Genomic DNA, 72,089 nt, shown 5'->3' with positions numbered 1-72,089 from the left:
CATAAGGAACACATAGATTGTAGCTGCTTTGAATCCCAGATAGAAAAATAAGAAATCAGATACCTAGACAAAATACCTGTAAGCATGAACCAAAAAAAAAAGGTCATTCAGAATCAATTATATCAGGCTGCTCAGGGTAACTAGCAACTTGTGTAACCCTGGTAGTGTGGGGTGTAAACAAAGATATAGTGTCTATGATAATTCTTACTGGTACAATTATATTACTAGATGTGACTTCCAGTGACAGAATACTCTTTATTCAGGATATTATTCAGGAATGTTTATTGGAGAACTGACAAATAGAGATGTTGCGAACATAAAATTCGCGAACGGGCGAACCGGGCGAACCGCCATAGACTTCAACAGACAGGCAAATTTTAAAACCCACAGGGACTCTTTCTGGCCACAATAGTGATGGAAAAGTTGTTTCAAGGGGACTAACACCTGGACTGTCGCATGCCGGAGGGGGATCCTTGGCAAAACTCCCATGGAAAATTACATAGTTGATGCAGAGTCTGGTTTTAATCCATAAAGGGCATAAATCACCCAACATTCCTAAATTGTTTGGAATAACGTGCTTTCAAACATCAGGTATGATGTTGTATCGATCAGGTAGTGTAAGGGTTACGCCCGCTTCACAGTGACAGACCAAACGCCCCGTTTAACGCACCGCAAACAACCGCAAACAGTCCATTTGCACAACCGCAAACTCCCCATTTGCACAAGGTTGGATACCAAGCTAGGCATGTCCCGTTCCTTGTCCTCACTAATGTCATTGAAGGTCTCTTCCTCCACCCAGCCACGTACAACACCAAGGGTCCCCGAAAGGTGACAACAAGCCCCCTGGGACGCCTGCTGTGTTTGGTCTTCCACCTCCTCAAAGCAACCTTCCTCCTCTGACTCCTTCTTCTTCAGAACCGGGAGATGGAAAAAGATGCTTGGTTGGTCCTCCTACTTCAAATTTGGGGCACCGCGCGTGTAATATAATGTGCCACCAGATAGGAGTGGTGTGTTAAGTAGTACTATTCTTATCAGTTTAATCCCTGTTACGTCCCCTATCAGGGGATGTGTATATGGCATAGATTTTAGGAACCGGGAGATGGAAAAAGATGCTTGGTTGGTCCTCCTACTTCAAATTTGGGGCACTGCGCATGTAATCTAATGTGCCACCAGATAGGAGTGGTGTGTTAAGTAGTACTATTCTTATCAGTTTAATCCCTGTTACATCCCATATCAGGGGACGTGTATATAGCATCGATTTTAGGAACCGGGAGATGGATAAAGATGCTTGGTCGGTCCTCCTACTTCAAATTTGGGGCAATGTGCGTGCAATCTAATGTGCCACCAGATAGGAGTGGTGTGTTAAGTAGTACTATTCTTATCAGTTTAATCCCTGTTACGTCCCCCTCATCAGGCCTTTTTTAGTCGAATGTATCTCCCACTGTCAGTCCTAGACTTTTTTCACCTAGGCGACTTTTTTGACCTAGGCGACTTCTCATCTCAGTGAGAATACCTCCTGCTGCACTGAAGGTCCTTTCTGACAGGACACTTGAAGCGGGGCAGGCCAGACGTTCTATCGCAAATTGGGATAGCTCAGGTCACAGGTCAAGCCTGCACACCCAGTAGTCAAGGGGTTCATCGCTCCTCAGAGTGTCGATATCTGCAGTTAAGACAAGGTAGTCTGCTATCTGTCGGTCAAGTCATTCTCTGAGGGTGGACCCCGAATGGCTGTGGTGATGTGTAGGACTTAAAAAGCTCTGCATGTCCTCCATCAACAACACGTCTGTAAAGCGTCCTGTCCTTGCTGGCGTGGTCGTGGGAGAAGGAGGATTACTTTCACCTCTTCCCCTGTTAGATTCACGTTGTGCTGTGACATCACCCTTATACGCCGTGTAAAGCATACTTTTTAATTTATTTTGGAACTGCTGCATCCTTTCCGACTTGCGGTAATTCGGTAAAATTTCAGGCACTTTCTGCTTATACCGGGGGTCTAGTAGCGTGGACACCCAGTACAGGTCGTTCTCCTTCAGCCTTTTTATACGAGGGTCCCTCAACAGGCACAACAGCATGAAAGACCCCATTTGCACAAGGTTGGATCCCGAGCTACTCATGTACCGTTCCTCATCCTCAGTGATCTCACTGAAGGTATGTTCTTCCCCCCAGCCACGTACAACACCACGGGTACCAGATAGGTGACAACAAGCACCCTGGGATACCTGTTGTGGTTGGTCTTCCTCCTCCTCCTCAAAGCCACATTCCTCCTCTGACTCCTCTTCCTCACAATCCTCTTCCAGCGTTGCCGCAGGTCCAGCAAGCGATGCTGATAAGGCTGTTTCTGGTGGTGATGGTGACCACAACTCTTCCTCTTCCTCTTCACGCTCATCTACGGCCTTATCCAGCACTCTTCGCAGGGCACGCTCCAGGAAGAAAACAAATGGTATGATGTCGCTGATGGTGCCTTCGGTGCGACTGACTAGGTTTGTCACCTCCTCAAACGGGCGCATGAGCCTACAGGCATTGCGCATGAGCTTCCAGTAACGTGGCAAAAAAATTCCCAGCTCCGCAGAGGCTGTCCTAGTACCCCGGTCATACAAAAAGTCATTAACGGCTTTTTCTTGTTGGAGCAGGCGGTCGAACATTAGGAGTGTTGAATTCCAACGTGTCGGGCTGTCGCAAATCAAGCGCATCACTGGCATGTTGTTTCGCCACTGGATATCTGAAAAGTGCGCCATGGCCGTGTAGGAATGCCTGAAATGGCCACACACCTTCCTGGCCTGCTTCAGGACGTCCTGTAAGCCTGGGTACTTATGCCCAAAGCGTTGTACGATCAGATTACACACATGTGCCATGCACGGCACATGTGTCAACTTGCCCAAATTCAATGCCGCCAACAAATTTCTTCCGTTGTCACAAACCACTTTGTCGATCTCCAGTAGGTGCAGAGTCAGCCACTGATCCACCTGTGCGTTCAGGGCGGACAGGAGTGCTGGTCCGGTGTGACTCTCTGCTTTCAGGCAAGTTAACCCCAAGACGGCGTGACACTGCCAGATCCGGGATGTGGAATAGTACCTGGTGAGCTAGGGGTGTGCCGTTGATGTGGAGAAAGATGCAGCAGCAAAAGAGGACTCAGCCGAGGAGGTTATGGAAGAGGATGGAGTAGGAGGAGTAGAGGAGGTGGCAGTTCCACTGTTCCACTGTATCCCAATAGCCACACATTTTTTGAACGCCTCAGACTCCACCAGCTTGTATGGTAAAAGCTGGCGGGCCAATAGTTCAGACAAGCCAGCTGTCAGACGCTGGGCAAGGGGGTGACTTTCTGACATTGGCTTGTTACGCTCAAACATGTCCTTGACAGACACCTGACTGTGGGCAGATGAGCGGGAACTGCTCAAGGCAAGAGACGGAGTGGCGGATGGTTGAGAGGGGGCAAAGAGGACAGCAGTGGTTGACGTGGCTGAAGATGCTGGACCAGGAGGAGGATGGCGGCTTTGAGTTTGTGTGCTGCTTGTACTCATGTGTTGATCCCATAGGTGTTTGTGATGTGCGATCATGTGCCTTCGCAAAGCAGTTGTACCTAGGTGGGTGTTGGACTTCCCACGACTCAGTTTCTTTTGGCACAGGTTGCAAATGGCATCGCTGTTGTCAGAGGCAGACACACAAAAAAAATGCCACACTGCTGAGCTCTGCAATGATGGCATTCTGGTGGTGGACACAGCATGCGTTGATTGGCGTGCTGTCGGGCTGACCCCGGGTGCCGATGCATGCTGTATGACTGTGCCACTAGCTCCTTGCGACGACCTCCCCCTGCTTCCAACTCGTCTCCTCCTCCTCTCTGTCTCCCCATCTGAACTTTCCCCCTGTTCTTCGTGTGAAGGAAACTGACTGCTATTATATTACAGTCAAAAAAGTTTTTTTTTTTTTAAATGCAAGCTATTGTGACACCAGATATGAGTGGTGGCACTGGGCAAGTGGGCACAGTATATGCTGTGAGCCTGACACACACGCTGGCAGGCAGGCAACTGCAATTAGATGTAAAATAATGTAAAATAATGGGGGGGGACCTATTGTCCTCCCCCCGGGCCCCCACCCCTGAGCGGTGGGTGGGGGCCCTAAATCAGAATAAGAGGGGACCTAATGTCCTCCCCCATGGCCCCCACCCCTGAGCGGTGGGTGGGGGCCCTAAATTATAATAAGGGGGGACCTAATGTCTTCTCCCCTGGCCCCCACCTCTGAGCGGTGGGTGGGGGCCCTAAATTATAATAAGGGGGGACCTAATGTCCTCCCTCCTGGCCCCCACCCCTGAGCGGTGGGTGGGGGCCCTACTGTAAAATAAGTGGGGGACCTAATGTCCTCCCCCCTGGCCCCCACCCCTGAGCAGTGGGTGGGGGCCCTACAGTAAAACAAGGAGGGGACCTAATGTCCTTCACCCTGGACCCCACCCCTGAGCGGCAGGTGGGGGCCCTAAATTGGAATAAGGGAGGGGACCTAGTGTCCTCCCCCCTGGCCCCCACCCCTGAGCGGCGGGTGGGGGCCCTAAAAACAATGCCCCCCCAGGTGACTAGGGGTCCCCAAACCCCTAGTCACCTCTCCCCCCCAATAAAAATTATACCCCTACCTACCCCCCTCACCCTAAAAATAATGAGGCGGGTCCTTTAACTAAGTACCTGTAAAAAAAAAAAACTTACCATTCGATGTTTTCTTCTAAAATCTTATTTTTTCAGCCCCCAAAAAAGCCAAATAAAAAAACATAATAACCGACGCAATTATAAAAAATAAAAAAAACGAGCGCAAAAAAAAAATAATCCTTCTTCACCCATGGAGGGCTCCGCACAGACTGAGCTCTGCAGGGCGTGGGAAGGCTTATAAAGCCTTGCCCCGCCCTGCAATTAGGCTCAGAGCACTCTGATTGGTGGGTTTAAGTCATCCAATCAGAGTGCTCTGACAGGTAAATGAAGTGACTGACAGGTAAGTCTCTACATTTACCTGTCACAGCACTCTGATTGGTTGGTTTGAAATCCACCAGAGTGCTTTGTGTCATTTCACACAGCGTGGGAAAGTTCTTTGGAATTTTCCCACGCTGTTTAATTTGACTCATAACTCTCTGATTGGTTACTTAATCCACCAATCAGAGAGTTATGAGTCAAATTACACAGCGTGGGAAAATTCCAAAGAACTTTCCCACGCTGTGTAAAATGACACAGAGCACTCTGATTGGTGGATTTCAATCAGTGCGCGGAGCCCTCCATGGGTGGAAAAGGATTTCTTTTTTTTTTTGCGCTCGTTTTTTTTTTTATAATTGCGTTGGTCATTATGTTTTTTTATTTTAGAAGAAAGAAAACATCGAATGGTAAGATTTATTTATTTTTTACAGGTACTTGGTTAAAGGCCCCCCCTCATTAGTTTTTAGGGTGAGGGGGGTACGTAGGGGGATAATTTTTATTTGGGGGGAGGGGGTGACTAGGGGTTTGGGGACCCCTAGTCACCTGGGGGACACATTTTTTTTAGGGCCCCCACCCGCCGCTCAGGGGTGGAGGCCAGGGGGGTGGACATTAGTTCCCCCCTTATTAGTATTTAGGGCCCCCACCTGCCGCTGAGGGGTGGGGGCCAGGGGGAGGACATTAGGTCCCCCCCTTATTAGTATTTATGGCCCCCACCCGCCGCTCAGGGGTGGGGGCTAGTGGGAGGACAATAGGTCCCCCCCATAATTTTACTTTAGGGCCCCCACCCGCCGCTCAAGGGTGGGGGGCGAGGGGGCACTATTTTTTTTTCCAGTCACAGGCTGCTCACTGTTTAATAGACATGCCCCTACTCACGGTATAGAGAGTAGGGGCAAAATTTACTAATACTAAGTAATTTTTACTTAGTATTAGTAAATTTGGCTAAAAGACCAATTTCGGTCTTTCAGCCTTTTAGTAGATAACTCCCTAATACCGTGGGAATTAGGGAGTTATCAACCAAGCGGCTGCAAGAGAAGTCCCGAGGTGCCGAAGGTCGAAATTCCGAAGTTCTGAAATTCCGAAGTGTCGAAGTGCCGAAGTTCCGAAGTTGCCGAATTTCTGAAGTGCAGAATTTCAAAAGTTGCCGAAGTTCCGAAGTCTTGAAGTGCCAAATTGTCGAAGTCCCGAATTGCGAAAATCCCGAATTTCGGAATGCCGAACCTAAGCGAAAAATGTCCCCATGCACATGCCTATTGGATTTTGCTTTGGGCTTTTATTTATTTTAATTTTTGTCCATTAACTTTCATTTGTATTTTTATTTGTTTCTGTTTTTACTGTGAAATATCATCTCCCTTTATTGGAGGATTTTATCTGATCCACTTGCCAGTGGAGATGTGTGAGCTGATTTCATCTTTGATGTAAATGCAATCAGTGAATAAATTTGTGATATTTTAAAGAGTATTATACTATCTGCACTCTCTTTTTTTGTCCTCGTGAGGATTTATCCAGCTGGAAGGATTTTCTTCATCTAAAGACACTATACTGCTCAAGGGTGGGGGGCGAGGGGGCACTATTTTTTTTCCAGTCACAGGCTGCTCACTGTTTAATAGACATGCCCCTACTCACGGTATAGAGAGTAGGGGCAAAATTTACTAATACTAAGTAATTTTTACTTAGTATTAGTAAATTTGGCTAAAAGACCAATTTCGGTCTTTCAGCCTTTTAGTAGATAACTCCCTAATACCGTGGGAATTAGGGAGTTATCAACCAAGCGGCTGCAAGAGAAGTCCCGAGGTGCCGAAGGTCGAAATTCCGAAGTTCTGAAATTCCGAAGTGTCGAAGTGCCGAAGTTCCGAAGTTGCCGAATTTCTGAAGTGCAGAATTTCAAAAGTTGCCGAAGTTCCGAAGTCTTGAAGTGCCAAATTGCCGAAGTCCCGAATTGCGAAAATCCCGAATTTCGGAATGCCGAACCTAAGCGAAAAATGTCCCCATGCACATGCCTATTGGATTTTGCTTTGGGCTTTTATTTATTTTAATTTTTGTCCATTAACTTTCATTTGTATTTTTATTTGTTTCTGTTTTTACTGTGAAATATCTGTGAAGTATTTATTACTTTTTTTATCTTAACAGTGATTCTCTGATTGTCTGGAGTTCATAGGAGACAGATACAAATGTCACCAAAATGGAGCAGACCAGAAGCGGCCTTGTTCCCTCCCTTTAGCATTAAAGTTTACTAGACAGTGAGGGGGTGAATGGACAGAGATTTCTCTTTGGGCTAGAGCTTGCCTGCATGGACTGACAGAGGCAGATCCTTTGGTCTCACCAGTCCAAGGCCCACAGCCATCATGGAACACCAGGCATTTACCCTGTGTGTCTGATAGCCAGTCTAGGTCTGCATTTTCCCATTACACACATGTTTTCCTGTGATACCCGAAGTCTCAGACGATGGTGATCAGTTCAAAGTGACCGAAAAAAATGTATTAGGGTTGCACCAATCCCCTATCTTTATTTCACATGCACAAAAGATGAAAAGAACAGAGCAACACATACAATATGCATGGAGGAGCAATACATATACCTTTATTTTCAGCCAGACCCTTTAATTCCTGGTAAAATCGAACATCACATAGGTGCACACTGAGCACCAACATGGCAACATTTCTAGTTATTTCTGTTATTGTGTATATTTCTTGAGTATTTTTTTGATTTCACCTCTATCTGGTTATTTACAAGAAGAACGTTTTGAGGGTATAATTTCTAAATGAAAAAAAAAACACAAGAAAAAGTGGCGATACCCTAGAATTAGCAATGCCTGATCATGTAATTTAAGAAGCAAAAGTACAGTACATTGGACAAATATCTAACAGTGTCATAATTTGCTTACTAAATTATTTCTGAATGCACTTTGTTTCATTTTATTTGAAACTCATGCAGCATGCAATGTCTTATTAAGCATAATGTAATAATTCAGTTTGGAAAGCTACAACTTGCAAAGCTGATTTATAAAGTGGAACTATCCCATGCCCTTAGGTTGACCGGACTCACACTACTAAATACTAATTTTGTTGAGGAATGTTATCAATTTTATCTTTCACTATTCTCATGTGATAGTTTTCAGTTACCCACTGGATGCTTAAATCAGTTCAATACAACTAAGCCATTCATATAGAAAGCTAGGCAAAAAAAAAAATGCTTGCTTCCAAGATCACGAAATCTGCTACTGTTCTGCACTACATATATTTTATTTACTTATTTATTTATTTATTTTAATTTTTGTACCGGGCACTCAATGAAAAACAAAATGGTTTATAAATAAGACAGAGGAAAATTATTTCAATATTTTAAGCAAAAATGAATATGGTATAAATAAATATATGTTTAGTTTGTAATAAGCGGGGTCCAAACATCACTCCAAATCAGCTATTTTATTCTGAATGTTGCCATCCACATTTCAGTTCTCTACAAGTTGGAGTTTATTAAAATTGTCCTATTACTCATTTGCATCCACTAACATCCATAAAAAAATGCTTTCAAGATTATTCACAAAATGTACATGAATTCAAAGTGAATTTTACATTTTAGCCATAACCTGGCTGGACTAAGAAAACCATTATAATCCTAATTTCAGTTTTAAAGTAATTTTAAAAATTATATATTTTTTTTGTTTTCCAATTTCCCTTTTACCACTTTTTAGAAGAGAACATTTTTACAAAATCCCCCCCCCCCCTTTACTACTATGTCTACATAGCATTAGGTCACTCTTCACTCTGCCTTCTGTCATTGTTGTTGGCTCCTTAGCCCTGTGCCTTGTTTTTAGCAAGACAACACATATGCAGGGTGTATATATATATATATATATATATATATATATATATATATACACAACATATATGTATGACTATAAGCATGTTACAGTGGCTCTTCCCTAATTAGGGCAATGAGAGTTTTATGTATTTTACACAACTTGGCCATGCATAATTTCCTTAAAGGTTTAAATGAGCTATTACAGTGCATTATGACAGCTGTTAAGCTTACCATTAGCATACGAGTTAAATGCAACAATAAAAATGGAAAATTAATGGGCGATAAGTAAAATAGTTAGATCTCTCTGGTGTTTGTATTACTTATGCTTGGTGGTAAATTCAGGTAGGATAATATTATCAAGATAAAGACTATTTGATTTACTTGTTGTAGTGTTGGAAAACGATGGAAATATCCTGTTGTCCGAAGACAAGAGTTTATGAGAACACTGAGAACAAGCTCTAATAGTTTGCTCTTCAGGGTATCCCTACTTGGGTCTCATGCAAGTTTTAGTTCACAAAGACTCTTGCCAGTTGTAAATCAGACTAATCCTACCTATAAGGCAAGCCCATATCCAAAATGTAAGCAAGTTCCTACAGCCCACACATACAGCAACCAAGATGGTCACTTTTTAATTCATTTGAAATCTTCTATGAGGTGTAACGAATATCCCACAAGTTACATTTAGCAAGGAATCCATGTCTAGATAACCGTTTTGACTTAGGGAGACCTTAGTCATTTGCAAATAAGCCAAAAAAGAGTTTATGGGAATGCTGAGAACGGACAACAGCTGTAGTAGCTTACTCTTCTGTAGGTCTTCATTCAGGTCTCATACAGTATCAGACCAATCTTGCCCAAAAGGACAGTTCAGATTTAAAATATTTACCAAGTTCATATTAACATTTAAAAAATGTACATATGGGGGTGTGGCTTGGCACACATGGAGTGTGGCACCTCAGACCAGAGCTCCGTGCACAGTGGCTACTATATCGCTTCCACAGCAACTTTTGGCACAAATCTATCGGCTTGGGAGATATGTCAAGCTAGAAGCCAGAGTAAAGAAGACACAGGCGAAATTACAAATTTACAGTTGCAAGAAAAAGTATGTGAGCCCTTTGGAATGATATGGATTTCTGCACAAATTGGTCATAAAATGTGATCTGATCATCATCTAAGTCACAACAATAGACAATCACAGTCTGCTTAACCCTTTAAGTCTGGCGGGCGTATATTTACGTCCTTTTAAAAGCGGCTCTAAACGCCGCAGGACGTAAATATACGCCCGCCGTTTTTTTTTAACTTACCCGGTCGCCGGTGGTCCCACGCCGGCGATCGCGGTTGGGGGAACTCCCAGGGAGCCCCCCCGCAGCAGATCTTCCTCCTCCGGTCCCTCACGGTCATGTGAGAGTGAGGTCCTTGCGAGGACCTCACAATCACATGGCCGGTATAGCTGGCTCAGGCATTGCCAGCAGGGGGACCAACTGTAATGACAGTTAGTCCCCCTGCTGGCTAGAAATCAAATTAAATAATGTTAAAAGTGTAAAAAAAAAATATATGTATACTTAGATCATATATATATATTATATATATATGATCTAAGTATATATATATACACATATATACACATACACCGTCTAGGTGTATTTTAATATTAATATATATATAATTATATATATATATATTAATATCAAATTACATGTAGACTGATACTGATTAAATATATATATAATTATTGTTATATATATATTTATAAATAATATAAAAAAATAAATATGTAAATACGTAAAAAAATTCAATAAAAAAAATTATTAAAAATAAAATATTAAAAAATATATAGATGTGTTTTATTTAGTTCTAACTGTATTGTGATATTAATATATATATATTTATATCAAAATACACGTAGAACGAAATAATATATATATCTATATACATAAATATATACGTATATATCACTATATATATACCTATATATAAATAAAAATATAAAAAAAAATATATATATATATACGTATATATACACATATGTATATATAAACAAAAAGAGAAACCTTGCACTCCTACTTACAATTTTAGTGACCCGGTGCTCGATTGCACTATTCAATATTAGTAAACGATAATCAGCACTCCCAGGTATTTGTAGAAAAACTTCCATTTATTCCAAATGTCAACGTTTCAGTTCCTCTAGGGAACTTTCATCAGGACAGCAAGCAACCCAAATACATATATTAATTCTACACATATATTTATGTAATAATTTTACATAATTAGGTATCCTAATTAATTACAATTAGCGGGACCTGCCTGACAACCCATGCCGAAAGTATAAGGAATTTTATTTGCTAGCACTATATTTAACTCTATAACTTTCCAAGACACCATAAAACCTGTACATGGGGGTTACTGTTTTACTCGGGAGACTTCGCTGAACACAAATATTAGTGTTTCAAAACAGTACAATGTATTACAACGATGATATCGCCAGTAAAAGTGACGTTTTTTGTATTTTTCACGCACAAACAGCACTTACACGGACGATATTACTGCTGCAATACTTTTTACTGTTTTGAAACACAAATATTTGTGTTCAGCGAAGTCTCCCGAGTACAACAGTACCCCTCATGTAAAGGTTTTATGGTGTTTTCAAAAATTACAGCGTCAAATATAAGGCTTGTGTTTCATTTTTTTCACATTAAAATTCGCCAGATTGCTTATGTTGCCTTTATGACCCTATGGTAGCCCAAGAATGAAAATTACCCCTATGATGGCATACTATTTGCAATAGTAGACAACCCAAGGTATTGCAAATGGGGTATGTACAGTCTTTTTTAGTAGCCACTTAGTCACAAACACTGGCCAAAATTGGCGTTTTTTGCATTTTTCACACACAAACAAATACTAACGCTAACTTTGGCCAGTGTTTGTGACCAAATGGCTACTAAAAAAGACTGGACATACCCCATTTGCAATACCTTGGGCCGTCTACTATTGCAAATGGTATGCCATTATGGGTGTAAATTTATTTCCTGGGCTACTATACAGTCTCAAAGGCAACGTAACCAATCTGACGAATTTCAATTTCAAATGTAACACGCTATATTTGACCCTGTAACTTCCCAAAACACCATAAAACCTGTACATAGGGGGTACTGTTTTACATGTGAGACTTTGCTGAATACAAATATGTGTATTTTATTGCAGTAAAAGCAAACAGTATTATGACATTGACAGTTAAAATGTCATGTAGAACTAAAAAAATAAAAAAAATCTTATTTTCTCCCATGTTTTTCATATTAAATTATGTTTCATAGCTAAATATTTGATATTAAATGAAAGCCCTGTTTCCCCTGAATAAAATGATATATAATAAGGGGGGGTGCATTTAATATGAAAGAGGTGAATTACGGTTTGACAGACATATAGCGCAAATACCAGGTTTTGTTTACATTTTGTTTCGTTCACAACTTGTACATTTCGCTGCGGTGTTAAGGGGCTAAACTAATAACACACAAATAATGAAATGTTGCCATGTTTTTACACACCATGTACACAGTCACAGTGCAGGTGGAAAAAGTATGTGAACCCCTAGACTAATGACATTTCTAAGAGCTAATTGGAGTGAATCTCGGAGCACGCCGCTGCTTGTTGCAGAACATGCCTCTAACCAGGCACCTACAGCACAAGCATTATTGGCTTCCGAAAGCGCTTACCTCCACTATGCAAAATGATTTGCAAGAGCTCAGGAGGTTTCTCCAAGCATATAGCAGAAGACCCAAGTAGAGTTTATAAGAGAGAGACAAGCAGCAGACACCTCTAGAAAGTTATTCAAAATAATGGAGACAGTGAAAAGGAACTCGGTTGGATGCCTTCTCTTGTCCTTGGAGGCAGAGAAGGTGTTTGAGTATATGGAGCGATCTCTTAAGAATTCTGGATTCCCAGATGCCTTTATAGCAGCAATTCTGGGCCTAAGACAAAACTAGTTGCCTTTGAACAACTAACAAGTGATTACCAAATTCCGCAGAGGGATTTTTATAAATACTTACAGGTCAGACATTACTTATCATCCCTTCCAGACTTTGCAAATTAACTAGTCTTATCAGCTAGAGAGGACAATGCAAAAAAATCCCAGATGTAAAAAGTTTGACCTCAATATGCTATAGAGAGATCTTAGAAACACACTGTGGACAAAATCCAACATTTAGAACGAGTTGGGAAAAGGAACTAGGGAAAACTCTTTTGGATGCGGAATGGCATATGGTACTTTTTTAACAGTTTGCTATCCACTAGGTGGTAAAACCATTTTGAACTTTTGAGAAAAACTCTCTTTAGATGGTATATGACCCAACACAGGATATCTTGTATCTTCCCAGGAACCCCCACAAGAGCTGTTGGAGAAGCTGTGGTCAAACAGGCTCATCGATTCTTAAGGTGGAGATGCCAACAGATAACTATAATCTTGACATAATTTTTTCAAGTTAATAAAAATGTAACAAGCAAAAACCTAGCTTTCACATCAGAAGTGTCAGTGCTTGGTATATACCCTTTAGATCTCCCCTCTAAGTTACATAAATGTATTACAATAATTGTATTATGTTTGAAAATGCTCATAGTCTGGCACTGGAAGCAGGTAAACCCACCTTCTATTTGGCAGGTCAATCTATTAGAATAACTAGGTACTCAAAAAAAAAGTTGTTTTTTTGTTTGTTTGTTTGTTTGTTTTTTGACAATTGATTATTTCACTACTTACAACAAAATATGGGATAATTACTTCAAATCTCAAAATAGGTAAATTACAGAGAGAGGCCACCAACGGAGTAGTACATAGAGGTTTGAGGTTAAACTGGAAGCAGCATCACAACTGTGTTAGACCACAGTTATATATACAATTATATATATATTTTATTTTTTTGTGTGTATTTCCTACTTAATTTTATGACTTTTTCTAAACTAACAGTTCAGTATGATTTTTAAAATGTTTCACAAGGAGTAAAGACACAGACATCAAGTTGATAAATATCTGTATAGCACACGTGAACGGCTGAAAAACTTTGCACAATGACACATTATACGTACACAGTGTTGTATAATTGTCACTACTGCGTTGTATGGAATTTATATATAAAACCACCACCAAATATATTGCTGAGAAAACAAAGTTACATAAAAGCATGATTTCCTAATCACAACCTCTCTGACTTTCTGTTTTCATACATTTTCCTCAACTCTCTGTATATTTACTTCAATGTATTTTCAAAGTTCTATGTAGAGCTGCAGAGAATTGTTTTAAATGTGATATTATATAACAGATTACAGCTGTTCCAAGCAGCGCCACCGGTCCATTTCACTAGTAAAACACAGCATACATTGTTTCTCTTAAGCACATTTAATTTTAACCATTATCACATTTGTATGGGGTACTGAGTGCAGTGAGGTTTTTTTTAATAAATGTATTTTGTTTCAGTTTCCTGTAGGCGTGACACATCATTTACATCATAAATTAGCAGGGATATTTTCTAAAAAGAGAACGTATAGTAAATTCAGTATGAATTTCAGATTTAAGGACAAACTAACCAAACTAGAAAAAAAAAAAAAAAAAAAATCAAACAGGGTTATTCCTAAAGTAAGAATTTCAAGTAAATTTCAGATTTAAGGTCAAAATAGCCAAACTGAAAAAATTCTCTAACTCAGCTATCATGTTCCAGTTTGGCTACTTTATCCTTAATTATGAAATTCGTTTTAAATTAATTTTGGATTATCATTTTAAGAAATAACACTATTAGTGTGTCACAGAGAAAAAAAAATACAAATAAAAAATTCTGCCACGCAAAACACAAATTTTATTTTTATGGAAAATTAATCATCACCTATATAATATTTATCAATTGTAGGATAGAAATCCTCTAACGTTAAAAGGGACACTGTAGGCACTATAGGCAACTCATTAAAGTAAGCTAGGTGCAGTGTACCAGGTCCCTTAACCCTGTCTACCAGATAGCCACTAGAGGGACTTCCAAGTTGTTGGACGTCCTGATACAATGCATGAGGACATCTAGCGTCATGTAAAACCCCATAGGAAAGCATCATTTATGCTCTCCTATGGGGAAGTACTAATGCGAGCACGGCCATCGTCGCGCATGTGCATTAAGTCTCCCCCCCCCCCCCCCCCCGGATGACATTGGCAGGTTAGGAACGGAGCTGAAGTTTGACCCAGCACTGAGGGACATCACCACTGGAATCAGGTAAGTGACAGAAGGGGAAGGTGGCCACTATGGGGAGCTGTAGTGCCAGGAAAGAAAATTTATTTTCCTGGCAGTATAGTTTCCCTTTAAGAAGGTTACATGAATCAAGATCTTTATGACGAAACAACATTCCTACAAAGGCAAAATGGAGCAGCAGAGAATGAATGTCTCAATAAATGTTATTTTATTATGTAACAGAGATTAGCAGCTGGTACAAGCAGTAATGGTCATTAATTTAACTAGTTAAACACTGCATAGCATCAATCACCTTTCTAGATTTATATTGCATTTAGTTATGACTATTATCACATATGCATGGGACATTGAGTGTGTTGAGAATTCCTAATATACTGTATATATTTTATTGCATGCATTCTTTCTCAGTAGTGAGCTGCAGGCTATGTTTAATACTACAAATATAAAAGTCTACAGTTCACATAATGCTAAACCGGGAAAACAACTGGTTGGGCACTATGGGAATTGTAAATAGATCTATTGCAAATAGTTATCTATCAGAAGCTGAAAATTCAGTAAGCATTGTCTAGCTCAGCTTGTGTATGATAAAGCCTTGTACGTGTATTGTTTCTACAAGGAGATTTATTTATTGATGACCCAATGAAAAATTTTAGAAAGAAAGAAAAAAAAATGAAAAAATCTCATCAACACATCTCTGCTAAATAAATTAAACACATTTCCTTCTTTAGATTTTTCTCTTGAAAAGTAAATATGATTGCTGCATTAGTCAAACTATAGATAATACAAACTGCATGTATGTTTGTTTCGTGAATGTTTAAATATTTGTGTATGAATGTTTAAAGCGCTGTAAAGATAATACACAATTTACATACAGATAGCTCTAAAACCTCAAAGGGACACTGTAGGCACCATAATCACCTCACTGTTTAGTGGAGATTCTTGTTTCGCCTTGCGCCATTTCAGATCATGCCAGGGATTACAACAGTGATTCACTAAGAGCTCCTGCTAATACAAGCCCACTGGGTAGCCCTAAGTGCATGGGCCACCCGGTGGGACTCCTTAGAGGACGGGAAAAAATTGTTGAGGGCAGCGGGGCCCACGGGGCAGCTGCCTTGGGCCCCCAGCGAGTAACTGGGCCCAGGGCAGCTGCCACGTCTTCCCCACATTAAAGACGGCCTGTACACATTAAAATTATAGACTGATCATTTCTTTGTCAGTGGGCAAACGTTCAAAATCAGCAGGGGATCAAATACTTTTTTCCCTCACTGTACATGAGAAGGCTATGCATGTTCATGATGTACAAATACATGTACATGGCAATAAGGAAGCTGGAATTCCCATAAAGTGTAAAAAGAGGTGGAGCTTGGTCATAGCCACCAAGAAGAAGGAATTGCAGAGGAATTAAAAGGTATGTTTTCGGGGACATATTCCTTTTAACAAAAGTACTGCAATAACCTGCCATTGTTATGATCCTTAAATGATCTATTTACTATCAAATGGCAAAGCACCACTCTTAAAACACCAAATCTGTTGTTTTCAATTGCAACACACTTGGGTTTAGGTTGACCAAGGCAACATTCCATTTAAAACAAATAAAAAGTAAAACACATATGAACCCTTCTAATATTGAAGAAAGGTTAAATCAACATTGATCTGTTGTCTATCAGGCCTTGGCTGGCAGGAGACTAAATCAATATTAGACTATTATCTGCCAAAAAAAAAAGAGGATCTTCATGCAGCCGCTTATTAGTACATTTATACCCAATGTTCAGAGATCATCTCTTACTAGGTTATTGCTGCAAGTAATATATGGAGGACCGATTGGATAATGGGTATAAAGCTGCTACCTTACAGGATTATTGAAATATTAGAATATAATACAATAATCAATATAGAGGTCAAATTTGTATTTTCTCCTTGCTCTCTGCACCTTTTATGCATGGATTGTTGCAGTAGTAAAATGCATGACTGATAGTTAAAAGAAATAATACAATTTTAATGTAATTTTTTTAAAGCAGGCTACTATACATCCTTAAATTAACTTATCATTCATGTATGTATTAACATTGTTTGTGACTTGCTTTAGCAGATTTCTTAGAAAGTTCTATTCGCTAATATACATAGTTAAATAGTAATATAGGAAAAAAGACCCAAGTCCATCAATTTCAGCCTTACACACAGTTATTTCTATATAAAACACAAAGTTTAAAGCAATTTCCAATAGTGCCACAAACTATTTTATAATGGCAATCAGTTACAAAATTATTCCCTCTTTTTTATGCATCATAAAGAAAATGCATTTAAAAAAATTAATGCAAAACTAATTTAAAAAAATAATTAATAAATAATGCATACCCCAAAGGTTTCCTTTTTTAATGTGTCTACCGGTAGGCAGATCCCTCCCTCATGAGGAAGACAATGCAGACATTTTAGGTCCACTCATCATATAGAATTTAGTGAAACAGTCTATGTGCAGCTCACAGTAGAGGCAGAGCCAGTGCTACTCTAAGGCGGCACTGGCGCCAGTGTTAGGGTACATCGGCCCAGGGGCACAAGACCTGGGAGACCAGCAGGAGAGTAGCTCACAAGCAAGTAGCTCTATGTAGCATGGCCAAGCAGACCGTGATAGAGGTCTTTGGGATCCTCTACCCATTCTGACAGGAAGGTGCTCACTGAGAGCAACGAACAGCTTCCTGTATGACCGGTTAGAGGATACAGAATACTCTCTACCACAGTCCACTCGACCAAGCTACATGAAGACAGGTGAGCAGGAACAGGACAGGGGAGGGGGGAGAGATGACAAAAGGATGCAGAGGAAGAGACTATAAAGGGGCCATGGGGGGGTGAGGAAACACACAAAAGAGGCTGGGAAATGGGAAAAATAGACACAGAGGGAGAGACAAGGTGCTGGGGGAAAAGCCACACAACGCAGCTTGGGGAGAAAGAGACATATAGGCGGGTTGCACGGAAGAAATAGAGGGGCTGCAAAAGGGGAGAAAGTACAAAAGGGTTTGGGAATAAGAGACACACAAAGGGGCTGGGGGAAGAAGGAGAAACACAAGGGGGCTAGGGCCAGAAATAGATTCCCAAAGGGGCTGGAGGGGAGTAAGAGACACAGTGGCTGGTGGAAGTAAGAGACACACAAAGAGGGGGTTGTAAATTACACACAAGAGGAGTGTAAGACACACACAAAAGGAAAAAATAGATGACAGTATACATTAAAGGGGGTTTTAAGACACAAAAGGAGAATAAGATACCCTATAAGGAATACAAATTCAAAAGAATTGTATAAGAAACACAAAAGGACGTAAGACATTCAAAAGGGGGTTTAAGTGGCACAGGAAAAGTTGCATTTTATTTTGGGGGTATAGAAAAAAGGTGTGTGTGTGTGTTCGTTCCTGTAACTGTATGTGTGACTTTGTGTGAGTGTCTGCCTGTAACTGTGGGTGTGAATGTCTCTACCCTGGAACTGTGCACATCTATGTGTATCCCTGTCAACGAGTGTTATAAGCTCCACCATTTTCTTTCATAGACCATACTATGTGGAGGTGGGGATTCTAAAATCATGTTTCTTTCTCACTCCAGTGCATGGTTTGCTCCATCTGCATCCTGAGTGAACTGAATTGTGATGTTATTCGATAAATCTCTAATATCCTCTTTTAACCCCTTAAGGACACATGACATGTGTGACATGTCATGATTCCCTTTTATTTCAGGTTTGGTCCTTAAGGGGTTAAGGCAGGGGTAGGCAACCTTCGGCTCTACAGATGTTGTGGACTACATCTCCCTTGATGCTTTGCCAGCAATATGGCTGTAAAAGCATTATGGGAGATGTAGTCCAAAACATCTGTAGAGGCGAAGGTTGCCTACCCCTGGGTTAAGGAAACCTGCACACCACATGAAGAAAAATAAAAGTTAACACACACATTCCTTGTGATTTTCAATGTGCTATTTAATGGCGTATAACTGAAATTTCAGAAGGCGGATGCCCCCTGGGGGGGGGGGGGGGGACTGAGATCCGCGCTGTGGGCAACAACGGTTTAACACCTTGCGGGAAAAATTGTGTCCGGGAGCATCCTGGCACCATAACGTCATTTAGATGTAGAAGTTGTTATGGTACCTAAACTGTCCATTTCAGGAATATTCCCAGCACTTTGTACTAGTAGTCACATAATAAAAGAACCTTAATAAACTGGCCACTGAGGGTATTGCAGTGCTATGAATGTCAGGTTTATAAATGTCCTTAAATGGATCACAATTTTATAACACTACCCCGTGAAGTTAATTCACACTATACATTGTATAGGTGTTTCACAGTCCATGTATGGCTGTATGTTTCCATACAGTATACAGTTATGAGTTGGGTCTACGCAGTTACTACCAGCGCTGAGTGCCCAGCGCCAGCAGATTGACCCCTCACTGCAGCAGGGCACAACTCCTAGCACGAGTCACGTGGGCCCTCCAGCAGAATCCCGCGTCACTTCCGGCACCGTGCCAGCCAATCGCAGGCTGTGTTTATATCGCCGTCGTACTGCATATTCATGAGGGCCAGTCAGGCGGCGGCAGCGGCATTGGGGGAGCGGCGCATGGAGGGCTAAGCCAGGCTGGTGGGTGGGGGTCACTGCTGACATACTGCCCGACAGCCTGTGTGGGCGCTATACGCTGAGTGACGCACACGCAGGGACTCTCCAGGTGATATCCAGGCGGCCTGCGGGGAGAGGAGAGCAGGGGAGCCGAGCGGCACCTGGTGACAGGCCCAGACACTGACACAGGGCTCCCAGCTATTTGTGGATGGTCTTATTCCTGGGATTATTTGCATAATTGGGGCAGAGTGAAAGCCAGTACCCGGGGGAGGAGGAGGGCAGGGAAGGGCACCGCTCATATAAAGCCTGGGATCTGCATTGACAAGGAGAGTGTGAGAGCCAGCCAGGGGCGCCCTCTGTAACCCACCCCCCAATCCCTGCTCCTCTCCCTCCTGTGTGCAGGGGACAAGAATGAGAGAGAATGAGCCAGAGAGACACCTTGGTGCATCTGTTTGCTGGAGGGTAGGTACCTCATAACAGCCACTTACCTGCCATGGCCTTTTACTCCATGGTACACCTGACCTACAGCCTGCATAGACTGTGTGCTTACACATAGATCTTACACTACATGTATTGCTTTCATAATAACACAGGTATATACTAATAATAATTAGCTTTGTCTTAACATCTTCCCATATTTTCATTTTCTTTCTTTCATTCCTTTTTTTTTTTTTTTTTTTTTTACATTTTATTTAGATAATGCATTTTTATTTAAATTGCACAATATTAATGTAAAACACACGATCAGGTCTGGAATGAAAGTATAACAAGTATATACTGCTATATGGTTACAATAGCATTCTTCCTTCTCCAAAGACTTGGCATCAGTTGTTGTTGTTGTTTTTTTGTTGTTGTTTTTTTTTTTTAAATGTTACCTCTATTTCAGAACTGCACAACATTATCCATATATACGTACAGAAACCATGGCAGTATAAGCAGTGTTCTTCATCGACAATAACCAAATAATTCTGCAGTGACCGTTTTATACTCTTACATTGCCAAACATGGAATTGTTCAGTAATTTGCAACATAGGTGCAAACACTATTACAAAGTAGCTTTGCTATATCTTAGGTTGTGGGGTTGTGTGTGTTTTATTTTTTTTTTATATATTTTTTTTGTTTGGTGTTTTAAAATAATCCAATTGCTTATCATCTGTACTTAGTAGTTCGATATGTAATACAACAACATTTGGGCAAATGTTCTGTTTTAGAGTGCATTTGTTGCATGCTAGAGTCTAGTAACTAGAGGATCCATAGTTCAGTTTCCTAACCTAACTTTAAAGTGCTAAAAATACATCATTGGACATTTTGTAATTTAAAATGTTATGATACAAAATTGTCCACTTTTATTCAACTGTGTAAATTCCACTTTTTCCCCACATCAATAACTCTTTTTCTTATGATCTCCCTAAAACACTTAAATGTATGCTTACATGTGGCATTTTTAGAAACCATTTTGTTCATGACTAGTTTTGTGTTTTTAGTGTATATGGGTAACTAACCAATACTGATGTGTTTCTGGTCCTATATCCTGGTAAACCTAAGTAATTGTTTAGTGTGTGTTTTTTTTTTTTTTTTTTTTTTGCTCATAGCAAAACAAATCTCATAACCACTACTAGATAAAAAGTCAATGACTTTGTTTATTTTGGTATTTCCCTGAAGGTAATACCACACTGCATTATGCACAGTTGTGGAATTTAAAAAAATCCAAAAAGTGGTGCAAGAATGCACAATACATAATGTAGTCTGAAGTATGTATAATTTGGCAGTCACAAGACACTATCTCTTTTGAACAGCTTTAGAATGTATTATTAGCCAAGGTACTTTCAGTGTTCCTTTTAGGCATTCACTTTAAATGGAGTTGGTCATCCATTGTATGTGAGAAACAGACAGATTTAAGTTCTTTCTCTGTGAGTGTGCATGCATTTTGTGTTGTGTGTATGAGCTTTGCACCCCTATTACCTAGAGCAGGCATAGGCAACCTTCAGTACTCCAGATGTTTTGGACTACACCTCCCATGATTCTTTGCCTGCATTTATAGGTGTAAGAGCATTATGGGAGATGTGGTCCACAACATCGGTGTGGAAGGTTGCTTATCACTGACCTAGAGTGTAGATCCGAGTTGTGCTGTAATATATAAATCCTTTAACATACATGAGAGATATATATATATATATATATATATATATATATATATATATATATATATATATATATATATATATATATATATATATATATTAGTGTGTGTGTGTGCTTACCATTCGTGCATTATTCATATGGAAACATAATTTTCATGTTCTGAAAAGGAAATATCCACACTTTACTGGGAAATGCTGCTTACTGGAGGCATAAAAGAAGGAAAAAGTTGAATGCGAAAAGAATATCTCTAGAGGAGCAAGTTGCCTGACCATTGGAAATTGTCAAACAATATGTTTGAGTAACAAAATAGGGGGAGGAATACAATGCCCAACCTTGGCTCTGGATCAAAACAAGAAGTATGTCAAAAATAAATTCATAAATCTACTGTAAAATTGTGTAAAAACAGGCCAGTTGGACACCAGGCCTTCTGACATGACTTGATAACTATCTCTGACTTTCTATTAAGAGCTTCAACAACTCAAAAAGAGCCTTCCGTTTGTAGTGTTGGTTGGAAACCTTGACACTGAATGTTCTTTTACACACATCTGCAGCAGTGAAGTTGACCATCTCTGCCCTAAAGAAATATTGGAAGTTCTTCCAAATGTATCCCTTGTTCTAGTGACATATTTCAAACTTTCTAGTGAATTTGCAGTGATAACTAACGTAAGGTGAAATGTGCATCAGCGAAGTATCTTGAATGTTCTGCAGCTGTGAGAAGGTTGCTGTGTGTGCCAAGGATGGGATGTGTTTTGTAAAGCACAAGTCAAATAAGTCTTCTTGGTGATCAGGTCGCTTTGATAGATCCAGATGTAATATGTTTTATATTGTCATTTTAATAACTGGAGTAAGACTGCAGTTTTTGTACGGTTTGTACTGCACACCAATAGATTATATAGTGATGGATGCATTAATAGATTTTCAGGATATTGCCAGTAAGGCTTTTGACACTGTTGCACATAAAAAGCCTATCAATAAACTGCAATCTTTAAGTTTGGATTCCAATATTGTTGAATGGGTAAGGCAGTGGCTGAGTGACAGGCAACAGAGGGTTGTAGTCAATGGAGTATATTCGAAGCAAGCTCTAGTTACCAGCGGGGTACCATTTTCTTTAATAATTTTATTAGTGATATTGCAGAAGGTCTTGATGGTAAGGCATGTATTTTTGCTGATGATACAAAAATATGTAACAGGGTTGATGTTCCAGGAGGGATAAGCTAAATGGCAAATGATTAAGGTAAACTAGAAAAATGGTTAGAGCTGTGGCAACTGACATTCAATGTGGATAAGTGCAAGATAATGCATCTTGGACTTACTAACCCAAGTGCAGAGTATAGAATATTTTATAGTCCTAACCTCAACATCTGAGGAAAGATGTAGGGGTAATTTCAGATGACTTAAAAGTAGGCAGACAGTGTAATAGAGCAGCATTAAATGCTAGCAGAATGCTTGGTTCTATAGGTATTAGCAGTAGAAAGAGGGAAGTGCTCATTCCATTCTACAGAACACTGGTGAGACCTCGCTTGGAGAATTGTAAGCAGTACTGGAGACCATATCTCCACAAGCATATTGATACTTTGGAGAAAGTTCACAGAAGAGCTACTAAACTGGTTCATGGATTACAGGATAAAACATACAAGGAAAGGTTAAAGGATCTTAACATGTATAGGTTGGAGGAAAGACGAGACAGGGGGGGATATGATAGAAACATTTAATTACATAAAGGGATTCCACACAGCAAAGCAGGAGACTCTATTTAAAAGAAGAAGAAACTACCACAACAAGAGGACAGTCTTAAATTAGAGGGGGGCAAAGGTTTAAAAATATCAGGAAGGATTTCTTTACTGAGAGGGTAGTGGATGCATGGAATAGCCTTCCAGCTGAATTGGCAGAGGTTAACACAGTAAAGGAGTTTAAGCATGCGTGGGGTAGGCATAAGGCTATCCTAGCTTTAAGATAAGGTCAGGGACTAATGAAAGTATTTAGAAAACTGGGCAGAGTAGATGGGCTGAATAGTTCTTTTCAGCCGTCGCATTCTATGTTCCTAAGTAAACTTGTAAATTAAATGTGTGCATAAGCGTACATTTGTAATTTTTATGTTGCTGTCAACACTGCAGAATTTGTTGTATAAAGAAATTTAATTTTGCACATAATGAGAGATGTGTACATACATGCCCTAACTTCTGTCAATATGCAGAGTACTGATACTGTTATTTAGAACGTCAGGAGGATCAAGGCTGCGAAAACTGAAATATCACTTCAAAATATGTGATATGCTTATTTACATTTCTCTTTGCAGTTTTATTGAAATATATTTTTAGTTTTTAATAATGCACCAAGTTGTATACGTCGAGGAGTAACCATTATTTTCAAGGGATTTTATGCACAAAGGTTTTAGGAAGTATACATATTAAACTCAGTGATGAGTTGATATTGGCAGGTGCAGAAGGGCAATGTCCTACCAAGTACTTTCCTAACGCTTAATCGAGAGACATTGTTTCAGATTACAAATCCGTGCCTATGCTTGCCAGTGAAGGAAGATAGGAATGTGAGCCTGCTTTACAGGTCAGTTATATTGTATAATGCAAATCTGGACACACAGTTTTGATTTTATTGCATGTTCATTTGCAAAAAATCATTTTTTATTTTTTTTCCACTACTTTTTTTTTTTTATGTTATTTGAGCAAATTGTCCACAGCATGGTGGGACACAGACTACTGCTTTTTTAGGAAGTCATAATATGTCAACTATGTGGCCTACCTAATCTGCCATTTAGTCCTGTCTCGATGGCTATAGGTCTTGACATTTTATCTTATCTCCAGTTATGATATACTGTACTTGAAATGATTTAGTGTCATACCTTATTAACCCCACCTGTCCTACCTGTAAATAAATGTTTAAATCCTAATATGAAAACAAATCCACCTTTTATTTTATTTTTTTCTCAAAAGGCTAATTCAGATTGCTTGCCTTATTTCCTAAGCAGGTTACCAGTTTGGGCCCTCCCCCTTAATTGCTCTAAAAGAAAAATTGGGAATTGGGCCAAGCCAATTCATGGTGTGTCCTTTGTCTAGCCCCTGGTCTCTTGGCAGCTGCTTTGGGTCACTTTCTGCTTCCTCTCATTCTCTTTTGCTTCAAATACTCTGCTTTATTTGATGTTTGGAGGAGTTGTAGTATAGTTATTTATTTTCTTAGCACCTACCGGCCCCTGAAACTCTTGCTTTGGTCATAAAGCTTTACCTTTGGGCAAAATCTCTGCTAAATACTTAGTTTCTGAATTAGCTAAATTAGTGCCTGTTTTCGTGAGCACTCATTGTAGAAGATGCAAAGAAGGGTATTTACAGCAGATACATAAACATCAAATGAGCGTTTTGTTTATGTTTATCAATATGAGCTTTTTGTGTATGCATTAGTAAGGGGTTAACGTGATCAATGAGTTTCTTTTAAAGTTATCACCCCCCCCCCCATTTTCTTTTATGTAAATATAGCTATTAAAAGTACTTGCAAAAAGCCTAAGGCAGGTAGCGCATGTGTACTGTCAGCTTCCATTGTATTACAGTGTTTTGGATGTGAAGACTTTGTTCATACTGTTACAGTTTGTTAGCTGCTTGTCTGTTATATAGGCTAAAGGTCATACTGCAAGCAATGAATAGAAACTAGTTCCATGGCATATATTCCACAACAAGGAACTTCCTGTGAGTGCAACTTTTATACAGCACAACCTAGAGCTGGATAATCAGTACAAAGTGTATTTTATTTTTATATATATATATATAAAATTTCTAGTTCCATACATGAACTCAAGGACATATGTTTGGGGACTCTTGACTTAATGTTGCACTACAAGTAGCATACCTGTAATTCTTTTTAAAAACTGACTAGATAACTTTGAAATCACCTTGGTGTCTGTTTTTCTCTTTCCTGACTTTTTTTTTCTTTGTGATAATATGGTGAATATTTATAGCTGAAGTTCAGAAAAAGGGGTGGGCTGAACAAAGGCGTTAATGAACAGTGAAGTAAATGTTAAAGTAACAGATTTTTTTTTAAATTATCTTCTAAACCTCAATCATTACTCCCTGCTTGCTGGGTGTGTAAAAGGTTTTCTTTATTAAAAAAAAAGCTGTAAAAAGTGCATTTTATTCAAGCTCTGTGACAGATATTCCTCTGGCGAAGTCTTCAATCATGACTTTTGTACAATAAGATGCATCTCATAGATAACCTTTTGGGGACCAAGTGTGTGCACAACACCCACCACGGTCTGCCAGTTGAGTGCTTCTCATAGAGAAGCATGAACTTCAGATGAGAACTTAAAGGATCACTATAGTGTCAGGAAAACAAATCGGTTTTCCTGACCCTATATAGTACCCTAAAGGTCCCCCTCCTGTGGTGCTGAAGGGGTTAAAACCCCTTCAGTTACTCACCTTATTCCACCGCCGGTCTCCCTTACCTCTCCTCCCCATCTGACGTCTGCTGAGCGTGATGCGCATTCAAAATGTCCATAGGAAAGCATTTCTCAATGCTTTCCTATGAACGCTCTGTGTGATGGAGGCATAATATGCCTCCAGCATCGCAGATGCGCTTCTAGTGGTTGTCCGGAAGGCAGCCACTAGAGGCTGGCTTAACCCCAAATGTAAACATAGCAGTTTCTCTGAAACTGCTATGTTTGCACCTGAAGGTTTAACCCTAGAGGGACCTGGCACCCAGACCACTACATTGAGCTGAAGTGGTCTGGGTGACTATAGTGTCCCTTTAAAAAAATGCAAGGATGTAGGAAGGAAGTGACCAAAAGATGCATGTTGGTAGCCAAATGTGAACATTACTGTTTTCACTTTATTAGACAGAAGAAACTGATATTCATCAAAACTACATTAAATGTAGAGGCTTTGTTACTTGCTTTGTATTTTATTATCCCTTTTATTCCCTCATGTAAGCTTGGAATGCAATCATTTGCCTGTCGTTAAATAGTTATGTTAATTTTTGTGTGGAACTTAGATCATGACCTTGGAGTTTCACTATTCAATTCTCTGCCATTTGGGAGTTAAATCACTTTTGTTTATGCAGCTCTAGCCATACCCCCCATGGCTGACTGGTTGTGACGGAAAAGGTTTCATTTTCAATCCGATAAAAACTTCTAGAACAAGTTAATATCTGCTGCTTTGTAAATTGAACCTTAATCACATCAGAAATTCTAGATTGAACAAACTGTGCAATACTGGAACCTAAACATATCCAGGTTCCTTTTTAGGAAGTGTTTAGGTCTGCAGTGTAAGTCAGATGCAGGGAGGTGTGACTAGGACTGTATACACCAAGTGATATAACTCCTAAATGACAGAGAAGTGAGCAGGGGCATGATCTATACTGTAAAACTGCTTAATTAAGCTAAAGTTGCTTTGATGCCTATGGTGTCCCTTTTTAAACTCTCTGAATTTTCCAAAATTAAATCCAAATGGAAAAGCTGAGGCAAATATGGCTAAACTGGAAAAATTTTCAAACTTCAGTAGAGTCACAACTTTACTTTTTACTCCGTTTCACCATATGTGTTTCGTTTGCAACAATTTGGAGTTTAGGGTCTCGCGCGCTCTCTCTCCTTCCCATCCACCGTGCGTGCGCATGGTTTCCTCTTAGCCCATTTTCTCTAACATCTGAGGGATAGTGACATCACTGGAGGTTAATTGTGCTTCAGCCTGAAATGTAGGCTAATATTAGCTTTATGCTTTATTTTGGGTAGGGGCTATCATAAGAAGGGGATTTGTAAAACAGTTTTGTTTTTTTCATGATTGAAGTGAGCCTTAAAATAAATAACAACATGGAGATCTCCCTATGTATTCCTGACCCTATATTGTTTAAACCACCATCTAGTCCCCTTGACCTGCCCTAAATATAGCAAAATCTTACCTTTACTCTAGTCTGCTGCTGCCTCTGCCCCCAATTTGTCTGTTTGACTGACACCATCAGATGTAGTGTTTTGAGCCAATCACAATGCTTTCCCATAGGAAAGCATTGGATTGGTTGAGTGTGTCAGAGGCAGAGCCAGCACAAGCCAAACACAACCCTGGCCAATCAGTATATCCTCATGGAGATGCATTAAATCATTGCATCTGAATGAGGAAAGTTCAGTATCTCCATGCAGAGGGTGGAGACACCGAATGCCTCTTGTAGCCATATGAGGCGTGTCCAGTGGAGGTATTCCTAGGCTCTAATGTAAACACTGCATTTTCTCTGAAAAGATCGTGTTTACTACAAAAAGCCTGAAGGGACTGATTATACTCACCAGAACAAATACATTTAAAGGAGCACTATAGGGTCAGGAACACAAACCTATATTTCTGACCCTATATTGTTAAAACCACCATCTAGAACCCCTGGGACCCTCATGCCTCCCTAAATATAGTAACATTGTACTTGTATTCAACCCTGAAGCTGCTGGCTCTGCCCCTTTCTGCCTCAGAATAGCAAGCTGTGTGCTGACCTCATCAAAAGTGTTGTTCTGAGCCAATCACAATGCTTTCCCATAGGATTGGCTCAGACTGTGAAGGGGGCCGAGCCAGCAGAAGTCAAACACATCCCTGGCCAATCAGCATCTCCTCATAGAGCGGAATTGAATCAATGAATCTCTGAGGAAAGTTCAGTGACTGCATGCAGAGGGAGGAGATACTGATATGTTGTGATGTACACTAGGCTGTAATGTAATGCTTTAGAACATGTTCATGGAACGCTAAATTTACTGATGTTAAAATCTGGTGCTCTTCCTGTCCTCTGTGCATGTTTGATAAAATGAGAACATGATCGGATGATTTATTGCTGGGTCAAATAAGGTTATGCATGTGTAGGTAGGGATAAGGTGTGCATTTTTCTTTAGTGATGATTGTGCATGATTGTCAGAGCTAATTTGAACTGATTTTCTTTTAGTTTGGATACTTGTCAGTGAAATGCAGGGTCACCTATGAGTCACATTGTTTTATCAAAATCAGAAAATTTGTTTTATGAAGGTTTTTTTGTTTTTTTTTTTCAAACTCCTCTTACCTATTTTTTGTTTTTTTCTGTTTTCCTGTAAGTGACTTAAAGGACCACTGTAGGCACCCAGACCACTTCAGCTTAATTAAGTGGTATGGGTGCCAGGTCCAGCTAGGGTTAACTAATTTTTTTATAAACATAGCAGTTTCAGAGAAACTGCTATGTTTATCAATTAGTTAAGCCTTCCCCTTTTTCCTCTAGTGGCTGTCTCACTGACAGCCGCTAGAGGCGCTTGCGTGATTCTCACTGTGAAAATCACAGTGAGAGCACGCAAGCGTCCATAGGAAAGCATTTTGAATGCTTTCCTATGCGACCGGCTGAATGCGCGCGCAGCTCTTGCCGCGCGTGCGCATTCAGCCGACGGGGAGGATCGGAGGCGGAGAGGAGGAGGAGAGCTCCCTGCCCAGCGCTGGAAAAAGGTAAGTTTTAACCCTTTTCCCCTTTCCAGAGGCGGGAGGGGGGCCCTGAGGGTGGGGGCACCCTCAGGGCACTCTAGTGCCAGGAAAACGAGTATGCTTTCCTGGCACTAGAGTGGTCCTTTAAAGGACCACTCTAGTGCCAGGAAAACATACTCGTTTTCCTGGCACTAGAGTGCCCTGAGGGTGCCCCCACCCTCAGGGACCCACTCCCGCCGGGCTCTGGGGGGAGGAAGGGGTTAAACTTACCTCTTTCTCCAGCGCCGGGCGGGGAGCTCTACTCCTCCTCCTCTTCTTCCTCGCGACGTCATCGGCTGAATGCGCATGCGCGGCAGGAGCCGCGCTCGCATTCAGCCGGTCGCATAGGAAAGCATTCATAATGCTTTCCTATGGACGCTTGCGTGCTCTCACTGTGATTTTCACAGTGAGAAGCACGCAAGCGCCTCTAGCGGCTGTCAGTGAGACAGCCACTAGAGGATTTGGAGGCTGGCTTAACCCTCAGAATAAACATAGCAGTTTCTCTGAAACTGCTATGTTTATAAAAAAAAGGGTAAAAGCTAGCTGGACCTGGCACCCAGACCACTTCATTAAGCTGAAGTGGTCTGGGTGCCTAGAGTGGTCCTTTAAGCATTATTAACTTTATGTAGATTCTCTTTTTCTGATACAGTTTGTAGCAAAAAATATAAACTTTTTTTTTGTTTTGGGGGGGAGGGGGGAGGGTAAAAGTTTAAAATCTGACCGATCCCAAGTTTATACCCTTGCCCCTGAGGGTGAGGGTGAGGGGGGGATTCTACAAATATCATTTTAAATACAGAACGGTAAAGCAAAGGTGAAATCACAAAATTTACTAAAGGCTTGCCTGATGACACATGATATCATCATGTCACATCATACCGGTTTGGTTATTATTATTGTAATTTATTCTGCAGAGCTTTACAATGTTATAAAGGGTGACATTTAACAATAAATGAAACCATTACAAAATGTTAAAGGTACAAGAGGTAGATGAGGACAATGCTTAAAATTAAGTGTGGGTGGTTGCTTTAAATCTACTTGGTGTGTGTGTGTTTTTACATTTGCACGTTTGAAATCATTTTAGCCCTTCAAACCTTATTCATAACTCAATCATTGTGAGCTTAAACATACTATATATACATTTGTTTGCTACATAACTATTTTCATACTCTGTTCTTTTATTCTAAGACCTTCAGATATGAAAAGTGTAAGAAATTACCAATGAGAACAAAATAAAGGTCACATTTTATTAAGAATATTTCTATACTTCTTTTTTTTTAATGCATCTGTTTATGATGTTTTGAAGCTCTTATAACTTACATTGTATATGTAAATAAGTTGCATACTTCATGACTATGTTGCAAAGTAGCATATTAACTTGTCTAACGTGTATAAAAACCAAAGATGTATACATACTTTGATTTTTTTGATTTTTTTTTTTTTTAATTTCTTCTGGTAAATTTTTTAATTTCTTCCTTTTTTCACCCAAACACCGCAGTGTTTACCAAATGTTCAAATAAAAGTCAGGCCTGAAAGATGTATAATCTCCTCACTGGGTAGGGTGCTCTACTTTTGTTTCAAAGTGGATTGTAGGAGAGAGATAAATGTGTTTGGTTTTCAAAACATTCATTTAACAGAAGATCTCCAGTTTGATGTTAAAGACTTCTTTCTCTTACATGCATTTGGATCGCTAACCTGGAAGAGCATTACAAACACCCAGGACCTTCAGCCAATAATTGCTGCCTAAGTTGGACTAAAATAACACTGATAATGTAAAAGTGTAATCTGTTATTAAAGGGACAATAAAGGCACCCAGCAGACCCCTTCAGTGAAGTGGTGTGGATGCAGTACACTGCCTTTTGAAACCCTGCAGTGTAAAACATTTTTGTTGTTTTTTGTAGAAACTGCAATGACTTCATTGCAGGGTTACAGAGACCTCTAGTGGCTGTCTTCCTGGCAGCTAATCGAGTCAATGACCCTGTCAGTCAGATGCTATTCTCTATTCATAGAAAGCTTTTGATTGGACCAGCAAGGCATTTTGCTTCCCTATGGAAAAAGCATTGGATATGCCAAAATCATCAATGTTAATGATCTGTCGTGGAGGTGGGGCTGCAGAGCGGAGACCAATGCTGTGAGTGGGTACAGGTAAGTTAAACTGCTTTATCTACTTAACACAGGGATGTGGGGGCTATCTGCATATGTTGTTGGACACTATAGCTTTAGGAATACATGCTTGTTGATGTAGCTAAAGAGAAGACTTCTGGGTGGCTCAGAAAGCCCTGTTATTTTGTAAAACCACTCCTATACAGTTTCACATAAGACTGTGGAATGGCACCCAGAGACTCTGCAAACTGTGTAGTTATCCCCTGTATTAAATTAATATACAGATCACCTCGATGCAGTGTGGGTCCCTAATCTCAGGTGGAGCTTAGTCTCTGTCTGTCTGTGATTTGTGAGAGATACATTCTCTAGCGGCACCTGCCAATTTCAATTGACATAGCTGCTGTATGCCCCAGCACTGTCCTTACAGTAAAACCTCCTGTTAACCCCATCACTATCACTTAAACGTTATTCCCTACCTAAAAACACCTAGCACCCACTAACCTACACTGGAAACCGAATTACAAAATATAGACAAAAATAGCTGAGACGGGAGAAAAAACCTCCACTATTATGAAACCTATTTTGTCTACATTTTGCAAAACCATTCTATCAAAAATGTATTTGTTAGGAAGAAGATGGTAGGGTGGCTGTCTGATAAACAACCAGTTGTGTGTGGCTTGGTTAGCAATAAAATGCATCTATTAAACTAATTATACAATGATTGGATGGACCGTATCCATGCATAATAATGTTGCTTACACTGTACATTTTAGGCCTGTACTATTAGTTTTAATATTGTATTCTTTAAAACCCTCTTGTGGAAGGGTTTTAAAGAATATCTCAATTTACAAAAATAACAAATGTTATCTATTTCTATTTTGTGTTGGTTCAAGGATGCCAAACCTGGCAGTTCCATTTTAATTAACTTTGGTTTCTTTATTTTGGTTACTGGTTTGCCCAGCAGTTAAATACTTGCCACACAAAAGAGTGTCTGTCAAGTAATTGGGTCGTGTGCTTCTTTTATACAAATTTCTTTTATACGCTCTTTTTCAGCGTTGATAAATCTGAGACTGTTGCTCAGGACATGGTGCCTATTACAATCATTTGGGCACCAAGGGCTTAATTGGACAGACGCTTCTATTATGTTACTGCCAAGTATTGAGAGCAAAGTGCCAGGGCTACGTGTAGTACATAGCAAATTATATAAAGGCTTTTTGAATTCTTTCTTTTTTAATTTTCTCATTTGAAAGACTTGTGTATTTGATGGTCTAATTTATGTTTCTCCCCATCCTCCTATAATCGTTTGATAATGTCATGTTATATACTGAAAATAAATGTGCTTTAAAGTAAAGCTGTTATGTAAAAAAAAAAATAACTTAATCTTTGCCATGTACATTGAATGCACTATATGTCCCAAAGTTATATGGTGTATTCAATGTATAATACAAAGCTTTACTTACTTTTACTCCATTCCAGTGCCGCTTTGTGGGTGTAATCTCTTCGTGCAACACACCTCCTGGCCCTCCTCCTTTCCGCTTGCACTCCTTGAGTCTTCTTTGATTTTCCCTGCTTGGGACGCATACCCAAGCAGAGCAAGTCTTGTCCGTGATGTCTGCATGGTAGCTTTGTTCCTATACTTCCTGACCAGTGCTAGACGCATTGGCTAGGGTGTTCCCATAGCAACCATAGAACATGCACTGTGGTTGATATGGGTGGTGATCAGACCTCTTGTGGTCGTTTCTGCTCTCCCTTGTCGGCCAATGCTGTGGCACACCCAGGCAGTGACTGACAGCTGGTTGAAAAAAACGGTTTTGCTCCTAATAATATTTTGCTCCTGATATTATATCGTGCTTAGTCTAATGAACATAATTTGTGGGGCATGACAGGTTTACAGTAAACTACGTATTGTCTTTACTGTAAAACTGAAAATAAGTAAAACCTTTTTGCACCAAATCCATAGACTGCTCCTTTTTATCTGGTAATTTAAACTGTTCAGTAAGTAAATACATTTTATTTGTTTGGAAAATGTTAATGTTGTAGTTTTTTTCCCAGCAAACAAAAATGTTATGTAGTAAACAGAGTGAGAGTTCTTGCAGGCTGAGAAATATTTCATGCTACTTGCGCTGAAATAATAATGTGGCTAGTTGAGGAAAATGGACATCGATCCACAACATTGCCAGTGGTTTTAAGCCACATTGAGAAATGTTGCCCAAATAAATATCATCCATCTTCTCACCTGACAATTGGTTTTCATTATAGAGGTGTATGCTTATAACATTGACATCAATGCTTAGAATGACTATACAGGCAGAGCATGAAAACCTTCCTACAGTTAGTGAACTATAGTTTTTTTTATTTCACCCTCTGATGAAGGCATTGTGTGCTTTGCTAGAAGAAATAAGGTAACAGGTGTCAGTTCTTTATGATGTACACATTCTGCAGTGAATCCTGTATCCGTGTGCCAGGCCAAAAGACCACTGTCACCTCAAAACTATATGTATGTATGTATTTATGTATATAGAGGCGGCTCTAGACTTTTGAGGCCTTAGGCGAAACTCAAACATGAGGCCCCACTAACATCAAGCTTAAAAAAAAAAAAAAAAAGAGTTGTTATACATGCACACATATACACATTGATGCACTGTCTACTTTTGTGTGTGCCTGAGAGTATCCTTGTGTGAATGTGTCTCTGTGTTGCGTTTTTGTCCTGGACCGTATGTCTATGGGGTAGCTGCTTGAAGTGTGTGTGTGTGTGTGTGTGTGTGTATGGAGGTCTGCCTTTGTGCATTGTGTTTATGGCAAAGCTATGTTTCCTGACTGTGTGTGTGTGTGTGTGTGTGTGATGAATGTCTTCAGCTGGTGACACTGACAAGGTGAGTAAAGGGGTACCAGTGGCAGGGAGAGTGTGACAGGGCCATGGGGGTAAATGAACAGGGGGGATTGTGAGAGAGAATAAGGGAAAGGGAGTATGACATGGTTTGATGAGGGAGTGTGACAGGGCGAGTGGAGGTAAATGTGTTGGCAATTGTGGCATAGTAGGAGGGACCTGTGTGTGACCGGATTAAGGGGGGTTAATGTAACAGGGTGTTGCAGAGTGAGGGCAGGTGAGTTTAGAGGGAGTGAGATTAACAGAATTAGGAGTGAATAATGTGAGTGTGGATGTATGGGGATGCTAACAGTGTGTCTGGGGAGGCTTAAAGTGGGTGACAGTGTGAGTGGGTGTTTTTTTTTTTTTTTTTTATATTATTATTATATTTATTTATTTATTTCCTCGTGGTCCGGTGATGATCGGTCTGCAGCTCCACACACGCGAGACCTGTCAGAGCCTTGCTATGGTAACCAGCGGCAATGCTCTGATTGGCCCGTTCTCGCGAGACACATGGTCTGCAGCTCTACACACTGCAGAGCTGCAGACTGGTGTTTGCGATGGGCACTTTCAGTCCGGGCCAGGCAGCCAGGAGGGGCCTTGCACCCAGCGGCATACTGAGCAAGCCGTTGGGCCCCCTCCTGGTGTCTGGTCCTCGGTCACTGACAGAGGACCCGACACAGTCTGCCCTACGGTAGTTTAGGTGGCCGTGATGCTTTAGGCGGCCGCCTAATCAGAGAGCCATGTGTGTATATATTAGTATATTTTTTTTGTTTCTTGTATAATAATCCTTTCATCAAGTTATTTTATTTTTTCCTTTCTTTTACATGAATATGTTTAAAATAAAAAAATAACATATAAAAGCATAGAAAAGCTACCTGCATGTAGTATGTGACAAGCTCCTTTAGCCATATACACCTTGGGTGAGACAGGGTCTGAAAACAAACAGTCTTTCCTTATGGTCTTCCCTGCTTCTCTGTAAGGAGTCAAGCAGGGAAGATCAGAGACTTTCCCTTTTCAAACTGTGCATATCTGACCCAAGGTGTTTGTATATGGCTGTAGGATCCTTCAATGTAAAACACACAAACCTAGTGTGACAGTGGCATCATTGGTGCTGGATAAAAATGTGATACATTAACATGTTCTAGAGATCAATTTTTAGATGTATTTTATCACATAAAAATGTATATATGCATCGCTTTTCAAAGATGTTTCAGTTCATATTAATTACATCACTTACACATGATGTTGCAGTGTACAGTTAACATGTACATTTTTTCCTTCTTGATGGTGACCTGTGTCAGTATATAAAATTATTAGTCTGTTGGGGATTGGGTTCCAGTGGAACTAGGATTAATTGGCATATTATGTTCAAAACATGACCATTTTTTTTTATGTAAACTTTTTGGGTCTTTCTGTACTGCTCTTCACTTTTCTTTCTCATACAAGTACCAGGTTAACATTACAGAGAATCACATCTCATTTTGTCTTTCTTTTTTTTTTTTCGGAAAAAAAAAACTATCAGAGTTCTGCAGCACCTGCAGCACATTGCAAAAGGAAGATAAACAGGCATTTATTTTTATTTTTGTAGTGTGCTTATTTCTGTGTACTTATTACAAGAAATGTACAAAACCTAAATGCCTGCTTTATAAAAGACCCAGTAGATATTTTGGAGCAGCTTGGACTTGTACAATAGTCACCTTGTTTTAGTGTGACTGGAGAAAATAGAGCTTTGTGAGAATTTATTTTACTCCTCTTGGTATATCCAATCACATGAAAGAGGAGGAAGTAAGAAACAAACCAGTAAGAAACAACAATCTTGTGTTTATGTATATTTTTATTGGGATATAAAATAGATCTTGTTAGATATCAGCCAGTGCACACTGCACCACAGAGCTGCCACAATTATTTGAAAGTTTAATTAACCTCTTAGTGACAGCTGACGTACCATGTATTTTAGCCCTGTAAAGGCTCTTACAGCAAAAATCTAAAATAACCATCAGTTGATGCCCTGCAGTAGGCACCTGGCAGCTGACCAAATCCTATAGTGTAGTTGTTATGGTCAGGGCTGCCACCAGAAATTTTGGGGCCCCTAACTCAGCTCAGGGTCTGGGACCTTTGGGGCCCGCCTCCAATCCCGCCCACAGGAACCACCTCCAAATCCAGCCCACAGGAATATACCGACACACACACACACACACACACACACACACACACACACAGACAGATACATACCGAAACAGACATACACGCATATAGGCATACGTACTGACACACATATACACACATATACAGACACACAGGCATACATAGTGACAGACACATACTAACATACATACAGACACATGCATGAGGACATACACACAGACAGACATTCATTCATACTGACATACATACATACATATATCTATACACCTGTATTGACCATGACATTGGGTGCAAGGCAAATTATTCATTTCTAGAAATATCCGGTCTGTACCCTAAAGAACAAATAGATTTCGTTATGGAGGGAATTTCCCTAATTCTCCGGAATAACTTTTTCTGGTTCGAGGGGGACTTCTATCTGCAACGCCGGGGGACCGCTATGGGGACCAGGTTCGCACCCAGTTATGCTAATTTGTTTATGGCCTACTGGGAAAAACTTTTTGTGTATTCCCAGCATGACTGGAGTGCGAACCTGGTCCTATATAGACGATATATAGACGATATTTTTATTATTTGGAGAGGAGGCTACTCTACGTTTCTGGAATTTTTTAATTTCCTTAATTCAAATGAGTGGAATATAAAGCTGACCCAAGAATATAGTCAACAAAAAATTAATTTTCTGGATTTGGAGATCTTTGTTAAAAATGACACCATAGAAACCTGTACCTTTTTCAAACCAGTAGACGTTGATGGATATATTCATAAAGAGAGCTGTCATTTTCGCCCATGGCTGGACAATATACCAAGAGGCCAGTTTCTACGCATGAGGCGAAATTGTACAGAAATAGGAAATTTTGACTCTCAAACCCAAATTTTAAAAAAACAGTTTGTAAGTAGGGGATACTGTGACAGTCTTCTGGATCAGGAGATAAAACAAGTTAGGGACATGGAAAGAGACACCTTATTAGAATATAAACCCAAAACAGCACTAGAGAAGAAGGATGATAAAATACCTATCATATGTAATTATAATCAAGATCATGGGAAATTAAGAAGAATTTTTAACAAACATTGGCACATCCTGCAACAGGATGAAGAAATTCTACCCTACCTCAATGATAGACCCAGATTAATCTTTAGAGGAGCCTGTAATCTAAAGCAGAAATTAACTTTGAGTCATTTAGAATTATTGAAGCCTAAAGAGAATTTCTTAACTTCACACAAAGCTCTACAGAAAGGTTTCCATTATTGTGGAGAATGTATGGGCTGCAAAAATATTGAAAAGAAACCCAAAAGAATAGAAGTTTTTAAATCAAGGATTGGCTTTGTTAATTTCAAAATTAACTCTTTCATTACTTGCCACACCAAAAATGTGGTGTATTTGCTCACATGTCCTTGTGGACTCCAATATGTGGGGAAAACAGCAAGGAATTTAAAAATAAGGATACGTGAGCACATCTACAACATAAGGAGAGGTTTTTTAAAACACAGTGTTTCCTCACATTTTTTTGAATGTTCATGGCGGGAATCCTGCAGGGCTTAATTTCTATGGGATCCAGACCATTAAACCCCATTGGAGGGGAGGCCAAATCGAGTCCACGTTGAGTCGTAGCGAAATGAGATGGATTTTTGACCTGGAGACATTGACTCCGGGCGGACTCAACGTGGACTTCGAGATGGCAGCCCTCATTTAGAAGATTAGCCCTTCCAGCCTCTATATATATATATATATATATATATATATATATATATATATATATATATATATATATATATATATATATATATATATATATATATATATATATATATATATATGTTTGCCCTTCTGGACCATTCTTTCCCTTTGTACCTTTTTTAAAAATTCTTTTAAAAAATTTTTTTATTCTAAATCTTACTAAAATTATTTAAAAAAAAAATAAAAAAAAAATTTGTATATATATATATATATATATATATATATATATATATATATATATATATATATATATATATATATATATATATATATATATATATATATATATATATATATATATATATATATATATATATATATATATATATATATATATATATATATATATAATGTTTTTACCTATTTTTTTGGACAAAACCGTTTCCACACCTGTGTTTTCTACTTATGTTGTAGAATAAATAGATACCACCTCTGAATTAAATGTATATTTTGTTGATTATAATTTGATTTGTATAGTTGCACAGTAAGATGTGGATTAACCATTTTTAATGGCTCTAATTTCCCCTACCAATGAGTGGACTTTATAAAATAAGTTGCCACCTTCAAAGATGGCGCCAAAGTAAAGCAGTATCCGGGTCAAGGACTGAATACGAACTTATCCGTGATGACGTCACCGACGCGAGTCACGTCGGAGGAACCCGGAAGTGACGTCACAATACGGAAGTGAATTGAAAATTTGCCCGGGAAAACCGGCAACACCGGACTTATTTAAAGAGTTTGAAACTGTCCGGACCATATGCACCTTGGAAGAAGACCTAGAGTCGAAACGCGTTGTGCCCTGTATTTTTATACTATTTTTACCACTTTGTGAAATTGTTTTTTTATTTAATAAATCCCTTTAATCGTATCCATTTGGCTATTGGAGCTTTTGATGTGATCGGGGAGAAATCTGAAAAGTGGAACATACTGAAAATCATAGTCTGCATGACCTTATGAAGAGCTGTTACAGTCTAAGCCTGCTACAATAGGCTTTGGAGATCGTGAGTGACCCAATACCAGACCATATCTATTCACCATTTTGTTATACAGTATTATGCTATGTACATTATTTGTTTTTAGATCGATCCGGCAGATCTTTGACAGAACTACCTATGTACAGATATAAGTATAACACTGTGGTTTTATATATATAGCACCCCCCTCCTGTTTTTGTTCTTTATCACTATACATACATATATACTGACATGCATACATACCTACATACATTCATACATGCATAGATACAGACATACATTCATAATGACATACATAATGACAGGGGTCCTCAAACTGTTTTTAAACAAGGGGCCAGTTCACAGTCCCTCAGACACTGTTGGGGGCCGGACAATAAACAATATGAACAAATTCCTATGCACACTGCACGCGTAAGGACACACACACGTGCGTATATAAACAGACCGACACAGATATACACACAGATACATACACACAGACATGCATGCATACACATACTGACTTACGCACACTGACACTTACACAAATACAGCTAATTTTGCTTACCTTTCTTTTGCAGGTGGAAGGCTGTGGCTGATGGGAGTCGGCGTGGCTCCCGCGGCCTGGCTTTCTTCCCTCCTGCGCGGAGAGGAGAGAGCTGGGAGGAAGTGACAGGCTGCGTGTTTTTTTTTTTGTTTGTTTTTTTTTGTTTTGTTTTTATAGGGGCCCGGTCACGCTATTGCACGGCCGCAGCGCTGACTGGGCCTCTGACGATATAGGGCCCACAGGGTGGCCCTAAGTGCGAGGCAGTTCCGCCTCTACACGTGGGGGCCGTGCCCCCCAGGGCCGCCGGGCCCGTGACAACTGTCTTGGTTGTCACCCCCTGATGGCGGCCCTGGTTATGGTGCAAGAAGTGTTCTGTCATGGTTTCACTTCTTACTTGGGAATGCTGGGTGATGCGTTCAGAGTATAGAACTATATTTGACATTAAGCACTATTAGACTGAAACATTGCAGTTAAGAGCCCTGTGGGTAAATATTCAATCTTCCTACTCTCTCGTTCATACTTTCACTGTATATTCACATTCGCCGCATCACTCAAGCCACCTACACAAAGTCACCATTCATCAACATACACATATCTTGGCTCCTGCATAAAGTCTCTCTCTCCAGTCTTCACACCCCAACAGTGCATAAAGTAATCCACCTTTCCGTTTGCCTTTCGCGGCACATATTTATACCCTCACTTTTCACCCTTATACTGTTACTTCATATATGTTTGCCCAGTACATCTAAGTAGGGAGGATGGCTATACACTACGAGTCTCCCCCATATGTTTGGTATTCAAGAAAGAGCATCCCAATATCGTTGTTAATCCGTAAACCATAGCAGGGGTCCGGTCTCCATATTTGAAGTGGTGGCATACCATACATTCTCAGTGAACAATGCCTCCCAAACATTATCAGTGTGATGGTAGTCAACATCACCAGGAGTTTCAGATTAACATTTTATGTAGGACCCTGGACTACTCCTATGTCTGTCACCCTGTGCCAATTATAGGTGCAGGGTGTGTATTCTGTATTTATTAATTGTTGGTGTGCTCTTCTGTCCTGCTGATGCTTGTTACCAACTAGGTGGATTGGGCAATGGAGCATTTATAGCTACCATCTGTTGGTAGCAACAGCTATATGCACTACCTGCATAGAAAGGCTTGTTAATTAGCAAATTAGGGTAGATTTGCATATTGCTAATTCTGCAGGCAGGAGAGAGATTTTGTGTTAATTATTGTATTTCATACCCCTTTATAAATTTGGAATTATTTTATAATTTGCTGTATGTTGTCTGCTATGTTTTGAATATTTGTATTTTATTGAAATTGTCACCGCAATCTAAGTGTAATGAGCATATGGGCTAGAAAGAAAGTATTGCATGTTGGTTCTATTTGGAACTGGGAGTCATGTGTAGATTATTAGGGATCCCAGTGACCGTCTTTGTAAAGGCATTGGCAATCACTGTAAGGAGAGCTGGGGCAGAAGCGCTTAAGGTTTCTCAGTTTCAGCTAGGAAGCGAGCTTGGCAGAGATACCCAGCCGGGGTACAGGGAGCTCTGTCACACTCGGCTCTATCTTTCCCTTCCCCAACGCACACCTCCCAAGAAGTCCACTTAAAACACTGGCAACTTGTGTATAATTGGCAGTAACTACTAATAATAGCAACAGAAAGAGCCAATAAAAGTAAATACAAATTTATAAACAGTACTATGACCCATTAAAACTCTGTTCCCAAATTATCAACCAACATGCTGGAGATGTGAAGCTACAAGAGCTGACTATGCACATATATGGTGGTCATGCTCTAAAATAAGATCACTGTGGATTGAAATTTTTAAATGAAGAAGAATGGACTCTAGTCAAATTATCATTCTCTCCTCCCTCAGCATTTTTCTATTTAGGCTGCCAAAATCTAGATAAAGATAAATGTTATAATCCACATACTGCCAGCCACAAAATTGATTATAGCAAGACATTGGAAACATGTAAATCCACCAAATTTGATAGAAAAAAAAAAAAAAATAATAATAATAATCTAATTATAAATCAATGCCAAATGGAGCAAGGTATAAACAGACATTTCAATATAAGAAATAAAAATGATCAAAGATGTACAAAATGGGTTAAAAAGATTAAAGGAGAGAGAATACAAAGACCACGAGGTATATAATAAAGAAATTAGCTTTAAATACAAAAAAATGATGATGCACTTGTAACCTTATTAATACTACTCCCTATCCTACAATTGAGAGGGAAATATTACATATATACTTGGATCATTTCAGTATAACAACAAGATGCTAATTCTACAATGTCTTTTAATTGTGAGAATAGTGAGACAATAATTAAATAGAAATTAAATAGGATAATATAGGCTAAAGGAAATGGGTATTTTGTGCATCTCAGAATTTTAAACAAGTTTTTATTTTATTTTTTCTTCTTTATATTATATTTCCCTAAATACGTAGATTCAGATCAAATATGCTCTACTACCAGTTGATAAAAGGAGTACACTTTCTGGAGTGAATGAATGTATAATAAGCATGATGGATACGATAACCATGAATATTAAATTTTATATTTTGGATATTATGTATACCTATATGTCTAAACTGCCTGTTTTGTATTTTATGTCCATGTAATGAAAAATTAATAAAAAAAAAAAAAATGGAAAGAAAGGGGGGGGGGATTAATAACTGAATTTTTTTTTAAGAGCAAAATATATAGGCTTTTGCCTTGGGTGGGTCTTGTTGAGTCCTACCTGGTAACATCACTCATCTTGTCTGTCAGACTCATGGAGGGTTCTGTAGTCGTGGCTTTAGAACGCCCACTCAGCTCCTGGGTTTTTCTCCCTCTCAAGTGTGCTTCTCAGAAGTTGGAGCCTGGCCTGCTCCCAGTGTAGCGGGTATCCGTTGTGGCAGCTGTAGCCTTTTTAGAAAGTCCGCCGAGTCTTCTGCCTCCGGCAGTATCTCCGCGTGGCAACACCAGGGTTCCGCATACTCCCCACCCACCGGTAAGTAATTCCATGGTCTCTGAGCAGCTTAGAGACAGGCATAAATCTCCATATCTCCAGCAAGACAGAGAATGGCAAGTTGTTGCAGGCTCTTACTTGACAATTATCCATAGTGGTGGTGGGTGTGTTCTTGAGCGGGCCAGAATCGCTGCTTTCATCAAAATGTCCCGAGTGACGGCAATGATGTCCCTGGGAGCATCTGCAGGGGCAGTTGGGGCCTTTCGAATTCAAAATGGGGAGACCCTTCACCTCCATCTCTGCAGCCATTTTATTTGTGAATTCCAACATTGCCTTTCTGGCACCCCACATATGCGTACATTCTTCTTACCATGCTGCGCTTCCATTGATGTAACAGTGCAGTTAAGGTGCTTGGACTGCTTTGATAGATTCTCTACTTGAGATCTGGTTTCTGTGAGTATGCATTCTCTTTCAACCTTAGGGTCTCCAGTGCTGCAATGCGCGAGTTGAGGCCCCTCATCTTGGTGCGTTCTCCATGCAAGTCCTTCTTCCAGACCTCGCGGAAATCGAGCAAGAGCTTTTTAATATTTGGTAGAGGGTGAGATGTCTGAGTCTGAATAATCCCTCCTGTACAACACGCTGAGGACCTGCAATGTCGTTGGTCCTTCTTCTTCCAGAGAGACCCTGGATTCACTGGAGCCTCATGGCCTCCCTGGCACCATCTTAGGCTGCGCTAGCTGCTGCGGCCTGTGAAACACCCACCTAATGTCAGGCATTTTTGAGGAGTCTGAAGTTATACATTTTCAATGTTTGTGCCCCATCTCTCTTTTGGGAGGTTCAGGTCATTAATCACCCAGTTGATCAGTTAGATTGCTGGACATTTGTGGCAATTTTGTGTATTTTTGGAGTATTCGGCTAGAGCACCACATAAACACTTGTTAGGTGCACAGCCACGCCCTTATTAGAAATGTATTTTAAGGCGCGTTTGAGGTTCTTTTTTTTAAAAGAATACATTTTATTCACTCATCATGGATTTAATCAAAACAGGATTTTTATTTATTTTTTTAGCTCAAGCAATTGACTTTTTCAGCATGCAGGTATGTTGTCTTACAGGCTTTAACCACTAAATTTGGACTAATGATGCGTAAGGATTGGGTTGTGAACGAACTCCCTGCATTTATATTTTATTTTATTTTTTTGGTCTTGAAATGGTTGGATTTTTTTATTTGATTTATTTTTGTGTGTGTGTTCATTAGAACATAAGCCCCATAACAGACCTGCTCCTCCACTTCACACAATATTATTTATAAAGCGCCAACAAATTCCTTAGCGTTGTACAATGGGTAGACTACCAGACACGTAATTGTAACCAGACAAGTTGGACACACAGGAAGAATAAGAAAACTACTTGAAGCCATTAGAGGTCTTTAGGAATATCCTTATATTGGTTGTTAATTAATATTGCCTCTTTTAGACCAGTTTGCAAGTATCCTGACAGATATTGAGTGGAGCAATTGAAAAAGCAAGATTATGTAGACTTGCATAATCGTATGATATAAGACAAATTTTTTGTGGCTCTGAGCAAGTGCAAAGCAAAGATTTTTTTTTTTTTTACAAGGAAGTAAACTTGCAGGTTTTGCATAATATGAACAAAAGCTACTCCAAATGATTTAAATTATGTTGAGACAATAAAATACTTATCAAAGTGCTTCTGAAAATTGTTCCTTCATAATTTTGATCGTATTTATTAAATTGATGAAAAAGTCACTGTCTTCTTAATCGTAAATTCTGTGGTTTTTTTTTTTTTTTGCAGAAAAAAAATTTACATTTTAGAAGGCCACCACATTTGTTGGAAAATGTGGCATGAATATTCATAAATTTATCGGCGCATATAAAATAATTACATTTAGATTACGAAAAAGCAACAGATGAGAAAAATCCAACAGATTAAAAAAATTGCACCAAAAATTCTTTTTAAAAAAGCATGGAAATTTAGGCTGAAAAGTGTCGGTGACATTTTGCTTAATATACCCCCAAGGTGTATTAGTTTTTTTTTTTTTTCCCAATAACTTCACTGGTTCAGTAAAAGTGATTGTTCAAATTCTCGAATAAATTCAAGGCTATCCTATGTGGTTCCAAGAAAGATGGTATAGGCGTTCGAGAGTACAGAGAAATAAAGGAAAATAAAAGCTAAGAGAGCACTGAAGGATTTGATGTAGAGCCAGGACTGAAGTCAGTTGATACTGCAGTGTAAGCAAGGTCATGTTCATCCATTCTCTAGACCTCCGTTCTAATTTCCAGTTGAATGCTTGCAATTTATCCATGTAATTGTGACTTTGCAGCAAAACTCTGTTTCCATGTATCTTGTCAAAGTACAAGTCAGGCCACACCCTTGTTCCGATTTGAAACTGATGCCTAATTATATCCATTTGTTTAAACATATTTTGAAAATGTGATGTATCCAGAAACCGCTCCCTGCCAGCTCTGGAAAAATTCATAATGTTGGGGAAGTAAACATCTTTATAAAAAAAAAAGCCTCTTTCTGCGTGAGATTAAATACTACTGGTGTTAAAGGGATACTCTAGTGCCAGGAATAGAAAGCTGTATACCTGGCACTATGAATCAATGCTTTCCTATGGGGAACAGTCTGATGCTGGATGTCCTCATGCAGAGCGAGGACATCTAGCGTCATTAACCGGACCAAAGGTCTGTTATGATTCAAGAAGCTCTAGTCTGGTAGACTGCCACTGTGGGCAGACTTAGTGCTGCAATGTCTCTGAAACTGCAATGTTTTAAATTGCAACACGAAGTGCAAAAGGGGCATTGCACACAGACTGCTTCAATTAGCTTTTAAAGCGCAAATGTCACTTCCTTGCAAATTGCACTATTGAATAAAGCATTGAAGATTACCTATAACTTATGTTGCTTTATTTTTTGTTTAAAGCAAAAATATTTAGCAAGTGATATCACAAAAATATTGCAAACACTGTAAATGAAAAGGAAAATAGAAACTTTTATGTATGTTTTTCCTATGCTTACTGTCGGGTGCGAAGGACATGGCTTGTAACAAATATGGAGGTGCCCAGTTGCAGAATAAGGAGCTGTTCAGGAGATGCAAGATAATTTCCCATGATGTTTAGAAGTGGCTGTGGTGAAGTGTGTGTACATAGGAGTCTGTTTATGGTGTACTATGTGTAACTAGGGTCTGTATATTAATAATTGTGTTTTGAATTATCAGTAATACTTGTACTCCCTATTTGTCTCTCATAAACAGATTTCTGCAGCAGTTTGTTAATACTACAGCAGCTATAAGGTCACCCCCAACCCCCTATTTTGTGACCACAATGGAAAAACTGACCTATACAAAGTAGTGTCTGCATGGACTCTTAAGCGACTTCTTTAATTCTGAAATACATGAATGATACTGATTGGCAAGTTGGAAAACAGTGTGTTGTGCATGTGTGTGTTTTGTTTTTTATGGGAGCTGCATTACGAAGTGGATAAGTACATAGTTCCATTCAAAACAGTGAAAGGAACAGGATTGGTTGAGTGATCTCCTATTTTGGCCTCTGCAACAAAACTTGCTTCTTCAGCAGTAGTTCCTAACCTAGTGTTCAGAGCACATCCGTGTTACAGGTTTTGTCAGTATCCCAGTAGAAATGGCATTTGAAACTGCATAAATCTTAAATTGTTGGCATACCTTATTGTTTGATAGTCTGATTTAGAGATGAATTGATATGCAACAAGAGAGGAACATTCAGAGTATACCAGTTTTACTTTATTTTTCATTTTCATTTGTAATGCATCACATATATGCATATGAAAAATGTTGGTTAATTCTTTTCAGTTGTTTCGTATATTTTTTATCATTATTTACCAAAGTCATATCTTTTTCTTGTGTTGTGTTTTTGCTTGCAGATGTGGGGGCACTGTTGGCGCGATATTGACATGCCCGTTGGAAGTTGTGAAGACAAGGTTGCAGTCGTCATCCGTGACCCTTTACATTTCTGAAGTTCAGCTGAACACTATGAATGGTGCCAGCGTTAACAGGGTGGCAAGAGTATCTCCTGGACCACTGCATTGTCTCAAGTAAGAGCGGGGAATTAACTTTATAAAAGTGGTCAACATCTCAATTCTGTTTCGTGTTTGATGTTTGAGTTTTAATTATACTCTGTGATACTGATGTTCGGAAGCTCTGCCATATTATTTTATTAATAGTCCAGAATGGCTTCCTAGCTTGACATACAAATGGACTCGAATTGGCATTCTGTTTCATACATCACCCTGCTTAGATAGGCGTGGTATTTTAGATTTAAGCCTGCTCGTTGCAATTGGCAATGGAATGCTGTCTTAACCCCTTAAGGACGCAAGACGGTTCAGGACCGTCATCGGCATTTTTGCGTTGCCGACCGATGACGGTCCTGAACCGTCCTAAATTTAAAATGTACTTACCCGATCGCCGTCGTTCCCCCGGTGGCGATCGGCGGTGCTCCCGGTGTGGGGAGACTGCCTGCAGCCCAGACAGTCTCCCCATGGCGGATTAGGACCCCTGGGGCCATGTGATCGCCCATCAGGGCGACCACATGGTCACAATAGGTGTCCTAGTCTCTGCCTGCAGGGGGACTGTCTGTGCTGACAGGCAGTCTCCCTGCAACTGTAAAATCATAAAAAATTTAAAGTGAAAGGTAATAAAAAAAAATATTATTATATATGTGTATATATATATGATATATAGACCTATATTATACCTATATAATATATGTCTATATATCATATATATAATGTCATGCTAAGTGTATTTTTATATTAATATGTACATATATTAATATAAAAATACACTTATAATTAATTTACACACGTGTATATATATAATATATATAATAACTATATATATATTGTATATATATATATATTATTATAAAATACGAATAATAAATAATTTAAATTAAATTAAAAAAATTAAAAATAATAATAAAAATTAAAAAAAATTATATATCTATACGAAATGTTATTCTAACTGTATTTTGATATTAATATATATATATTTATATCAAAATACACTTAGAATGAAATTGTATATATATCTATGTATATATAAATAAATAAAAAGAATACGAACTATTCATATGTCCATATACAAAATGACATAAATAATTATATAAATATACACGTAGACTTCAAATATATAAATATGCATATATATTTAAATTCTACGTGCGTATTTATGTAATATTTTTACATAATTAAGTTATTTTATTGATTGCAATTTAAGGGACCTGCCTGCCAACCCAGGCCAAAAGTCTAGAGAATTTAATTTGCTAGCACTGTATTTTACCCTGTAACGTTCTACGACACCCTAAAACCTGTACATGGGGGGTACTGTTTTACTCGGGAGACTTTGCTGAACACAAATATTAGTGATTCAAAACAGTAAAACATATCACAGCGATGATATTGTCAGTGAAAGTGACTTTTTTTGCATTTTTCACACATAAACAGCACGTTTACTGATGATATAATTGTTGTGATACATTTTCCAGTTTTGAAACACTAATATTTGTGTTCAGCAAAGTCTCCTGAGTATAACAGTACCCCCCATGTACAGGTTTTATAGCGTTTTTGAAAGTTACAGGGTCAAATATATGGGTCAAATATTTTTACATTGAAAATGGCCAGGTTGGTTACGTTGCCTTTGAGAGCGTATGGTAGCCCAGGAATGAGAATTACCCCCATGATGGCATACCATTTGCGAAAGAAGACAACCCAAAGTATTGCAAATGGGGTATGACCAGTCTTTTTTAGTAACCACTTGGTCACAAACACTGGCCAAAATTAGCGTTCAATTTAGTTTTTTACTTTTTTCACACACAAACAAATATGAACGCTAACTTTGGCCAGTGTTTGCGACTAAGTGGCTACTAAAAAAGTCTGGACATACCCCATATTGAATACCCTGGGTTGTCTACTTTAAAAAAAATATGTACATGTGGGGTGTTATTCAGCGATTTATGACAGATAATAGTGTTACAATGTCACTATTGATACATTTTAAAAATATATGTTTTGAAACCGCAATATCCTACTTGTACTTATAGCCCTATAACATGCAAAAAAATAGCAAAAAGCATGTAAACACTGGGTATTTTTAAACTCAGGACAAAATTTTGAATCTATTTAGCAGTTTTTTTCATTCACTTTTGTAGATGAATAAAAGATTTTTCACATAAAAGTCAAAAAACATGTATTTTTTTCAATTTTTCATCATATTTTTTCATTTTTAAAAAATTAAATTACATGAGATTATATAAATAATGGTATGTAAAGAAAGCCCCTTTTGTCCTGAAAAAAACAATATATAATTTGTATATGAACAGTAAATGAGAGAGCGGAAAATTACAGCTAAACACAAACACCACAAAAGTGTAAAAAGATGCCTGGTTGCAAATGTACAACATCGCAAAAAAAGTCCAGTCCTTAAGGGGTTAAACATCAACTTTTTTGTTTGTTTGTTTTTGTTTATATCCAAAGCATGGGTTTTGATTTGAAACAAGTTAGAATTTGCTAACTAATATTTTGTAAATAATTTGATAACTAGCTATATGCTTACAAAGAGACTTCATCTGGATACATATATAAATGTGGTATGTTTGTAGATCTCTAATTTTCTTCCAAACTTTCTACTAGTAATACTCAATACAAAATAAATCACCCCTACACACACCACACACATTTTTGTCATTGAAAATAAAGCTTTGTAAGTTTAATAAAGACCTGGCTCCTAACTATTATTTATTTTTTTTTAAATCTGACCCCTTGTTTCAAAGCAAATTAGTCAAGCCCTGTGCTATGTTAAAGGGACACTATAGTCACCAAAACTTTAGCTTAATAAAGCAGTTCCTTTCATGGTGTTTCTTTATGTACTGAATGAGCATGCACTAAATACAAATTTTCAGTATGTATTTATCAGAAATGTAATTTTCCTCTATATACAGAGAATAAAGTTTGTGCTGCCTGTGATGTGGACCAATGCTTCTTGAACAATAAAACTTCATTGTCTGTCTAGCAATTTAAAAACTTTTTCTATCTACTTTTTCAGAATGATCTTGCAGAAGGAAGGTACCCGTTCCTTGTTCAGAGGACTGGGCCCTAATCTAGTAGGCGTAGCTCCTTCCAGGTACTATTTTATTTATTTTTTTGTTTGTTTCTTCTTGTTCCTGACTGAATTAAGCTGTTGAATTGTGCATTTTAATACCCCCCCACCCCCCACCCCCTTTCTTTTCCATTATATTGTTTGCACTACTATGCAGACGTTCCAAACTATATTCAAAGTTCTTGTAGGTTTACGGTGTAGGTATTTGCATTATGTCCACCAATTTAATGTATGTAAAAAGCAGAAAGATTGAGTTCAAGTAAAAATGATTTGAATGTAGTGAAGAACAGAGCGTGTGTGTGTGTGTGTGTGTGTGTGTGTGTAAAAAAAACAAAAACAAAAACAAAACATGATTCTACTCCATCAGGCATAGCTACTTTCTAAGCAAAATAGCATTTTCTCCTGGAGAGAGGGCTGCCCTCACAGCCTACTCTACTACAGAGCACCTACCTTGTAACATTAAGTGGCAGACTATTGTATGTAATGCAGGCAGTGTGCAGGGATTGGATTTGCACCAATAGTCATCCAGACCAATTCATCAAAAAAAACAGGTTCAACTTCAGTCATGTGACTGAAGCCCCTATTGACTCAATGCTTTCCTATGGGAAAGATTGAATGTGTGCAGGGCTATCATTATTCCCAAATGTCGTCTATGAGGAGTTTTGAAGAGTTCTTTGAGTTGTAGTTAGTCTCTACAGTAACGTGCTGAAAACTGCACTTTTTCACTTGGTTTTAGTTAATTTGTTTTGCTGACCTTTTTAATGCAATAAAAAAATATTAAAAAAATAAATAAATATGGGTCAACCTGAAGTGTCCCTTTAAAGCCGCATTGTCTAAATGTCCTATTGATTTATTATTATTACAGATGTATCTCTAGTAGGTGTCTAATCAAGAGAAACTGATGGTAGATAAATTGTCTATTTAATTCTGTTTTACATTTATTTTCATTATTTGTATATAAGACTTGAAGGTTTGTGCAACATCTGCCTGTGGTTAAAGGAACACGTTTATTACCAACACATAGTACCATGACCACAACCCATCTGCATGGAGAAAAGTAGTCCTTGCAGCGCCATTCTCTGTAGCTGGCTCTGCCTCCTTAGTTATGATTATAATCTTGATGATCTCTGCCAATCCAATGCTATCCAATAGGGAAACATTGAGATGCTAGTATGCATGCATGCCAAAACACTGCACTCTGAGGCCATCTGATAGAAATAGAAGAGTTTTACTGTTTCTGTGGAAGCACCTCTAATGGCAGTGTCAGCCACTAAAGGTACTCTAAACACTGCAATGACAACATTGCCGTTCTGCAGAACATGGCGCCTTCATCTGTGGGTGCCTATAGTGTCCCTTTAAACATTCTGTGCTCAATAAGTGCTTTCAGAACTATTTTAATAATTCTCACCTGCGACAAACAAATAGAATTTCTGTTAATCTAGGCCTGAACAAATTGGCCACGTAAATCCCAGACTGATTGATTTATTAATCACAGTAAGTTTTGATGCAGAAAATGTAAGCTATAATAAAAAAATTGGTGAATATTGTCGTTGGAATTAAAAATGACAGAGAAAAAGTGTCTATTCTAAATTATGTAAAGTAGCGGCTCTGCATGCTACTTTACCGACAAGATTGAACAGCTAAGGAAACAATTCTCCCCCACCTTGCCGTTCTTTCTCATCAACACGTTTATCATGCCTTTCCTACCCTTCAGACTTTCTCCCCAGCTACTGAACAAGAGGTGGCTGCACTTCTCTTTTCCTCTGGCCCCCACTTGCCCGCTCGATCCTATCCCATCTCAGATCCCATCTCTCTCCCCTTGTCTTTTGCCTTCCCTAACACACATCTTCAACTGCCCTATCTCTTCTGGCATTGTCCCTGCTGTCCTTAAACATGCCACTGTAGTACCTATCCTGAAAAAAAAAAACATCTCTTGACCCATCTTCCCTCTCTAAATATCATCCCATATCCCTGCCCCTTTTACCTTAAAGCTTTTGGAAAGACATGTCTTTACCCATCTGTCTCGCTTCCTCAATTCCAACTCTCTCATTGACCCTCTTCAGTCTGGCTTCTGCCCTCTCCACTCTACTGAGACTGCTCTTATCAAAGTTACGAACGACTTAATCGCAGCTAAATCCAAAGGCCACTACACCATACTAATTCTTCTTGACCTCTCTGCTGCCTCTGACACAGTTGATCATGCTCTTCTCCTTCAAACTCTTCAATCGCTCGGCCTCTGTGACTTTGTCCTTCCAACTTAAAAACATAGCCTGTATCTGCCCCTTACTTACAAAAGATGCTATCAATGAGCTTCTCCATGCTCTAATAATTTCCCGCATGGATTATTGTAACCCTCTCCTGATTGGTCTCCCCAAAAGCCGTATTGCCCCGCTACAGTCTGTAATGAATGCCTCACCCCTCTGTCAGTCCTTACATTTGCTTCCTGTATCCTATAGGAGTCCATTCAAAGTGCTAACCCATACAATTCTGAACATTTCTAGCCCTTCTTATATCTCTTCACAGATCCATAGGTGCCCCTTCTCGGTCCCTCCGCTCTGCCTGTGACCACCTCCTGTCCTCTGCTCACACCCGTACGGCCAACTCGCGCTTGCAGGACTTTTTGTGGGCGGCTCCCTTCCTATGGAATAGCCTGCCTACCGCCATCAGACTCTCCCCTAGGCTTCAATCATTTAAGAAGTGCCTCAAAACCCATCTCTTTAGGAAAGCTTATGGCCTCCCAGAGTAACCTCTACCTTACATACCTGTCTCTCTCTCTCTTGCTCTCTCCTAAAGGGCAGCACTCTACTTTCTCCTCCAGCTCTGCTTCACTCCTACCTAATTTGATTGATATTTCCTGTCCTAATATGTTTTATACCCCACCTGCTATAGACTGTAATCTTGTTTGAGCAGGGTCCTCTTAAACGTATTGTTCCTGTAAGTTTTCTTGTAATTGTCCTATTTATAGTTAAATCCCCCCTCTCATAATATTGTAAAGCGCTACGCAATCTGGCGCTATATAAATGGCGATAATATTATTATAACATTTTATCAGTCTTTTTTAACTTATTTGGTAATATCAATGACCTTTTTAGAATTGTTTTAATTTATTTATTTTTTTAATGTGTGTGTGTGTATGTATGTATGTATGTATGTATGTATGTATGTATGTGTATATATAATTATTTTTTTCTTTCTTTATTTTTTTTTTCTTTCAGAGCCATCTATTTTGCTGCATACTCCAGCTGTAAGGAAAGGCTGAACCACGTGTTTACAGCAGATTCCACGCAGGTACACATGGTCTCTGCCGGCACTGCAGGTAAATCGCCATCATTTTTAATGGATCCTGATACAGTGTAAAAGCATTAAAGTACAGTGAGGTAGCTTGCTTGTGCTTTCTGAGATTCTTGATATTTATGTGCACTTGATTCCTCTCTTGTCCTATTTCTCTGTGTATTTTTCTTTTGCTGCATTGTGTATTTAAGATCTTATTTCACATACAAATAAATGTGAATTCACATAATATAGTAAGGGGTTTTCTGTTCACTTAGCAATACATATATTAAAATCCCAAATCACATCTAAAAAAACTTATTATGCATTTATCATAGTGAACACTTGACATCTCCCTGATACACTTTATTTAGACTTAAAACCCATAATAATTAGAACATTTTCAACTGTTTGCCTGTTGAAACCCAAACAAGCTTAGTATAATCACAATTTAATGTGTTCTTGCTTACCTCCCCACGTGAATTGGAACTTGTTTAGCTTTATTATTGTATAATATGTACATACAGAAATAAGGTTTTAGTTCTGGAATATTAATAAAAAAAAAAAAAATTGTCATTAAAGGGACACTGCAGGCACTTCAACCGACTGAAGTGGTTATTGTGCTGCCTTGAGTCAGTGAGAGCAGAGTCTTGCATCAGTGCTATACAATATACTCACAGTTTAGCACTGTTCCCTGCAGCCAGGCCCCCACTTACAATATGAAGTAAGTAGAGTTATGCTTCCACCTCATGACATACCAATTTATAAAAGGGATTGGGGCAGTGATTGGCTAAGAGCACTCGGCTTATCATTGCCTCCAACCCCTGGTGTGGCATGAAGTGGACCATAGCATAACCATTTCATCAATGAGGCTAGGCAGCAGGCTGCAATCAGCTAAAATAACTTCAGTCTGTTGAAGTAGTTGTGGTACCTACAGAGTCCCTTTTTATGGAGCTGTGAGGTTTTTTTTTTTTTATTTGTTTTGTTTTTTTCTTTTGGTTTTTTTTTCCTTTCTTTCTTATTCCCTTTCTTTTCATTCACGTTAATATACATGATCTATAGTTATTGGGCTTGAGATGTGCACTAGATAAAGGTATAAAACCAGCACTTCCATCTGTCTTCTTCACACTAGATAATTGTTTATTCCCCCTCCCCTCCCCCCAAGGTGAAGAAAATAATTGTTTCAAAAACACTGTTCCACAGGAGGGAGCCAAAGCCCTTACACGGTTCAGACCCAGGGGTCCTTACCCATAGGAATGTACCCAAGGTCCCAAATAATGCCCAGGGAATAATGGGACTGAATTGACATAGGGTATCACAATATGCCTGCACAGCCTTTCACTCAGTATAAATCCAAATTTAATAAAACCGAGTGATAAAAAAAAAAAAAATCTAAAGCACTGCATTAATGTCCAACTCTTTGTTGGGTGACATTGGAGGCATGAATTCAAATAGCCTCCCAGTGCACGGTCACCTCATTTTGCAGACCCTACTTTGAAACCTAAAATAATAAAACCTGAAAACTAAAATAATAAAACATGAAACCTAAAATAATAAAACATGTTTTGTTTTTTGGGTTATGTTTTTATTTTATTTTTTATTTTAATTTTTTTTTTTTTTTTCTTTTTTCTTTTTATTACACAGCAAGTTAAATTAGCCACATTTTTTTTTTATTGAGAATTGTGTTCTCATATCTGAAATATCATCTTTAATCTTACAGTATTTACAAAAAAAATAGACCTAGCATTAAGCATCCGTAATAATACCTCCATATTTTTTTGTTATAAATGATTGTTTTTTTTTTTGTTTGTTTTTTTTGTTTTTTTTTAAACTTCATAAAAAAGAATATGTATGCTGAATCAAGGCACAAAATGAAGTCATGCTATATTTTTTATTATTTTCTTAAAATTGTGTTGCTTATAGTTGAAGGATCTTTGGCAGATTTCCATTTGCATGACTGCTATTTCATGTTCTAACTGTTTTTGGGGTTATGGCACAACAAGGTGCTATTTATTGATGTGTTTAGTTTTTTTTTTTGGTCTGCATATTGCAAAAAGTTTTAGTTGGAAAGTATATTTGGCAGGAAATCTGGGCAAAAAAATTGGCTGTAAATCTAGTCACCTCTTAATTCATCACTTTGTTGGTTGCCTTGAACTTGTCATAACGGTGTACAATGCAGCAACAAAAGTAATACAAACCCATATGTTTTGTGAGTGTAAAATGTATCACCTAGGAGGGTAACTTTTATTTTTTATTTTTTTTTAAACACTTTTCTTTGCATTCCACATCTATTTTGCTTGCTTGTGTTTTTTTTTTTTTTTTTTTTTTTTGTGTTTTTGTTTTTAACACCGTTTCTATTATTTTATTATTTGTTTATGCTAGTAGTACACCTCTAACTTTCTCATTTCTGTTTATGCACCAGTTCTAACATATGTTAAAATATTGGTTTTAAAAAGGCGCAGTCTAAGAAGCAAATCAGGTAGGGGAGAACAGGTGCATGATGGGAAGTATTGTACTCAACTGAAGAGAGCAGTAATGTTCAAATGTATAATGGTATATCATTTTAAACCTGTGTTTTTTTTGTTTTTGGTTTTTTTATATATATATTTATTGCTGTTGTTTTCTTTTCTTCTTTTTTTTTTTTTTTCTTCTAATCCTTGTAATGTGTTTTTGTTAAGGTGTCTTATGTACTTCCCTTTCCTTATTTTGTACTATTACTTCTATTTTCCTTTTTTTTTTTTTCTGTAATTTTAAACATTTTACTTTTGTGAAATCCTTTCCATGGGTTTCATTGGTACGCAATGTTGTGGACCACTGCTTGTTGTTGCGATACAGAAAAGCCTGTGTCTATTTTAGGCATTTACTGTACATTTGAACTGTGAAAAGCGCGAGATTGTGTCATCTCATGCTCGCCTCCTGCAGGTCTCGTCCTGCTGAGATATGGACTAAGTTAAGCCTCGTGAGTACTTGACCCCTGCTTCTCTCTGCAGCCAAAAGAGTAAGAACCACACATTGGAATTGTAATTACCTTTTTAGGGAGCAATCAAGAGAAGTATTTACTTTTAATATGTTAAATACCGTTATCACTTTCCTTAGTTAAAATATACCGATTTAAGTAATCACTGAAATCTATTTGCACAAAACTGTGTATGTGTGTTTAATGTTAAGTTCCATCAATTTCTCATGGCATGCATGTAATGTGTTGTTAAGCTACTGCACTTTGCCATTAGAACTGTAAGCTCCATTTTTTATTTTTTATTTTTTTTTTCAGTTCTATCGCATACATTTATGGAACTGCAATTCAACTTTCATAAACCTTTGGTACTTACATGAACACATTCTAACAGACCACCCCCTTTTTCCCCATTGACATTTCAAATCAAATGTTTTTAAGCCCATGCAGTTAACTGTACACGTAATAATATTTTAAAAGCGCCAGTAAAAAATATTGTTTTAAAAATTGTGGCAAAGCATTCACACCTATGTTTAAACTTCCTAACACTTAATAGCAGAGCATTGTACAAACTGTATTAGTATTGACCATCCTGTATTTCTGTCGGCCATGCAATCCATAATAGCGACTAGAACATGCCATGTGAACGGAAAGTCTTATGTGAGATATTAAGAAATGGTCTCCCTAAGGCGCATGGACCTTGTTTCCGCCAAACCCAAAGAAACGGTCCTAAAAATCTGATCCTTTTATTAAGGTGCCAAACAAAAATGAGAAGTTCTGGCCACACAAGGCCTTTATCAAACCACTTTGGACACATTTCAGTTTGACACCCTAATAAACGGATCACTGTCTCTGAAGGTTAGTGTTGGATATTTAAGTATTAAGGGACAAATGCAGGTGACTTTATGGAATGATCATTTATCCTAAAAAAAAAACAACCCTTTCCTTATTTGAAACTTGCTAAAAATCAGCTTTTTTTTTTTTCCCTACTATAATATTCTTTAACTTTTCAAACCAGTAGGCTTGGTGGGATCCTAACAGCTTTTATAAAGATAGTGTATTTTACATAGCAGTGTTTATGTAGTCTGCACATTTAAATTATCGCATATCTAGACTTTTTCATCTAAGTGAAAATTTAGATAGATTTTGTATACACTGGTAGCATTCAGTTTGAAAACTAGACTTTTGTTCATGTGGTTAATATTTAAGGTTTTTACAAAACACTCAGGAACTTTCTAACCGTGAATATGCACATATATGTTTAAAGTAAAATGACACCTTGCTATAATTACAAAATAGCGTTCTGTAACTTTAACGGACAGCTACTAGCAATCTGCACGTTAATTTTGCTTTTTAATATTTCTCTCTTCTATCTACTGTTTACATTATTGTAGAGCATAAAACCTTTATCCTTAGCAGGATGTTTTAACTTACAACTTTTTTTTCTTTCATGGTTTTAATGTGCTTTTATTTTAGAGTAATATTTTTTTTTAAAAACTTTGAACAATACAAGGCGTTGGATACAAATTATAAGTGTTTTAAAGCAATTATTTATCATTTGTAGGCCTTACAACTAATTGTTGTTCTGACTAGCATGCATTCAACAAATAGTTTAATCCTCTGATTTAATCAGTACTTTGATATACTTGGACCAAAAAGAGAAAATATTTTTTTTTTTTTTTTTTTGTGTTTTTGATGGGGGTCTTTACTTTAAAAATGGAATCTTTTTGGTTATATACCGTTCTGGAAGGGTAATGCTGATGTGTATTTTTTAACAAGAAAACAATAGCTCTGTACACTCCACAAACACTAATCTTAATGTAGTGGTTTTGGTGCGTATCTTCTGTGCCATCCTCATGAAGACTTTAAAGGAGCACTCCACACCCATAAACGACTTCAGAGATAGAAAATGTAGCCGTGCTTCTTAATAGGAAATTGTCTGGGACAGTAAGGCTTTGCAATTTTTTAAAACATGAGCAGAAAACAAAAAAGTAAAAAAATAGGCATAATCTATATCCTACAAGTGTTTGACCAGGAAGCTCCATGAAAAACGCTGTTTCTGATCCATTTATTCATACATGGCAGTAAAACAGACCACACCAATGCAGACCAATCTATTAAAACACAAACATGAAACTGAAAAATATAGTGGATGGGGAAGAAAATATCTCTAGGAAAATTGCACGTGTTGTACTTCTACCACCAATACTTCCTTAGCAGTTTGGAAAGTTTCCCTGGTGTGAGGATCAAAACACATTCCATTAAAATAATAGTAACCCAAAAATGCTAAAATACTCCATTCTAAATGTTCTACAGTATTGTCAGACGTTATAAAACACCACTTCTACGATGTTTGTTTTAGTTTTTTATTGCTTTTTGTAAAAAAAAAATAAAACGGTGAATTTTTTTAAGAGCAGTCCTAGCAAGCAAGACTAACACCTTTTATGATATTCTGATGTGGTGTTAGGTCACCACAGCTCTACAAACTATGTAATTGTGCAATGTCTTGAATTCTTAGAAATATTAGCTTGTCAAACACTTGCAGGGGGTTTCCTTGTAGTGGTTGGACACACTCACTCACTCTTTTCTTTAGTTTCAGAATGTAAATGAAATTGCTAATAAGGTTTATAAAATATATTAGAATCCCACTAACCTTCTGAGTTTCCATTGCCTCAAGTGGCGGTCATATTTCAAATTTTTCTGTGATCTTGCCAGCGATTGGAATAATTATTCCACATGGGCTAAAGCATCTGATTTGCTATGCATTTACATTTTTTATTCATGTTTTTATTTTTATTAGTTTTATATTTTGAGTGAATGAATGGCATCATAAGTTTCTCACAAATATAGGACAAAATGATAGATTTGCATTGATCACTCCATATTTAACTCCACTGCATGGATCATGCCTTATTTTTCTGTAAAACCTTTTTGTTTTCATTTCTCACAAACTGTATTCTATAAACTATCTTTATTCTTACTTCATTTAATACTACCAATGATGGAATTTCTCTGTTCTTGTTTTATCCGTTTTTAAAACCATGCGATAATATTTTGCATAAAATATGAACTTTGCAAAAGTAAAAATAAATTAAATTCCAATTTTGTGTGTCATTTTTATAGTTTTTTTTTGTTTGTTTTTTGTAAGCCTGTAAAGGCAATTTAAACATGATCTTTATTTTAGAACTGTTTAGATTAAAAAAATAAAATAAAAAATAAACTTATTTTGTGTTTTATATAACCATATATTAAGGTTTTTGTTGTGGGTGTGGAAATATATATTAATAAGTTTTCTATTTCTGCACATTTAGCATTTTCACTAACCGAATATATAGTTAAATACTATTGCCACAATAACAGATGCAGTGCTACAAATGTTAGAAATATTAAGGACTGCCTACGGTCCTTGAATTTTGTGATGGGGACAAATAGGTAAGAGCAGGTTGAGATCCACCAGTAGGATAAATTTAAATTTCCAAGTAAAATTGTAATCCAGCATGGTTTTTTTTATAAGCAGTATCAATTTTTGTGACCTATGTATCCCCAGTTTGAATACATTGATTTGCCTTATTTCTAAAACCATTCACAACCGGTTATATAGTTTATTTTTTATATATATGTCTGGTATTTATTATTTTTAAGTAAAGGTCTTTCTAATTCTATTTCTAAATTCCTTCTTTAGGTTTCACCGCAATTACAGCCACCAATCCTATTTGGTTAATTAAGACTCGACTGCAGCTTGATGCAAGGTAAAAGTCAGACTGTTTTCCTTCAACTATATTAATGTTGTTACTTTTGAGCATGTCTAATTATGGACTAATGTGTTCGTTATAGAGCAGCAATGTAATCAGAAATGTATAATATATTGCATGTTTAAAGCTGTGATTGTACTAATAAAAAAAAATAAAAAAAAATGTAAAGACCCCAACAAGAGTTCTTATTTACGTAATCTCAATTACGTGGTGAGGATGCAGTGGCCCTGTAGCATTAATCCTGCAATGGAAAACTTCTATGATGCGCAACACACATGCATCTCATCCTCTATAAGAAGCAGGGCTGTATTTACCACTAGGTATTTGCCTAGGGCGGCAAAAAACGCTGCCCCAAGTGCCCAGGCAAATGCCTTGTTTGCCTTGTGTCTTAGTGGGCCCAAGAGTAGGCTGCCACCTTAGGGGCCCTCCTAGGTGTTAAAGTACTAATATTCTTGCCGGGCGATGAGCGAGATATGTCCTTTTAAATAATTATTTAAGATCTTAATTGGTGAGTGTATGAGAAAATATCTGTGTGTATGTGCGTATGTTTGTGACAGTGTGTGTGTGTCTGTAAGTCAAAAAAAAAAAGGCATTGACACGAAATTGGTGGGGCAAATTTAGTTAAGGGGGTGCCGAATTTAGTTGTGCCTAGGGCAGCACAAATCCAGAATACACCACCTATAAGTATTTGAGTGGGCTAGAAAACGGTAATCAAAACCTCCAAGCATTGCGGGCAGAACCAAGTGAGGCTCAATGCTGTAATGAACCATGTCAGTGGAACACTGAAAATGGTATTCTAGATCAGTAACAGATTTTTGCGCATGTGCAAAGAGTTGATGGGAAATGGCAAGATGTGGTGCTAGAAGCTGTATTTTACTTCTCCTTTTGCCAAAACTACGCACTTTCATAAAACGATAAAAGATGGTTTTATTTTATATTCTCGGATTGTAATGAAATTTCAGTGACATTGCATGCAGTCTTTCTGTTTTTCTGTCTCCGAAATATATTTCTAATTGACAATTAAATCATGACATTTGTGTTTTTTTTTTTTTTTTTTTTTTCTTTAAGTACAAAGGTTGGAAAGCATGGACATCAAGCAGTAACACGTGAGGGAGATTTACTCTTGTCCTAAATTTACACAGAGCGTGATTACAGTGCTCTCCATACTTCCATACTGTGTGTGCTGGGATATCCATCTGCAGGTGTCCGTAATGATGTCAGCAGAGGGACTCCTTTTGGGTTATGCTTAGTGTAGTGTAAGGGTTCATGCAGGGCTGTTATACAAATCGATTTTGCTTTTCTTTTTTTTGCACTTGATGTGCAAATATAATTACATATTGCTTTTTCAAGGACAGAATTATATAATCTGTATGAGAGAAGCCCTTAAGAGATCTGTAGAGAGAAGCCCTTAACAAAATAAAACCAGACTTGCTTTTGACCAAAACAAAACTTAGAATGTGTGCTTAGAAAACGTAGAATGTGTGCTGTGTGTTTCACTGTAATATTTTCCTTTCTACGATGCAATATAAAAGCTGCTAAAAATAAATAAATAAAAAGAAGATAACCTTACTCATACTGCAGGCAATTTGTGAAATAGTGACTTATGTAGAGTCTTCTTTGGTTCTTCTTCCTTCTAGAAATCGCGGTGAAAGAAGAATGAGTGCTTTGGAGTGCATTCAAAAAGTATATCAAGTTGATGGCCTTAAGGGTTTTTACAGGGGAATGTCTGCCTCTTATGCTGGCATCTCTGAAACTGTCATCCATTTTGTAATTTATGAAAGTATTAAGCGAAAACTGCTGGAACATAAGGTTGCGTCAGCCATTGATGATGAGGATGAATCTGTAAAAGAGGCTTCAGACTTTGTTGGACTAATGTTGGCAGCAGCAACTTCCAAAACATGTGCCACCTCCATAGCCTACCCACATGGTAAGAATACCCAGTGCAGTACTTTACAAGCTATAGTTTTTATATAAACTGTTGTAATGTTGCCATCTAGTGGTCCCTGTATGTTTTACATCTTCATTCTTTATGAACAACTAAGACAAATGAGTCTGTTTTCTGTGGAAAGCTGTTTACACATGAGTGCAGTTAAGATTCCTGTCCTAATGTGTTTTACACCCCACCTCCTATAGAATGTAAGCTTGATTGAGCAGGGTCCTCTTCAACCTATTGTTCCTGTAAGTTTATTTGTAATTGTCCTATTTATAGCTAAATCCCCTCTCATAATATTGTAAAGTGCTACGGAATCTGTTGGCGCTATATAAATGGCGATAATAATAATAATAATAATATCTTGTCCCTTTCATCTTAAAAATTGTAATTTAATTTTTTTCCATGTAGAATGCTAACCATACTGTTTACGCTAACCGTTTACTATTTCACATATTTGCAATAAGTAGTATTTGTTTGAGAAAATACTCATTATGCACATCTGTATGAGTGGGTTATGTTGACGCTCTGTAGTGACAAAACACATGTATTTATCTATTTTTGTGCTTGATAACTATCGATATAGCCTGCATCTTTCAAAAATGTGCTGAAAGAAATTCTTCTACATTGAGGTTTAATTACACATTGAATTTATTCATGTGGAAATGTATCTGATCAGACTTTTATTGTGTAAATTTATTAGTGTGTCTTCTGAATGAAACATTTAATGTTTGAGAATCCTTTTATCAGTGAAACATTGCTACATGGACGTAACCATTGTACAAAGTGTAAAATAGTGCGTAGGCGCTTCACTGAAATTATGACCGTTTCGTATATAGTGAAAATATACAATAAGTGGTGTAACCAGTACCCTAGTGCTTCCCTTATGCACCAGATATTCGTAATACAATTTAAAGAAACATATACCAGTATATACACCTCCCCAATGTGATCACAGCAAAAATGAGTAATATTACCAATATAAAACTTGACTGTAATACAAACAGCATAGAGCTTGATTGGGATATAGACTAAAACAAGAAAAAAATAAACACAAATAAAAAACAAAAAAAACGTAGAGTCTAAATCCCAATCAAGCTCTACGCTGTTTGTATTACAGTCAAGTTTTATATTGGTAATATTACTCATTTTTGCTGTGATCACATTGGGGAGGTGTATATACTGGTATATGTTTCTTTAAATTATTTTACAAAGTGTTTGTCGATGCATTGGATTATCCCAATGCTTATTTGTCTCTAAACAAACCATCGCTAAGTAATATATAATTGTAGCCATGTTGATGGTGACATTCCCATCTGTGATGAAAATGCTATTTATGGGTATGTTGTTTTTTTTGTTTGTTTTTTTTTCCCATCTACACAAAACATATTTTGCATTGGTGTAGATCAGTGGTTCCCAACCCAGTCCTTAAGTACCCCCTACCAGTCCAGGATTTAGGGATTACCCTGTTGTATTTAAAGTGATTTTTTGTTTTCCCCTTTTCTAAAAACACCTTGGACATACCTGGGTAATCCCTAAATCCTGGACTGTTAGGGGGTACTTAAGGACTGGGTTGGGAACCACTGATCTACACCAATGCAAAATATGTTTTGTTTTACAAATTTAAAAAAGCCTAATTTTGTGGGGGTTTTTTTTTTTTATTTTAAATTGTAAACATTTTGTGTTGCAGAGGTTGTACGAACGAGGCTACGTGAAGAGGGGACAAAATACCGATCCTTTTTCCAGACATTGTCACTGGTTGTCAAAGAAGAAGGCTATGGATCACTTTATCGTGGCCTAACGACACATCTGGTCAGACAAATTCCTAATACGGCGATAATGATGTCCACTTATGAGGTGGTTGTTTATTTGCTAAATGGATAGCAGTCATGAAATTTTTTGTCTGTGAAGAAGATAGGCGACCAAAAGGATTGAATGTGGACCAGACAGCACCAATTCAAAAAATGCTGGTGACCTCAAGAAAAGACTTAAAAGAGAAACCATCACAATGCAGTGCAACAGTAGCTGCTGATTATCTTTGAAGGTGGTCAGGAAATCCCAATCCTGCCACTGTTCTCGTGTATGTGGTGTTTGTCCACATGTGAGATGCAACTGAGTGTGCCAGAATATGGAATGCTTGTAAACCCCCTTTATTTAAGAATTGTTTATTCTCTAAAGTTGTTGGATTTTTTTTTTTTTTTTTTTCAACTCTATCGATCTTGGTAGTGTGAAATATAAGACAAGCATATCAGTCACCTCATTTAGACTTTGGAAATTGATGTAGACACCATTTCTACAGTTTAACTGTAAATCAGATGGATTTTGTTAAAGGCGCACTTTAAGCACCATGACCGCATGGTACTTTTAGTGCCTCTTTAAGTTTTGCTTTAGAGCTCCCATATTTAGTATGTTAAATTATTTCATAATGGTAATCCAGACCTCTGTAAATTGTTCATTTTCTTTCTATGTGAACCTGCCTGCTATCCGAGATGCAATGCTCCAAAACATGTTGCTGCACAGTTTACATTCTATTGTATGATACCCAGCCCTTTATTGCCAAAAGCAAAAAACCCATGTAGTTACATATGACTGGTCTATAATTGAAATAAAATCTTGCTAAAATGTATGACATTGTTCTATAAAAATAGCCTCTAAAATGGGCATGTTTTGGATAATAACCTGCAGTCTGTAAAATCTTGACTGTAATCCAAAACAAAATGATGGGGAGGTGTAACTTTTTTAAAGTAGAGCAATGAACCGTTACGTTGCACGGTTTTCATTTGGATTCTTCCATTACAACTTTACATTATAAATAAGTCAAATGTCTTCTTTCTTACTTTTGTAAGTAGATGAAGAAAACTCAAGCTGTAGTATAAAGCTCAGTTTTCCATAGCTTTCTCTGTATTTCTCATTATACACGCTGTTTACCTGATTAGCAGTGATTTTATTTGCAGTTGATCGAATGCAAGGCTTTTTGCACTGCTTTTTAACCCAACACATATGGTTACTGACCTTTTAATATTGCCAGAGCCTTTTGGTGTTAAGATGTCTTGTATTTTGCTGCATTATACGCCCAAGTTCTGAACTGGTTAAATGATTTGTTCGTATGTTATTCAAATATGTCTATGGTTGCTCTTTATATTAAATCAATTAGTCCCTTAATAAAAACATTAAAAAATAAAGGAAAACACAAACACTTCTGACTTTGTAGAGGGGTTTACATTTGAGTTTTAATCTGTTTAAGCATTCCGGTGATTGTGGCAAAATGCTGATACACAGTTGCATTCTCACTGACCGAATATAGGAGCAGTATCATTACTTTACAGCATCATCCCAAACTTTTTGTAACATAAATGCAAAGTTTGATAATGTATGGAATACTCATGTACAAAACACTGGTGCTGTGAATGTTCAGTTGTTGGTCACCTTTCTTGTCTGTCTTTATTTAAACTTTGGTTGTTGTGTTGGTACCATCACTGTCTTCAAAACTGACTTGTTGGGAATAATACATAGTAGTATGTAAGGTCAAATCAAAATGTCAGGAAATATGTAGGCTATTTCACATAATTAGCTTGCCTAAACCTAGCAAAATATGCAGCTCTGGAACTGCTGAAGCAAGATAATGGCGCTTTCTGCAAGATATATATATATATACACACACACCTTCCTTTCCGGTGAGTTCTTACAGGTAAGAGGCAGGGCCAGATTAACATATGGGCTGATCGAGCTGCAACTCCAGGCCCATGCTCATGGAATAGGCACATTGTTAAAAATAAAGAAAAGATAAAAAAAATTCTCTTCTCATGCTCTTGCTTGAAGGACCACTCCACACTTTAAAAAAAAAAAAAAAAAAGGTTTAAAAACACACATCAGTTTATTAGATATACCCCCAAGAATACATGCATATTTTTATACATGTATTTATTGGGAGTATAGTATAAAAGAGATTACAAAAGCTGCAGTTCTTATGACTGCATCCTTTGTAAGCCCTCCCCTTTATTTCTCGGTAGACCCTTTCAGTATCTTCACAGGGAAATAACCAATCAGTGGCTCCTCTTTGAGAAGCCTATGACTTGGCCCCAAGCTGATGAGCTGGTATGAGGCCTGTGAGGGAGGGGAGGCTGGAACACTCAAGTAGAGCGTGCCTGCTACTTTCGTTAGCTCAGGGGAGCTAACGGAAGTAGGAAGGAATCCTCTCTGGCTGTTTTTGCGGGGGGGAGGGGTTCCCTGGTTAATTTAATTTCTCACAAAAATCAAACCTTTTTATATACTGGGAATTAAGCTAGGGTGATCCTCACCCATAAAGCACTTCAGCGAGTGCTTTTGGGGTGTGGAGTGTTCCTTTAAGTATGAAAACTTAAGAGGGATGTAGGGAAACACAACCTGTGTGACCTGACAAAGAAATTAGTTAAGTTAAAGCTGATTTTGCATGCTATGTAAATGCTCTTGCTGCTTCAGTCTCTATCACTGTGGCATGTTTCCTTTCTTCTACATTTACTACATACACCTTTCCTCTGTCCCAGACCGTATAACATGAGCTTCAGCCTCCTAGTAAGTAGAGTAGTGGACAAGTGAGTGCTAAGGGACTGTTCTTGAAAGCATGGAGCGAGCATATCATAGACGCATTTATGCCAAGCTCAGGGTGCTGTCTGCATGGTATGCCTTTTGCTGGCTAGTCTGCATGATTGGCAGGCAGCCTGACATGCATTTACACCAGGCTGACCTTCTAATTCTTCGGGCAGACTTGGACGCTTTATGTGCATGTTCGCCCCTTTTGGCAATTCTGGTTAAGTGATTCCCGTCAGTGGTCCAGCCTTTTACTCTGCCCACCGACATCCTGCTTCAGCGGACACTGATGTTAGGGGGTATGGATTTACTTGCAAGATGAAAGCGAGAGGTTAGCATAGGGTATGTGTTTTCTGATTGCTAAATCCTGTGAGTTTCCCTCCAGCACCACCACCAGATACATGACGCTTGGGAGGTATGACTGTTTTAGTGTTTTCTGTCGATAAGATTCTGTAATTAGGCACGTCGTATTTGTCAGCACCAGGCCCAAAGGGCTCTTAATCTGGCCCTGGTAAAAGGTCGTAGTGGACATAAGTTAAGTAAAAACAAATTTTGAGTTTGTCTTCTAGTTGATCTAAATAAAAACCCAAAAATATCCCACAAAACATCCCAAGCAAATATATCTAAAATAGAGGGGTGTCTAAGATTGTCTTCCTTGCTGCTTTTGTATTCCAATTCCTAGAAGTCATTCAGAGTTGTGTGTGTGTGTGTGTGTGTGTGTGTGTGTGTGTGTGTGTGTGTGTGTGTATATGTATGGAGAGAGAGAGATCCGGTTAAATGAGAAGAAAAGGAATATGAAAATATATATATAAAATATGCTTTTTGTGTAACTAAATAAGAAACTGTCTGCAGACATTTGGTCTGATTTATATTCACTATCAGATTTTATTTTTAACATTTCAACTTTGATTACTATGGAACTATGTAGGTCCCTTGTTCTCCACAGCCACATCTCTGCTAGAGCCAGGTGCATAGCCTTGTCTTTTGTCCATTTCCATGCAGACTAGTGAGACGTGCAAGCGCTTTTAAACCTAATTACCATGGAAATTAACACTTGCAGAGTGTCTCTGTTCCCACTACAAGATATCAAACATGAGCTTATCATGATTACTTAGAAACAAACCTAACAAAATAACTTGTGTGGCATGTAAACCGTCTGATTACTCATTTGTTGAAAGACTAGGGCCTGGGCTCAATTAAGGTTCCAATGGTGGCCTGCAGCTTTTTTAATTTTTATTTTATATACATATATACACACACACACACACGTGTGTGTGTGTGTGTATGTGTATATATATATATATATATATATATTTATGTAATAATTTTACATAATTAGGTCATTTTATTAATTACAATTTGCGGGACCTGCCTGATAACCCAGGCCGAAGGTCCAGGGAATTGAATTTGCTAGCATTATATTTAACCCTGTAACTTTCCAAGACACCAAACAACCTGTACATGGGGGGGTACTCTTTTACTTGGAAGACTTTGCTGAACACAAATATTAGTGTTTTAAAAGAGTAAAATGTATTACAATGATGATATTGTCTGTGAAAGTTAAATTGTTTGCATTTTTCAGAAACAAATGGCACTTACACGGATGCTATTCTTGTAATACGTATTACTGCTTTGAAACACTAATATTTGTGGTCAGCGAAGTCTCCAGAGTACAACAGTACCCCTCATGTACAGGTTTTATGGTGGTTTCAAAAGTTACGGAGTCAAATATAAGGCTTGCGTTTCAGTTTTTTCACATTGAAATTCGCCAGATTGGTTACGTTGCTTTTGAGACCGTATGGTAGCCCAGGAATGAGAATTACCCACATGATGGCATACCATTTGCAAAAGTAGAATTTGACCAATCTCGCCACTTAGACAACCTAAGGTAATGCAAATGGGGTATGTCCAGTCTTTTTCAGTAGCCACTTAGTCGCAAACACTGGCTAAAATTGGCATTCAAATTAGTTTTTTTGTATTTTTCACACACAAAAAAATATTAACACTAACTTTGGCCAGGGCTACCATATGGTCTCAAAGGCAACCTAACCAATCTGGCGAATTTCAATGTGAAAAATATAAAAATATTTAACATGCTATAATTGACACAGTAACTTCCCAAAACACCATAAACCCTGTACATAGGGGGTACTGTTTTACACGTAAGCCATTTTTAAGGCACTGCTTAAACGATTGAAGACTAGGGGAAAGTCTGATGGCGGAAGGCAGGTTATTCCATAGGAAGGGAGCTGCCCACGAGAAGTCCTGCAAGCGTGAGTTGGCCGTACGGGTGTAAGCAGCGGACAGAAGAAGGGGTATACCTATGGATCTGTTAACTTGCTGTTCAGAGAATAAGATCCCATAATTCCATGCTTGCTTCATATACACGAGTATACCAAATATGAGACTCCCAACAATTCTTTATTTTTGGGGGGGATAAATTGATTCAAATATTCTGTCTTACCCATACAGACAGAAATACATAGGTTATTTGACAGACATGATTCCTGATGCATGGAATTCCTAAATTTGTAAAGCGATATACAAATGACTATTACAATACTTAATTTTACTTAATACTTAATCTCAAATTTAAATGGTACTTGCAAACCTGTTTTTGTATTAATTTAGATCCATCATACTTTTGTGACACTGTAATACTGTCTTGTTCTAGTAGTTCATTACAAAGTTGTTGTTCTGCTGTAGTGTCCTTGCGTAAGTCCATGGTGTGTGCAATTAAATGTTGGCAGTGGCTTTATTTGAATCTTCCTTTCTGAGTTCATTTTGGTGACAGCACTTCATCAACAAATAGTTAAAACTGTAATTGTTAAAGGAATACTAACTTCTAAAGAAATTTTAATTTTAAAGGAACACTATAGTCACCTAAATTACTTTAGCTAAATAAATCAGTTTTAGTGTATAGATCATTCCCCTGCAGTTTCACTGCTCAATTCACTGTCATTTAGTAGTTAAATCACTTTGTTTCTATTTATGCAGCCCTAGCCACACCTCCCCTGGCTATGATTGACAGAGCCTGCATGAAAAAAAAAAAAAACAACTGGTTTCACTTTCAAACAGATGTAATTTACCTTAAATAATTGTATCTCAATCTCTAAATTGAACTTTAATCACATACAGGAGGCTCTTGCAGGGTCCAGCAAGCTATTAACATAGCAGTGGATAAGAAAATCTTAATTAAACAGAACTTGCAATAAAGAGCCTAAATAGGGCTCTCTTTACAGGAAGTGTTTATGGAAGGCTGTGCAAGTCACATGCAGGGAGGTGTGACTAGGGTTCATAAACAAAGGGATGTAACTCCTAAATGGCAGAGGATTGAGCAGTGAGGCTGCAGGGATATGTTCTATACACCAAAACTGCTTCATTAAGCTAAAGTTGTTCAGGTGACTATAGTGTCCCTTTAATGTTCTTTTCAAAGTGTAGGATGTAGGTTACTGCCCTCCTATTTAAAATAAATAAATAAGAAAATACATAATTAGTTTACTTGTGGTGGTTCTATCTAGCTCATGAGCCTCAGCCAATTCATTGAGCTTTTAGAAAAGGGAGGGGGTTTGTATTATTGGACACATTTGTCAGTGTAAGTACTTTCTAACACCCTACCCTCAGACCTTTCGGAAACATCTGTAAGCAGCAGAAGGACTTGGCATGATGCAAAAGCGGCCAGGTACAGCAGTTTGTGGGCTGACTTCCATTCTTTTGTTAATGAAATTACAGAAAATAACAGTGTGTGTTTCTACATGTAGAGAGTCAAGCAACTGCTGCAACATCAAACAGAACACACAAAAACATTTTAAAACCTCTGATTTCATAAAATATAACATTAAGGATATCTTGCCTTGTTTAAACTCTTTCCTTTCAGATTTCTGCCATCCAACAGTGAGAACTGAGAGAGCTTTAAAGACCACGAAGAGTAGAGAGAGACAGTAGCACACCTCATGCAAGTAATAAATTCAAAGGGGATTTCAATTGTAAGGCCAGAGTAGCTGAACTGACAGCATAATTGAGAGAGAACTTTTTAAGTTTGGCTATTTTGTCCTTACATTGTATGATGAACAGCAGTAGATAGATATTCAGTTATGCAATATTCTATAACCACATTTCTGAAACCAAAAGTGACTGAAGCTGTATTTATAGAAAGTGTCTCCTGTAAGATACATGGCACTCAATAAAGCATTTAATAAGTACTGTGCTTTTCTCTAAAATGCAGGGGGGGAAATGAGCTACATTATGTGAAGACCATAGAGTATTTGAGATTTTACCAAAAATAATTAGCAACATTAAACAAAATAATTCTGTAGAAATAGATGAGAAAAAAAAAATGAATTTCCCATAAAGTTTTATTAAAATCTTGATGAAAGCAATTTGTATATGTCAAGTAATTTGTGAGCTCATGAGATAAGTGACATCACTAAGTGAATTACTGTAAAATAGATGTTTAAAATTTGGTATATATGTAGTGTTAAGACCTTTTTTAAAACAACTTTAGCTTAATGAATCTGTTTGGTGTATAGGTTGTGCCCATGCAATCTAACTGATCAATTCTCTAGGAGTTCATTCATTTTGCTTATGCAGCAATAGTTACACCTCACTGCCTGTAACTTGCTCAACCTTCTTGATCACTTAATGTAAAGTAAGATCTAATGTTTACACTTCCTTTATTGCACAGTCTGTTTAATTTAGAATTTCATATATCCTGCAGTGTTAGTAGCTTGCTAGATCTTGCATGAGCCTACTGTGTGTGATTGAAGTCTGTTAAACTTCTAAAATAAATTAACATCGGACTGAAATTATTATTTTTTGTAATCTTTCTTTTTATTGAAGCAATGAGAGTACATTACAGAGAGAAAAAGAGATATCTGCAATAACATGTCTCATAAGCCATATAAAATGACAGTGATACAATCTCCCATAAGTGACTGCTTCTTTTTTATGTAAATTAAGTAGTGTGGTCTAGCTATGCCCAGGTGTGAACTGGTAAGTACAAGATGAGTAATATGTCAGTGGAGTAATGATTCGTATGCTCTAACAGAACTGAGTGTATAGACTGACAAAAGTTGCCAATATGTGTGAAATGAACATTAGAACTTAACATGCTTCGACAAGATGCTCAAAATCTATGGGCAAGGGGAACCATGGTGATACACCTCAAATGAAAAGGAAAAATAGCTATATTTAGCCTGATCTATAACTTTCACCTTCCACCCCAACGCCGTTAGCTTTCACCCAATACCCGTTCTGGCTATCTGAGTCACTTATAGGAACAGTGTTCCAGCAATCCAAGACTGGCCACCCTGCCGGCCCCAGGCCACTTTAAGAGCCCATGTGCAAGGCCCACTGCTCCAGTTTCTCCTGCTACCGCAAGCATGGTCTCATGAAGGTGTGGTCACTACTTCAGGTCGATGCTACTCCTTCCGAGAGTCTGGGTTAGGCACCAGGATCTTCCCCCTTTGGGCCCTTGGCCCAGGAAGGTAATAACGGGCGTTGGACAGCTTGAGGCGTGAGTAGGTAGCTTGTAGGTAATCCTTGTTAGGCTTCAGAGGTTTGGAAGCTGCTAACCGTTTCCAATGTTTGTCAGCCGTGAGATATGGGGCGTCGGGAGGTGAGCTACGCTGCTTGCCATCCTTCTGTTGCTCTCTTGCGGCTTCTGCCACTCTGCAGCACAGCTTCTGCAAAAATTCACTGGAGACCGCATCAAGCCATGTCTCAAAGGTCTCCAGAGGGCGTTTTGCTGCTGCCATTTTGGGTGTAGTGCCATGGCAGTGTTTGAGTATCATGAGCGGGTGAGTTGCGCGGTTCCTCTTGCTGTCCAGAAGTCAAGCATGTATGTTTGCGCCGGGATAACTCCTACCGGCAAAGAGGGGCAACAGGGTTTTTTTTAGCTGGGGAGCCTTCCATGCTCGCACCCGCTGGTAGGCCGCGATTTGTCCTCGTGTGCAGCTTGTCCTGCAGAGCACGAAAATCCCATCGGTTGGAACTAGGTAACACCGATAGTCTCCACCACTAA

At 38.3% G+C, this 72,089-nt stretch overlaps 1 protein-coding gene across 1 annotated transcript; it reads left to right on the top strand.

Annotated features, from left to right (window-relative positions):
* The first annotated feature begins 19,482 nt into the window (after window positions 1–19,482).
* Window positions 19,483–64,358, top strand: SLC25A36 (solute carrier family 25 member 36). The gene is made up of 7 exons (XM_063442468.1): window positions 19,483–19,998; window positions 46,365–46,535; window positions 49,543–49,620; window positions 52,812–52,912; window positions 59,502–59,568; window positions 61,209–61,498; window positions 63,192–64,358. Exons 1-7 carry the CDS (start codon window positions 19,958–19,960, stop codon window positions 63,383–63,385), a joined length of 942 nt encoding a protein of 313 aa, XP_063298538.1. The 5' UTR covers window positions 19,483–19,957; the 3' UTR covers window positions 63,386–64,358.
* The last annotated feature ends 7,731 nt before the right edge of the window (window positions 64,359–72,089 follow it).

Source organism: Pelobates fuscus, chromosome 2 (assembly GCF_036172605.1).
Source record: "Pelobates fuscus isolate aPelFus1 chromosome 2, aPelFus1.pri, whole genome shotgun sequence".
Lineage (NCBI taxonomy): Eukaryota > Metazoa > Chordata > Amphibia > Anura > Pelobatidae > Pelobates > Pelobates fuscus.
This window is presented reverse-complemented; position numbering and strand designations above follow the sequence as displayed.

What these genes read in the sequence shown, in the direction of transcription:
- SLC25A36 (XM_063442468.1), top strand. Translation starts at nt 19,958, where the DNA reads ATGAGCCAGAGAGACACCTTGGTGCATCTGTTTGCTGGAGG. An exon ending in GTAGGCGTAGCTCCTTCCAG is followed by an intron (nt 49,621 to 52,811) that starts GTACTATTTTAT and finishes TTTTTCTTTCAG; the next exon opens with AGCCATCTATTTTGCTGCAT. An exon ending in CGACTGCAGCTTGATGCAAG is followed by an intron (nt 59,569 to 61,208) that starts GTAAAAGTCAGA and finishes TCTTCCTTCTAG; the next exon opens with AAATCGCGGTGAAAGAAGAA.